The following is a 72,089-nucleotide window of genomic DNA, read 5'->3' on the forward strand; positions in this document are numbered from 1 at the left end:
CGATACCGAAAATGTACACAGACCTCAGAAAAAGAGTCACCAGTGTCCTAAAAAATGCAGTTGTACCCAATGTCCACTTAACCACGGACATGTGGACAAGTGGAGCAGGGCAGACTCGGGACTACATGACTGTGACAGCCCACTGGGTAGATGTATTGCCTCCCGCTGCAAGAACAGCAGCGGCGGCACCAGTAGCAGCATCTCGCAAACGCCAACTCGTTCCTAGGCAGGCTACGCTTTGTATCACCGCTTTCCAGAATACGCACACAGCTGAAAACCTCTCACGGCAACTGAGGAAGATCATCGCAGAATGGCTTACCCCAATTGGACTCTCCTGGGGATTTGTGGCATCGGACAACGCCAGCAATATTGTGCGTGCATTACATCTGGGCAAATTCCAGCACGTCCCATGTTTTGCACATACCTTGAATTTGGTGGTGCAGAATTATTTAAAAAACGACAGGGGTGTGCAAGAGATGCTGTCGGTGGCCAGAAGAATTGCGGGCCACTTTCGGCGTACAGGCACCGCGTACAGAAGACTGGAGTACCACCAAAAACACCTGAACCTGCCCTGCCATCATCTGAAGCAAGAGGTGGTAACGAGGTGGAATTCAACCCTCTATATGCTTCAGAGGATGGAGGAGCAGCAAAAGGCAATTCAAGCCTATACATCTGGCCACGATATAGGCAAAGGAGGTGGAATGCACCTGACTCAAGCGCAGTGGACAATGATTTCAACGTTGTGCAAGGTTCTGCAACCTTTTGAACTTGCCACACGTGAAGTCAGTTCAGACACTGCCAGCCTGAGTCAGGTCATTCCCCTCATCAGGCTTTTGCAGAAGAAGCTGGAGACATTGAAGGAGGAGCTAAAACAGAAAGATTCCGCTAGACATGTGGGACTTGTGGATGGAGCCCTTCATTCGCTTAACCAGGATTCACGGGTGGTCAATCTGTTGAAATCAGAGCACTACATTTTGGCCACCGTGCTCGATCCTAGATTTAAAACCTACGTTGTATCTCTTTCCGGCAGACACAAGTCTGCAGAGGTTCAAAGACCTGCTGGTGAGAAAATTGTCAAGTCAAGCGGAACGTGACCCGTCAACATCTCCTCCTTCACATTCTCCCGCAACTGGGGGTGCGATGAAAAGGCTACGAATTCCGAGCCCACCCGCTGGCGGTGATGCAGGGCAGTCTGGAGCGAGTGCTGACATCTGGTCCGGACTGAAGGACCTGCCAACGATTACTGACATGTCGTCTACTGTCACTGCATATGATTCTCTCACCATTGAAAGAATGGTGGAGGATTATATGAGTGACCGCATCCAAGTAGGCACGTCAGACAGTCCGTACGTATACTGGCAGGAAAAAGAGGCAATTTGGAGGCCCTTGCACAAACTGGCTTTATTCTACCTAAGTTGCCCTCCCTCCAGTGTGTACTCCGAAAGAGTGTTTAGTGCCGCCGCTCACCTTGTCAGCAATCGGCGTACGAGGTTACTTCCAGAAAATGTGGAGAAGATGATGTTCATTAAAATGAATTATAATCAATTCCTCCGTGGAGACATTCACCAGCAGCAATTGCCTCCAGAAAGTACACGGGGACCTGAGATGGTGGATTCCAGTGGGGACGAATTAATAATCTGTGAGGAGGGGGATGTACACAGTGAAAGGGGTGATGAATCGGACGATGATGATGAGGTGGACATCTTGCCTCTGTAGAGCCAGTTTGTGCAAGGAGAGATTGATTGCTTCTTTTTTGGTGGGGGCCCAAACCAACCAGTCATTTCAGTCACAGTCGTGTGGCAGACCCTGTCGCTGAAATGATGGGTTCGTTAAAGTGTGCATGTCCTGTTTATACAACATAAGGGTGGGTGGGAGGGCCCAAGGACAATTCCATCTTGCACCTCTTTTTTTCTTTCATTTTTCTTTGCGTCATGTGCTGTTTGGGGAGTATTTTTTTGAAGGGCCATCCTGCGTGACACTGCAGTGCCACTCCTAGATGGGCCAAATGTTTGTGTCGGCCACTTGTGTCGCTTATCTTAGTCACACAGCTACCTCATTGCGCCTCTTTTTTTCTTTGCGTCATGTGCTGTTTGGGGAGTATTTTTTTCAAGTGCCATCCTGTCTGACACTGCAGTGCCACTCCTAGATGGGCCAGGTGTTTGTGTCGGCCACTTGGGTCGCTTAGCTTAGTCACACAGCTACCTCATTGCGCCTCTTTTTTTCTTTGCGTCATGTGCTGTTTGGGGAGTATTTTTTTGAAGGGCCATCCTGCGTGACACTGCAGTGCCACTCCTAGATGGGCCAGGTGTTTGTGTCGGCCACTTGGGTCGCTTATCTTAGTCACACAGCTACCTCATTGCGCCTCTTTTTTTCTTTGCGTCATGTGCTGTTTAGAGAGTATTTTTTTGAAGGGCCATCCTGCGTGACACTGCAGTGCCACTCCTAGATGGGCCAGGTGTTTGTGTCGGCCACTTGGGTCGCTTAGCTTAGTCACACAGCTACCTCGGTGCAAATTTTAGGACTAAAAATAATATTGTGAGGTGTTCAGAATAGACTGAAAATGAGTGGAAATTATGGTTATTGAGGTTAATAATACTATGGGATCAAAATGACCCCCAAATTCTATGATTTAAGCTGTTTTTTGAAAAAAACACCCGAATCCAAAACACCCGAATCCGACAAAAAAATTTCGGTGAGGTTTTGCCAAAACGCGTTCGAACCCAAAACACGGCCGCGGAATCGAACCCAAAACCAAAACACAAAACCCGAAAAATTTCCGGTGCACATCACTAGTTGCAACATTGGAAAATGTTATATAAATGTAAGTCTGAACCAGTATTGATAAACTGCCCTTTGTGATGTTTTTAAATAATGTTACATATAAAGTTAAACATAAATAGTCCTTAGTCTAATGTTAAATTTGGAGCGAGACCTATTTGCTTGAAATATGAGTGCAGTAATTAGTTCCCTTTTGTTTAGTGGGATTCTGTATTGTTTAAACCGTATGCTAAACCTCTTTCTGTCATATACAGTTATGCATGTTCCTGGTAGACCTTATATTATTTTGATCAAATTTAGGGATGGTAAATCCGGGCATAAATAATGCTAATAATACCCTTGTTAACCCTAGAAAGAATTTTACATTTTAGGGTCCCTCGTCTCCATAGTGTACCCTAGTGGTGAAATACTGGCTCGCAGTCTTGATGTGTGTTCCCGCTTATCAGGTGGAGCTGTTAAAGTTGATGGGACAGCCTAGATAATACCTGCTATTACAAATAATCTATTTCATCTCCTTGTCCATATTGAGTCCATGAGGAAACAGTGTTTTGAGTTCATACATTCATCATAATTCGATGGTGTTGATTCTTTCTGTATAATCCCCCCCCCCCCCCACTCCCCCCGCTCCAATTGGAGTGTACTTCTTGTATCCCTCTAAACTGTAGTGATCGGGGGTCATTGTTGTGATGGTCATTAAAATGTTTTGATAGTTAATCGTCCTCGTATCCTCGTTTTATGTTGCGAATGTATTCAGTAATCCGTACTTTGAGTGGTCATGTCACCCTACCCACATATTGTTTCATGCATGCACATTCTGTAAGGTAAATGACCCCTTTGCTGCTGCATTTTAGTCTGTCTTTGATGTTATATGATTCACCTGTATAGTTTGATTAGAACCCCACTTTAGGTTTTGTGCTAAATGTTCCCATATTCCTACAACCTAGGCATGTTCCACAGTGGTGAAAACCTTTTTTATTTCATTGTTATTAATAGTTGTTTGTATTGCTCATTTTGGAGGGACATGACTATGTACTAGTCTCTGTTTTAAATCAGGTGCCTTTCTGAATACAATTTTCGGCCTGGTTTGTAAATGTTTTCCTAAATCTCGTCCTCCATCAGTATGGGCCAGTGTTTCTTAAGAACATGTTGTAATGCTGCTGCTTGTTGTGAGTAGTCATTTTGACACAAAGGACAGCTATTATGTTTCAATTTATTACAACAAGTCCAACTTAGCAACTAAATGACTGATAGATATTTGAACCAATAGGATGAATAAACTTCTTAGATTGACAATGCAATGGGATGGCGGTACACAGTGAGTGAGGTGAGTCTATGTTTGTGGTGGGGGTGTACAGCATGCAACTTTTAGAGCCACTGCTGTCTAACATACCCCCCGTAGATGGGTCCCACGCTCTCGGCCGACCAGCTTCCAGGGGAACATCTGTACACGGACGCACTACTGGGGTTCAGGGCTGAGAGAGGGGAGACCAGTCTGGGGTTCCCTACTCCCAGTACCCACCCTCCACTGCCCCCCAGCCACCATGAAGATCATCACCCATAAGATAACATCTAAGTGCACTTAGCAACACAGACAAGTGGGATGCTGCCGTCTGGTGAACGCTGGTAATTTGTTACATTGGTTCCTGCAGTTATACGTGTTACGGACTTCACCCGATACTATAGCTCAGATATCTGGTACTGTGAGCAACAGGGACTGGATATCTAAATTATCAGGATCGTTTCTCACTACCATATTTAAGACGTATACTGTATTGTGACCGTATGGGACGACTTACATTAATTGCTACTATAATGTGTTTACATTAGAATTGTTTCTTTTTTACAATTACCTTTGTATTCGCTTTTTGATGCATCAATTTACAATTGTAGAAGTTTTGAAGATATTCAATCTGTTGAGTGTTACATGCACAGAATGAACCTCGAGCACTACCCAGCCACTTGTATTTATCCTACAGTAGTACAATTCTGAAAAGCAATAGACGCAGACCACATCCCATACTACTAGGGCTTCGTGCAGCACCGCAAATACTGTATTTCCTCCTGCTCATGACTGTTCATCTCTTCCAATGGCTACCCACTCCCCAATACTATGCCGATTACTTCTTTTCTTCCTGACATCTCAGCTATATTGTGAGAACTGTGCTGCTAATTGTTACCTGTGCTCTTTTTTATTTTTCTGTGATATTAAGTTCTGTTTACCCTGTATTGTTCTAATGTGTGTTGTATGTATGGCACTGCAAAACACTTGTGGTGCCTTATAACTAAATAATAATAATAATAATAGTTGTTTCTATGGGTGCAGTATGTGCGGTGCACATTGGCCCCTGGGTCCTGTGAGGGCCACACACCATGCACCCTGCACCCATTAATTATACTTACCCCTTCAGAGTCCCATGGCAGCCTTGCACTGCGGACAGAAATCACTTGGAAAATGGCCTCCGTATTAATAGCACACTTTTCTGTCAAACGAAAAGAGACAGGTGGCCACGCCTCCAAATACACCCCAAAATGCCCAGTCTCTGCAAGGAATTTTTTTTACCACGTGGTAAGGAAGGATCAGGCGCTAATAGGTGTAGCGTTCCTAATGCTGCTGCTAAAAATTTGGGGTAGTCACACCCAAAAATACATACAAATACACAAACACAATAGCAGCGCTAACTGAATAATTAACTAGTGAATAAAAAGGATTGAGTGAAAAAAACTAATCACAATTTAATTAGACATAATATTAAAACACATTAAAAACCATAACATGGCCACTGATTCGGTATACTTTTTGGTCAGATAGCTGCCTATCTAGTGTTGTCCATTCCTATTTGAAATGAACTGGTAGAGAATTTAGGTGAAAAGACTGGAGGTGGACCAAAGATGCAGTCCCACATAAGTTATTACCACATTAAGCCGCTGGAGGTGTAGTCCCTTGAGAGTGTCTCTTTGATATACTCAAACCCAAGCAAGGTTTTTAGGGGTCCTCACTGCAACGCGGTATCCTCCTGTCGTGGAGAAGATTGATGGTACTCCAGATGGATTTGTTCACCTCGGTTTCTCTGCAAGATTTGGGATCCAGTCCTGGTCTGGGCACACAAAGGCAGCAATAGTTCCAATGGATAGTGACCAAGCAAACCTCTTGACGCGTTTCGCTGCAGGCACTGCAGCTTTTTCAAAGGTGGTTTGGGCAAGTAAACTGTCTGGGTATTTATACCCTTAGTAATTGGTATCTAATCATCAGCTGTTCATTCAATCCTTCTAATCAGTTAAAATAATACACAAAACATTTATCCGTAGCTAATTAGCAAACTACTATATAATCCTAAGACAGACTCAGTTGTTAAAATAGCCTTTTATAATGAATTCTAACTTAAAAAACCTTTTTCTCTTCGTTCAGAATATATAAACTCTTAAACTACTTCCGGGTTAAGGGGACATGTGACTACATTAAAGTGTCTCCATTTATGGCAACCAGTTCGAAAATGAGTACATAGAGGCATATACATATGAGTACTATGATTCTTTTATTTCTAGAGGAGTCGAAAACATGAAAAATATACCATCGCGAACTATTTTTACTATCTCGGACGGTCAGTTTTTCACTTCCGGGATCAGGAGTCAGGTGGTTTCTCCGTTCAGTGGAACGCATATTCGTTCCACTGCTTAGCAACAGGACAGAGACTTCATCCTCAGTCTCGCGTCTCTCCGATCACGTGACCACATTGATCACATGGACACGTGACGTAGGGGCGCGACTGAGCATGAAGCTCATAGCGCTATGATACGATCCCGTTGTCATAGAAACCCACGGCCAATAGCGCCATCACTAGAGCTATGCTGCAGCCCTTTATTCAAATAGACACATTCTGGAAGTTTACTTTGTATCGACCTTCTGTAAGATATAGTTACTAAGTTGTTTTTAATTCACTATATTCTTAGTCAGTTATACAAGGTAACATAACCCCATTAGAGAAATCAATGGGGCAGTTCAGAAACATTAATATTCTGTGTATGTTCGTATGAACTATATATAATTATTTTTTATAAACATTAAAAAATTACATATCCCCTAATCAGACCACCCTTTTCACGTACAGGAAATGGTACTGATCGGGAGAGAAAGAAGGAGGGAGGGAAAGAAAGATGGAATAGACAGGGATGCAGAAAACCTTTATATAGTAGACAACCCACTAGGGCTGATGATATCCTGATCTAATAATATCCCTAGTTACTTTTCAAGTGATTGTGGGACACATAGTCATTATGCCATGTATCTCCCTAATATTATATAGCTGACTAAGGGAGTTTATAGGGAGAACTCAGTATAAACATTTATCCAGCTCCAACCGCATCTCTATCTACATCTGAATAAATCTAATGTCCAATCCTGACAGGTCATGAATCAGATCACAGTATTTAATTCAACCGATTCATTTAGACCCTCTGGGTAAATACTATTCATCTGGTACATCCAGAAAACCTCCTGCCTGCACAGTCTTCTATATCTGACGCCCCCACGGATGGTTTGGGCTACAGATTCTAGGCCTATCAGTTTCAGACATTTGGGATCCCCGTTATGAGCCTCAGCATAGTGTTTCGAGACACTATGTGTCTGGATACGTTTAATGATATTCCTCATATGTACAAGGAATCTCACTCAGACAGTTTACTTGCCCAAACCACCTTTGAAAAAGCTGCAGTGCCTGCAGCGAAACGCGTCAGGAGGTTTGCTTGGTCACTATCCATTGGAACTTTTGCTGCCTTTGTGTGCCCGGACCAGGACTGGATCCCAAATCTTGCAGAAAAACCGAGGTGAACAAATCCATCTGGAGTACCATCAATCTTCTCCATGACAGGAGGATACTGCGTTGCAGTGAGGACCCCTAAAAACCTTGCTTTGGTTTGAGTATATCAAAGAGACACTCTCAAGGGACTACACCTCCAGCGGCTTAATGTGGTAATAACTTATGTGGGACTGCATCTTTGGTCCACCTCCAGTCTTTTCACCTAAATTCTCTACCAGTTCATTTCAAATAGGAACGGACTACACTAGATAGGCAGCTATCTGACCAAAAAGTATACCGAATCGGTGGCCATGTTATGGTTTTTAATGTGTTTTAATATTATGTCTAATTAAATTGTGATCAGTTTTTTTTCACTCAATCCTTTTTATTCACTAGTTAATTATTCCGTTAGCGCTGCTATTGTGTTTGTGTATCTGACCAGTCTCCACCTACACCCCACCTCCAACACGCCCACAACACCACCCATAACACACCCCTGACACTCCACAATTTATGCCCACTACTTTTTATATAAACTGAATATACAGTAAATTTCATAACATTTGATATAAATCTTTCAATAGACATAGGGCGAGCACATAAACTTTGTCGCACATGCGCTGAGTCTGGGCAGACAGAGGCTTGTGTCCATAATAAGGAAAGAAGGGCAATCATGGGTACGTGGTATACTCCTGAGTTAAATCTGGCTGTAGACAAGGGGTACAAATTGTGTAAAATCTATGAGGTGTAACATTTTGATGAACGATCTGACGATTTGTTTTCAGATTACATTCAAATGCATTTCAGGGATAAACAAGAGGCTTCTGGTTATCCCGAATGGTGTACAGACTCTGAGAAATGCCAAGCGTATATAGATGCCTTTTGAAAAAATGAAGGCGTGTCTTTGAGACCCGATCACATAGAAATCAATCCTGCAAAAAGACAATTTTCAAAATTGTTTTTAAACTCCTTATGGGGAAAGTTTGGTCAATGTAGTAACATGTCCAACACGTGTCTAGTGTCTAACCCCGACAAGCTTTTTGAATACACATTTTTACAGAACTATGATGTGTCTGCTTCAGACTTTATAGATGATGATACAGTTATGGTGAATTGGAAATATGCTAAAGACCAGGGGGTATATTTACTAAAATTCGTATTTTTCCAAATGAGGTTAAAGTTCAATCACGAATGACATCGAAAGTGTAATTTTGCAACTTTTTGAATTTATTACGACTAATTTACTAAGCTGTCGTATTCTGCATTTTCGTATTTTCCGATGTCGATGTCATTTGTATTTTTTGGCAGTGTTTTACGGGAGTGAATAGTAAAACACTGCCGACATTAACACAATGAATCTCGGCCGGATCTGTGAGATCCGTGCAGGTCTTCATTGTGCACCTTTCGTAAAAAAAATAACTGTTAAAAATAAAAATAAAAAATGCGTGGGGTCCCCCCTACCCTAAGCAAAACCAGCCTCGGGCTCTTTGAGCCAGTCCTGGTTCACAAAATATGGGGGGAAACATGACATGGGTTCCCCCATATTTCATAAACCAGCACCGGGCTCTGCGCCTGGTCCTGGTTCCAAAAATACGGAGACAAAAAGCGTAGGGGTCCCCCGTATTTTTGAAACCAGCACTGGGCTCCACTAGCCAGGTACATAATGCCACAGCCGGGGGACACTTATATAGTGGTCCCTGCGGCCCTGGTATTACATACCCAACTAGTCACCCCTGGCCGGGGTACCCTGGAGGAGTGGGAACCCCATAAATCAAGGGGTCTCCCCCTCCTGCCACTTAAGGGCCGGGGGTGAAGCCCGAGGCTGTCCCCCCCATCCAAGGGCGGCGGATAGGGGGCTGATAGCCTTTTGAAAAAATGTGAATATTGTTTTTAGTAGCAGTACTACAAGTCCCAGCAAGCCTCCCCCGCAAGCTGGTACTTGGAGAACCATGAGTACCAGCATGCGGTGGAAAACCGGGCCCGCTGGTACCTGTAGTAGTACTACTACAAAAAAAATACCCCCCAAAAAACAGGACACACACACCGTGAAAGTATAATTTTATTACATACATGCACACCTCCAAATATACATACTTACCTATGTTCACACAAGGCTCTGTCCTCTTGTCCCTGTAGAATCCTTGGGGTACCTGTGAAAAAAATTATACTCACATAATCCAGTGGGAACTTTGCGGTCAGCGGTTGACCGAAAGTAACCTCACCGCTGACCGCAAAGTTCCCACCATTGGATACAATGGAGCGCATAGGCGCTACATTGTATCTCTGCCGTGTGCAGCCTGACAGACACTACAGGAGCACACAGCCAATCAGGAGAGTGCCACGACGCGGCGCTCCCTGATTGGCTAAAGGGACCCTCTTTGACAGGAGTCAGGGGGGGTCCTGGCAGTCGGGGAAAGGGGTCCCATGTGTAAACATGGGACCCCTTTCAGTGCGTGGTCGGGTTTCCATTCTATTATTTTGCCAAGTACGTGGATTATACAAAGGTCAGATTCTACACTGGATTATGTGAGTATAATTTTTTTCACAGGTACACCAAGGATTCTACAGGGACAAGAGGACAGAGCCTCGTGTGAACATAGGTAAGTATGTATGTTTGGAGGTGTGCATGTATGTAATAAAATTATACTTTCACAGTGTGTGTGTCCTGTTTTTTTTGGGGGTATTTTTTTAGTAGTAGTACTACAGGTACCAGCGGGCCCGGTTTTCCACCGCATGCTGGTACTTGTGGTTCTCCAAGTACCAGCTTGCGGGGGAGGCTTGCTGGGACTTGTAGTACTGCTACTAAAAACAATATTCACATTTTTTCAAAAGGCTATCAGCCCCCCATCCGCAGCCCTTGGATGGGGGGGGGACAGCCTCGGGCTTCACCCCTGGCCCTTAAGTGGCTGGAGGGGGAGACCCCTTGATTTAAGGGGTTCCCACTCCTCCAGGGTACCCCGGCCAGGGGTGACTAGTTGGGTATGTAATGCCAGGGCCGCAGGGACCACTATAAAAGTGTCCCCCGGCTGTGGCATTATGTACCTGGCTAGTGGAGCCCGGTGCTGGTTTCAAAAATATGGGGGACCCCTACGCTTTTTGTCCCCCATATTTTTGGAACCAGGACCAGGCGCAGAGCCCGGTGCTGGTTTATGAAATATGGAGGAACCCATGTCATTTTTTTCCCCATATTTTGTGAACCAGGACCGGCTCAAAGAGCCCGAGACTGGTTTTGCTTAGGAGGGGGGACCCCACGCATTTTTTTTGGGAAAAATTAACACTTTCCCACCCCTTCCCACTGATAAAAATGCACGGATCTCACGGATCCGTGCATGCCTATTAGAACACGGTAAAAAAAAGCAGGTCTATTTTAAAACTGCTTTTTTTTACGATTTGTATTTATTCACGGCAGTGTTTGGCTATTGCCGGCAGTGTTTGTGAAATACAAATTTTAGTAAATGACCGAGTTCTATCAAATAACAGGCGTATTTGACCGATGGTGTATTCATTCGTATTTTTTTTCTTGGACTTCAAAAAAAATATGAATGCCCTCATCACTGCCGAGATTTGTGCTTAGTAAATTCCCGTGATGAAGAAAAAACGCAAAATCGGTCAAAATCGGGAGCTTAGTAAATATACCCCCATTACTTCAAATACTAAAATAATAATATCTTCATTGCCGCAGTGACAATGGCATAGGCCCGTATTGAATTGTACAGTCTATTGGATAGATTACAAGACCGTTGTCTTAACTATGATACAGACTCTGTGATTTTTTTCAGCAGGTCTGGAGATTGGAATCTGCCATTGGGTGGTTATCTAGGTGCGCTGACTAGCAAACTGCCGACGGGGACACATATAACCGAGTTTGTCTCATCAGGCCCCAAATAATACCGCTATCGCCTAAACAATGAAAAGGTATAAGGCTCAATGTTGATAATGCGCAACACATTAACTTTGACAGTCTGAAAGACCTGGTCTTAGATTATCCTTTAAACCCCGAAGGTAAATATCAGGAAAAAAAATTGTGATCCGCCAACCTGGTATAGTCCAGTTTAAAAAGTTTTGCCAGATTGAGATGCGCGCGCTGCAGTTTACACTAAACAGAAACTTACAGATATAGAAAAAGGAGAGGACTGATTGTACAGCTAAGCAGCTACTGTGGAGTGTGTAAGGCTCCTTAAAAATAGAATATATATATATAAAATTAATAGTAGCGCTAGGGTTTTAAGAAAAGAAACAATATACTGCGGTTTGAAAAAATAAAAATATATTTATTTATACAATCAATATTATATTAAAAATTCATGCATGTAAAATAGAATAAAGTGCTTTTGAGGTATATATAAGATCTAAATGGCAATTTATAAAAGGTGGAATGCTGGCTCCTGACTCTGGAACAATATAGAATATGGGGGGTAATTCCAAGTTGATCGCAGCAGGAATTTTGTTAGCAGTTGGGCAAAACCATGGCCCTCATTCCGAGTTGTTCGCTCGTTCTTTTTCTTCGCATCGGTGCGATAAGTCGCAAACTGCGCATGCGCAATGTTTACAGTGCGTCTGCGCCAAGTAAATTAGCACAAAAGTTTGGTATTTTACTCACAGCGTAACAAGGTTTTTTCATCGTTCTTGTGATCGGAGTGTGATTGACAGGAAGTTGGTGTTCCTGGGCGGAAACTGACCGTTTTATGGGTGTGTGTGAAAAAATGCAGGCGTTTCAGGGAAAAACGCGGGAGTGTCTGGAGAAAAGGGGGAGTGGCTGGGCGAACGCTGGGCGTGTGTGTGACGTCAAACCAGGAACGAAAAGGACTGAACTGATCGCAGTGGCAGAGTAAGTCTCGAGCTACTCGGAAACTGCAAAGAAATTTCTAATCGCTATTCTTTTCGCAATTCTGCAAACCTTTCGTTCGCAATTCTGCATAGCTAATATTCACTACCAGTAGGCGGCGGCTTAGCGTGTGCAAAGCTGCTAAAAGCAGCTAGCGAGCGAACAACTCGGAATGAGGGCCCATGTGCACTGCAGGGGAGGAAGATTTAACATGTGCAGAGAGAGTTAGATTTGGGTGTGGTGTGTTCAATCTGCAATCTAATTTGCAGTGTAAAAATAAAGCAGCCAGTATTTACCCTGCACAGAAATAAAATAACCCACCCAAATCTAACTCTTTCTGCACATGTTATATCTGCCTCCCCTGCAGTGCACATGGTTTTGCCCAACTGCTAACAAAATTCCTGCTGCGATCAACTTGGAATTACCCCCATAGAGTCTTGCAATATAGGGAGATCACAGTTAGTATATGATGTATCCGGTAGATTACCCAGTTTAGGATGAGAGGTTTATATTACCCAATCCGTGTTTGCAGTCCTTCTTATCCTCTGATAGAGGTGCTGTTATATGAACGGACAAGTGATGGGCACTGAAGACTATCAAGAGAGAGCAATTCATTTTTGACAAAAAGCAAAAGAAACATGAAGATAACACCATTAGATTTGTTGGGGGCTTCTGCCGAGAATGGTACCACGTGAAACAAGCCATTCAGATACATTGGGCAGTTTTACACTTGGATCCCATCCGATCTGAAAAACTTGGACCACAAGTCTCCATGAGCTGGAGGAGATCGAGAAACTTGAAAAATAGGCTGGTTACCAGTGATTTCCAGCAATTCCGAGTAAAGACACTGGCAACAATGGGTACATACCCATGTGGTCATTGTAAAGCGTGTCAATACATCCATAAGACTGACAGTATTCAGGATCGGTATGGTAAAACCATCAAATTCAGACACTTTATTAATTGCTCCACAGAAGGGGTGATCTATTGCATTACCTGCAGCTGTAGTAAACGATATGTAGGTATGACTACCAGATCACTGAAGCAAAGAATATTGGAACACGTAGGATCCATCCGTAATGCGACCAAAGATCTCGAAAAAATGAAGAAACTCCCCTCTGTGGCACGACACTTCTTACACAAACATGCAGGATGGTGGGATGAATTGAAAGTGTGTGGTCTCGAAAAAGTTAAACTGGGCATACGTGGTGGAGATTGGACTAACATCCTCTTACGTAAAGAGGATGTTAACAAATCCATCAATTTTGGAGCATTCCTCTCAACTTGAATCGGCCATCATTCCATTTCATGATCATTAATTCCATTGCATTAAACTTTACATAACCTTACATTGGCACACATGCATAAGCACCAATTCATCACACAACTACACATCATGACTTCACGAGCATGTCACTTTTCACATTTGTATATTTTCATCACTCACTGTGTGCTATCATTCACAGTTTTTGTAAATAACACCCACATTTTTTCTCTTGGCCCATTCTTTACATCATTCATGGACCCATCATAGTTAGGCATTCTCATCAATTTCACACATACCTTTTCTATAATCTCCACTTCAGTAGTATTACACAATCACCCAGTAATATCAGCAACTCATACAATTTAGTGTAGACCTCACCACACTAAACAGGTACACACTCACTAATTTTTTCCCCCTCAAACCTCCCCCCTCTCTTCTTTCCCCTCCCCTATTATCCATTCCATTCATCTCCAGCAATTTCCATCAACACTTACATATCCCTTCCTTCAGGTTCAAAAGGTCTCCCTTCCACATTCACATGTACACCTCACACATTTTGTTCACAGACCATTATATTCATTAATTCCTTTCATTATACAGCAAAAATATATACATCATTTTCAATAACTTTTATTACTCCTATAAATGAAGACACAATGATAATTTTTAAACTTTAATATCATCCATACAAGTTGCGGCGTCCTCCCTCCATATTTCACATTATCTATAAACACGTGGTATTATTTAAACATCTAATTATTTGTAATCTTCTCATCTCATTTTTTTCATATTTCCTTCTTTTCTTTTACTATTTTTATCTTAATTTAATGGGGCAAATAAGCTCCTACTTATTATATAAGCATTATATTTAACAACTATTTATTTCATGTAATTTGAGGCATATATCTTTAATATGAAGCTCATCAATTCATACGGCCAGGCATAATGTGATTAATAATGGAACTCCACTGTAATGATCTAGCAGGGAGAGCCGCGATTGGTGGCCTCCCAGATAAAACAGAGCCATGGCATTCAGTGTTCACGCAACCCGTGAACAAGCTGTTGTGAAACGTACGTTGGGTGATGTGTTCTCGGTCACGGAGGGCGCGCTCACGTGACCGGCAGGGGAGTTGACCAGGCGAGCTGCTTGCACACACGCCGCATGGTGTATAGTGGTCAGCGGCATTCAGCAAACAGGGAGATGCATACAGGCATATAAGCATTTTTCCTTTTCCCTAATTTATATAGAATTACCCTCCTAGCTATACATGCAATCATGATATTGGACATGTTGGTCTTCCAGCAAGTTTTTGCTAATTACTAAATCTTGGTGCTTTGATTGTAAGTGTCACTGACAGCTGTTTATGATATTCCAGTACTGACCAACGGTGATATGTGCAAGTACATGATTTTTTGCGATCTACAGTACACATGCTTAGTTGGGAGTATTCGGACGCTACAGCAATTAACCCTTGGGGCTCTGGGTATTATAGTGTTGATATTACTTTCAACTGACGTCTGGTATTTTCAAGCAGTGATCTATGCAGATGTAAATGTAATGTTAGAAATGTAACGATCTACCACTGGTGCACGAGCTGTTACAGTGCTGCATTAATTGGCTTTCCAAACATTTATTATTATAGATACAAATACTGTAAATGTATCACTGCCTACACATGTTACATTTTTTGAGCATTGAAATGTTTCTAATTGTGTTGCAAAGGCATTATCTGTAACTTCCTGTCTGACGGGGTTTAATTCTACTTATCAGCTAAAGAAAAGTGGCTTACTGAGAACCTCTTTCCATATGCATATATTTGCTTAATATTAACCTCTTTATATATATATATATATATATATATATATATATATGACCATCCTGTGCCTCTTTCTCTTGTTTATGACTGACTCGCACTTTGGGATAAATATTGAGACGGACCACTTGCGTTGTGGTGTATATCCACATCAAGAATATCTCTTTACTAACCTGAGTGTTAAAAGTCTCCTTATCTTTTTTCTAGGTGTGTGACTGTACTCTGCCCGCTCTTATTCCCCATCCTATACCAAAGATGCTGGCATGACGGGAGAAGAGTAGAAGGGTTAGATCGTCACAGTCTCAGCCCCTTTTGTTACAGTCCTATTTGAGGATTTAATGTTTGCCTTTGTTACAAAAGTTATTGTCATTGTTACAATTGATTATTTTTCACACTTTATGCTCATACTCTCAATAGGGAGATTTGATCAGCAATAGAGATATCATCTCTCTGGATCATAAAACAGTGTTGATTTGCCTACATAAATTGTGCAAGCATATATGGACCAGTCTTTCTAGTGGCGTTGTTAGGTCCATAAAAATATGGGCCTTATGGACGAAAACCTATACTGACCAGATGATTTGAACCCCTGTATACCTATAAGATTGGGTTGCAAAATGGCGAAATGATGGTTAACTAAACAACCCTGGTCAAGCACTGCATTGATTACTGTAGTCAGGCTCAGTGATAACTATTTCTTATGTATCCTTTATAATAACTGCACCTAACGCTGCTGATCAATACGTAACCTACTACCATACCACATTGTATATGCCCATTCACGTCTGATCTTGGAAGCAATACAATGTAGGGCTTGGTCAGTACCTAAGAGGGAGACCATTAGGGAATACCAGGTGTTGTAGGTTACCGTTGGCATCATACAAGCAACATAGCTGACTTTGCAGTTTCTTTTGAATACATTTAGCAGATATGCAAAATAATGTTTAATGAATTCATCAATAAATTCACAGATGCAGCTGAATTTATGGTTCACGATTAACATACTGTAGCTATCTATTTAATTATGTAGATTCTGTGTGTCTATATTTTATAATAAATCAGTTTCTATTAAAAGTTATGTTTTAACTACTTCATCATCACAAAATTAATTCTATAACTTTTTCCAAGAGCGAGTGCTCCCAACAAAGGCCACTTCTTTTTTCTTTTTCTCCATATTCAATGATGTCTTTTGACCTATGGGAGCACCACTGACGATCACCATCTTGTCTACACAAAAAATTTGATATTAATTGGTAGACGGTGATGAATGCTAGATTGTAATCTAACTTGTCGGTTTTCTTGGAAACTCAATCACACAATCTATTTTACATATAACATAGTCCTGGGCGGTACCCTCAACTCAATTCCCCCTACGCCAAAACACATGTCTTGTAAGAGACTTTTGCGATCGCCCTATGACTAATGAAAAAAACTGATATCAAATGATATCAAACTATGAAATTTATATACAATTTATATTAAAAATGGGCGTAAATCAGGGAGTGTCGGGGGGTGTTATGGGTGGCCTTGTGGCCGTGTTGGAGGCGGAGTGTGGGTGGACACTGGGCATGGCACCTGTCCCCTCCTCTCTTAAAATGCCCCTGGTGAGATGCACAGATTTATCAAGACTCAGAGAGTGCTAAATTCCACAGAGATAAAGTACCAGCCAATCAGCTCCTAACTGTCTTTTTTTCAAACACAGCCTGTAACATGGCAGCTAGGAGCTGATTGGCTGATACTTTATCACTGTGGAATTTATCAGCCAATAAGCTCCTAGCTGCCATGTTACAGGCTGTTTTTGAAAAATGACAGTTAAAATAATAAATCTGGGCCTCAGTGTATAAAGCCTTCTGTCCTGTGTTACAGGTGGCTAGAGGCCCTTTTACTCGGTCAGTGGAGGGCCATATTACATACAGGCTTTGCAGCAGAGCAGTGTTTAAACCTGTCATAATATGCTGGCTCAGTCACAAGTTATTACATACCTCCCAACATTTGAAAATAGGTGATCGGGACAACTGCGCGGCAATGCCGTGCCCGCATCAGGAAAAGGGGCATGGTCTATTTGAAAGGGGACATGGCTTCTCTGGAGTGCCACAGTCGGGAGCCATGCCCCTATTTTCATCATTGAAGGGGCATGGCCAGTGCTCTATGAGCTGCTGGCATGGCCCTTCTCCCTCTGTCTCCAGTGAATAGACGGTGTGTGCATGCGCACATCATCTATTCACCGCTGCTCTGCTTAGCAGATTGACAGAGCCTCCCAACTGCAGCCCATGGGTGGGATAGTCCCAAAAAACAGGACTGTCCCGTGAAAATCAGGACAGTTGGGAGGTATGTTATTAGCATACTGACTACTGCTGGTAAAGACAGGTAACCACTGTCCATCTCTGTTACTCCAATGTGGAGCCCATCCTACAGTAGATGATCTTCTGGACCTGACGCTGCTGACACAGGATCAGTATGAGCATGTGAGGATGAATGTACCTTCCTGTGGCAGGATGAGAGAGCTCTGTGACATTGCTAAATCCTGAGTAGTTGTGTTTCCTCAGAGTCAGGTAGAACAGGTCCTTATTATTATTATTATTATTATTATTATCATCCTTTATTTATATGGCGCCACAAGGGTTCCGCCGAGACCAGTTATAGAGTACATAAACAAATAATCAAAACAGGAAAACAGCAACTTACAGTTGAAGACAGTATAGGACAAGTACAGGGTAACTAAATATAAATACATCAGCACTGAGATAAGTATCAGGTGGCAGAAAACTGCAGGATTTGGGGCAGTTGAAGTTTATTAAAGTAAGAAAAAGGATAAGCACGAGGGAAGAGGGCCCTGCTCGAGAGAGCTTACAATCTAAAGGGGAGGGGTAGACAGACAGGGGTGACACAGATGGGGTAGACCGAGCGTGGAACAGAGGGATAGGATGAGATTTGGCTGAGTTTGGTGTAGAAGTGGGTCTTGAGAGCCCGTTTGAAGTTCTGTAGAGAGGTGGAGAGTCTGAGGGAGAGAGTTAGGGAATACCATGGAATGGGAGCAGCACCGGAAATATCTTGGAGATAGGAGTGGGAGGAGGTAATCTGTAGGCAGGAGAGTCGGTAGAGTGAAGAGGACGGGTGGGAGTGTAGAGGGAGATAAGGTCAGAGATGTAGATGGGAGAGGAGTGGGTGAGGGCTTTGTAAGTGAGTGTGAGAAGCTTGAATTGGATTCTGAAAGGGAAGGGAAGCCAGTGAAGGGCTTGTAGGAAGGGGAGGTGGACGTAGTGCGTTTGGTGAGGAAGATGAGCCGGGCAGCAGCATTGAGGATAGATTGGAGTGGAGAGAGGTATTTGTCAGGAATGCCAGTCAGGAGGAGATTACAGTAGTCCAGTCTGGAGATGACCAGTGAGTAGATAAGGGTCTTAGGGGTACATTTACTAAGCAGTGATAAGAGCAGAGAAGTGAGCCAGTGGAGAAGTTGCCCATGGCAACCAATCAGTACTGAAGTAACATCTATAATTTACATACTATAAAATGATACAGAGCTGCTGATTGGTTGATGGGGAAATATCTCCACTGGCTCATTTCTCCGCTCTTATCACTGCTTAGTAAATGTACCCCTAAGTGGCATCCTGTGTCTGCATGGGTCGCAGATATGTAGAAGGAACAGGGTAAGTTTCCCCATCATTGTGATAATAACTGAAAATATGAGGTAAAATATGTCAGAGGGGAAGAAAACTCAAAGATGGAAAATTATTATTTTAAACCTCTATGTATTAAAATTCTACTCTGTTACCTGATTAATGGTTTATACAGATTTAAATTCTATTAATCTCAGTCTGTATTAGGTGTATTAGGAGCTCTCTCAGACTGTGGGCAGGATGTATTAAAATACATCACTGCCCCTTGCCGTCCACCGCAGTGATGCTACTTGCATATGTACTAACGCATAGGTTCTCAAACTCGGTCCTCAGGACCCCACACAGAGCATGTTTTGCAGGTAACCCAGCAGGTGCACAGGTGTATTAATTACTCACTGACACATTTTAAAACATCCCCAGGTGGAACTAATTATTTCACTTGTGATTCTGTGAGGAGACCTGCAAAACATGCACCGTGTGGGGTCCTGAGGACCGAGTTTGAGAACCTGTGTACTAACGTATGCAATTATCGCAACGGGGTGACAGAGACCCCCGCAAGACCTGTGAGAAGTATTGCAGGGCATCTCTAAGGGGTCTATCACCTCCCAGACCCAGAAGATGACATTTGCTGGGGTCCCCGGGCTCCTTCTTCTCCCCCTGCAGTCAGAAGGACAAATGGCTGTGCTGAGGGTGAGAAGGGGGCGGGGGATCGTGCTGCTGCACCAGGAGCCTGCCAGGAGAGAGGTGAGGAGAGGGGGGGGGGGGGTGCTCTGCTGGTCAATGGGTGCAGCGTTCAGCAGCGGGTGCAATTAGAGATGAGCGGGTTCGGTTTCTCTGAAACCGAACCCGCACGAACTTCATGTTTTTTTTACGGGTCCGAGCAGACTCGGATCCTCCCGCCTTGCTCGGTTAACCCGAGCGCGCCCGAACGTCATCATGACGCTGTCGGATTCTCGCGAGACTCGGATTCTATATAAGGAGCCGCGCGTCGCCGCCATTTTCACACGTGCATTGAGATTGATAGGGAGAGGACGTGGCTGGCGTCCTCTCCATTAGAAATTAGATTAGAAGAGAGAGAGAGATTGTGCAGAGTCAGACAGAGTTTACCACAGTGACCAGTGCAGTTGTTGTTAGTTAACTTTTATTTATTTTAATATAATATATCCGTTCTCTGCTATATCCGTTCTCTGCCTGAAAAAAAACGATACACAGCAGCAGCCAGTCACACAGTGTGACTCAGTCTGTGTGCACTCAGCTCAGCCCAGTGTGCTGCACATCAATGTATAAAAGGCAAAGCTTATAATAATTGTGGGGGAGACTGGGGAGCACTGCAGGTTGTTATAGCAGGAGCCCCCAGGAGTACATAATATTATATTAATTTAAAATTAAACAGTGCACACTTTTGCTGCAGGAGTGCCACTGCCAGTGTGACTAGTGGTGACCAGTGCCTGACCACCAGTATAGTAGTATATTGTTGTATGTATTGTATACTATCTCTTTATCAACCAGTCTATATTAGCAGCAGACACAGTACAGTGCGGTAGTTCACGGCTGTGGCTACCTCTGTGTCGGCAGTCGGAACTCGGCAGGCAGTCCGTCCATCCATAATTGTATTACAATATATACCACCTAACCGTGGTATTTTTTTTTCTTTCTTTATACCGTCGTCATAGTGTCATACTAGTTGTTACGAGTATACTACTATCTCTTTATCAACCAGTGTACAGTGCGGTAGTTCACGGCTGTGGCTACCTCTGTGTCGGCAGTCGGCAGGCAGTCCGTCCATCCATAATTGTATTATTATTATAATATATACCACCTAACCGTGGTTTTTTTTTCATTCTTTATACCGTCATAGTGTCATACTAGTTGTTACGAGTATACTACTATCTCTTTATCAACCAGTGTACAGTGCGGTAGTTCACGGCTGTGGCTACCTCTGTGTCGGCAGTCGGCAGGCAGTCCGTCCATCCATAATTGTATTATTATTATAATATATACCACCTAACCGTGGTTTTTTTTTCATTCTTTATACCGTCGTCATAGTGTCATACTAGTTGTTACGAGTATACTACTATCTCTTTATCAACCAGTGTACAGTGCGGTAGTTCACGGCTGTGGCTACCTCTGTGTCGGCAGTCGGCAGGCAGTCCGTCCATCCATAATTGTATTATTATTATAATATATACCACCTAACTGTGGTATTTTTTTTTCTTTCTTTATACCGTCGTCATAGTGTCATACTAGTTGTTACGAGTATACTACTATCTCTTTATCAACCAGTGTACAGTGCGGTAGTTCACGGCTGTGGCTACCTCTGTGTCGGCAGTCGGCAGGCAGTCCGTCCATCCATAATTGTATTATTATTATAATATATACCACCTAACTGTGGTATTTTTTTTTCTTTCTTTATACCGTCGTCATAGTGTCATACTAGTTGTTACGAGTATACTACTATCTCTTTATCAACCAGTGTACAGTGCGGTAGTTCACGGCTGTGGCTACCTCTGTGTCGGCAGTCGGCAGGCAGTCCGTCCATCCATAATTGTATTATTATTATAATATATACCACCTAACCGTGGTTTTTTTTTCATTCTTTATACCGTCGTCATAGTGTCATACTAGTTGTTACGAGTATACTACTATCTCTTTATCAACCAGTGTACAGTGCGGTAGTTCACGGCTGTGGCTACCTCTGTGTCGGCAGTCGGCAGGCAGTCCGTCCATCCATAATTGTATTATTATTATAATATATACCACCTAACTGTGGTATTTTTTTTTCTTTCTTTATACCGTCGTCATAGTGTCATACTAGTTGTTACGAGTATACTACTATCTCTTTATCAACCAGTGTACAGTGCGGTAGTTCACGGCTGTGGCTACCTCTGTGTCGGCAGTCGGCAGGCAGTCCGTCCATCCATAATTGTATTATTATTATAATATATACCACCTAACCGTGGTTTTTTTTTCATTCTTTATACCGTCATAGTGTCATAGTAGTTGTTACGAGTATACTACTATCTCTTTATCAACCAGTGTACAGTGCGGTAGTTCACGGCTGTGGCTACCTCTGTGTCGGCAGTCGGCAGGCAGTCCGTCCATCCATAATTGTATTATTATTATAATATATACCACCTAACCGTGGTTTTTTTTTCATTCTTTATACCGTCGTCATAGTGTCATACTAGTTGTTACGAGTATACTACTATCTCTTTATCAACCAGTGTACAGTGCGGTAGTTCACGGCTGTGGCTACCTCTGTGTCGGCAGTCGGCAGGCAGTCCGTCCATCCATAATTGTATTATTATTATAATATATACCACCTAACTGTGGTATTTTTTTTTCTTTCTTTATACCGTCGTCATAGTGTCATACTAGTTGTTACGAGTATACTACTATCTCTTTATCAACCAGTGTACAGTGCGGTAGTTCACGGCTGTGGCTACCTCTGTGTCGGCAGTCGGCAGGCAGTCCGTCCATCCATAATTGTATTATTATTATAATATATACCACCTAACTGTGGTATTTTTTTTTCTTTCTTTATACCGTCGTCATAGTGTCATACTAGTTGTTACGAGTATACTACTATCTCTTTATCAACCAGTGTACAGTGCGGTAGTTCACGGCTGTGGCTACCTCTGTGTCGGCAGTCGGCAGGCAGTCCGTCCATCCATAATTGTATTATTATTATAATATATACCACCTAACTGTGGTATTTTTTTTTCTTTCTTTATACCGTCGTCATAGTGTCATACTAGTTGTTACGAGTATACTACTATCTCTTTATCAACCAGTGTACAGTGCGGTAGTTCACGGCTGTGGCTACCTCTGTGTCGGCAGTCGGCAGGCAGTCCGTCCATCCATAATTGTATTATTATTATAATATATACCACCTAACCGTGGTTTTTTTATACCACCTAACCGTGGCAGTCCGTCCATAATTGTATACTAGTATCCAATCCATCCATCTCCATTGTTTACCTGAGGTGCCTTTTAGTTCTGCCTATAAAATATGGAGAACAAAAAAGTTGAGGTTCCAAAATTAGGGAAAGATCAAGATCCACTTCCACCTCGTGCTGAAGCTGCTGCCACTAGTCATGGCCGAGACGATGAAATGCCAGCAACGTCGTCTGCCAAGGCCGATGCCCAATGTCATAGTACAGAGCATGTCAAATCCAAAACACCAAATATCAGAAAAAAAAGGACTCCAAAACCTAAAATAAAATTGTCGGAGGAGAAGCGTAAACTTGCCAATATGCCATTTACCACACGGAGTGGCAAGGAACGGCTGAGGCCCTGGCCTATGTTCATGGCTAGTGGTTCAGCTTCACATGAGGATGGAAGCACTCAGCCTCTCGCTAGAAAACTGAAAAGACTCAAGCTGGCAAAAGCACCGCAAAGAACTGTGCGTTCTTTGAAATCCCAAATCCACAAGGAGAGTCCAATTGTGTCGTTTGCGATGCCTGACCTTCCCAACACTGGACGTGAAGAGCATGCGCCTTCCACTATTTGCATGCCCCCTGCAAGTGCTGGAAGGAGCACCCGCAGTCCAGTTCCTGATAGTCAGATTGAAGATGTCAGTGTTGAAGTACACCAGGATGAGGAGGATATGGGTGTTGCTGGCGCTGGGGAGGAAATTGACCAGGAGGATTCTGATGGTGAGGTGGTTTGTTTAAGTCAGGCACCCGGGGAGACACCTGTTGTCCGTGGGAGGAATATGGCCGTTGACATGCCAGGTGAAAATACCAAAAAAATCAGCTCTTCGGTGTGGAGGTATTTCACCAGAAATGCGGACAACAGGTGTCAAGCCGTGTGTTCCCTTTGTCAAGCTGTAATAAGTAGGGGTAAGGACGTTAACCACCTCGGAACATCCTCCCTTATACGTCACCTGCAGCGCATTCATAATAAGTCAGTGACAAGTTCAAAAACTTTGGGTGACAGCGGAAGCAGTCCACTGACCAGTAAATCCCTTCCTCTTGTAACCAAGCTCACGCAAACCACCCCACCAACTCCCTCAGTGTCAATTTCCTCCTTCCCCAGGAATGCCAATAGTCCTGCAGGCCATGTCACTGGCAAGTCTGACGAGTCCTCTCCTGCCTGGGATTCCTCCGATGCATCCTTGCGTGTAACGCCTACTGCTGCTGGCGCTGCTGTTGTTGCCGCTGGGAGTCGATGGTCATCCCAGAGGGGAAGTCGTAAGCCCACTTGTACTACTTCCAGTAAGCAATTGACTGTTCAACAGTCCTTTGCGAGGAAGATGAAATATCACAGCAGTCATCCTACTGCAAAGCGGATAACTGAGTCCTTGACAACTATGTTGGTGTTAGACGTGCGTCCGGTATCCGCCGTTAGTTCACAGGGAACTAGACAATTTATTGAGGCAGTGTGCCCCCGTTACCAAATACCATCTAGGTTCCACTTCTCTAGGCAGGCGATACCGAGAATGTACACGGACGTCAGAAAAAGACTCACCAGTGTCCTAAAAAATGCAGTTGTACCCAATGTCCACTTAACCACGGACATGTGGACAAGTGGAGCAGGGCAGGGTCAGGACTATATGACTGTGACAGCCCACTGGGTAGATGTATGGACTCCCGCCGCAAGAACAGCAGCGGCGGCACCAGTAGCAGCATCTCGCAAACGCCAACTCTTTCCTAGGCAGGCTACGCTTTGTATCACCGCTTTCCAGAATACGCACACAGCTGAAAACCTCTTACGGCAACTGAGGAAGATCATCGCGGAATGGCTTACCCCAATTGGACTCTCCTGTGGATTTGTGGCATCGGACAACGCCAGCAATATTGTGTGTGCATTAAATATGGGCAAATTCCAGCACGTCCCATGTTTTGCACATACCTTGAATTTGGTGGTGCAGAATTTTTTAAAAAACGACAGGGGCGTGCAAGAGATGCTGTCGGTGGCCAGAAAAATTGCGGGACACTTTCGGCGTACAGGCACCACGTACAGAAGACTGGAGCACCACCAAAAACTACTGAACCTGCCCTGCCATCATCTGAAGCAAGAAGTGGTAACGAGGTGGAATTCAACCCTCTATATGCTTCAGAGGTTGGAGGAGCAGCAAAAGGCCATTCAAGCCTATACAATTGAGCACGATATAGGAGATGGAATGCACCTGTCTCAAGTGCAGTGGAGAATGATTTCAACGTTGTGCAAGGTTCTGATGCCCTTTGAACTTGCCACACGTGAAGTCAGTTCAGACACTGCCAGCCTGAGTCAGGTCATTCCCCTCATCAGGCTTTTGCAGAAGAAGCTGGAGGCATTGAAGAAGGAGCTAACACGGAGCGATTCCGCTAGGCATGTGGGACTTGTGGATGCAGCCCTTAATTCGCTTAACAAGGATTCACGGGTGGTCAATCTGTTGAAATCAGAGCACTACATTTTGGCCACCGTGCTCGATCCTAGATTTAAAGCCTACCTTGGATCTCTCTTTCCGGCAGACACAGGTCTGCTGGGGTTGAAAGACCTGCTGGTGACAAAATTGTCAAGTCAAGCGGAACGCGACCTGTCAACATCTCCTCCTTCACATTCTCCCGCAACTGGGGGTGCGAGGAAAAGGCTCAGAATTCCGAGCCCACCCGCTGGCGGTGATGCAGGGCAGTCTGGAGCGACTGCTGATGCTGACATCTGGTCCGGACTGAAGGACCTGACAACGATTACGGACATGTCGTCTACTGTCACTGCATATGATTCTCTCAACATTGATAGAATGGTGGAGGATTATATGAGTGACCGCATCCAAGTAGGCACGTCACACAGTCCGTACTTATACTGGCAGGAAAAAGAGGCAATTTGGAGGCCCTTGCACAAACTGGCTTTATTCTACCTAAGTTGCCCTCCCACAAGTGTGTACTCCGAAAGAGTGTTTAGTGCCGCCGCTCACCTTGTCAGCAATCGGCGTACGAGGTTACATCCAGAAAATGTGGAGAAGATGATGTTCATTAAAATGAATTATAATCAATTCCTCCGCGGAGACATTGACCAGCAGCAATTGCCTCCACAAAGTACACAGGGAGCTGAGATGGTGGATTCCAGTGGGGACGAATTGATAATCTGTGAGGAGGGGGATGTACACGGTGATATATCGGAGGGTGAAGATGAGGTGGACATCTTGCCTCTGTAGAGCCAGTTTGTGCAAGGAGAGATTAATTGCTTCTTTTTTGGGGGGGGTCCAAACCAACCCGTCATATCAGTCACAGTCGTGTGGCAGACCCTGTCACTGAAATGATGGGTTGGTTAAAGTGTGCATGTCCTGTTTTGTTTATACAACATAAGGGTGGGTGGGAGGGCCCAAGGATAATTCCATCTTGCACCTCTTTTTTCTTTTCTTTTTCTTTGCATCATGTGCTGATTGGGGAGGGTTTTTTGGAAGGGACATCCTGCGTGACACTGCAGTGCCACTCCTAGATGGGCCCGGTGTTTGTGTCGGCCACTAGGGTCGCTTATCTTTCTCACACAGTCAGCTACCTCATTGCGCCTCTTTTTTTCTTTGCGTCATGTGCTGTTTGGGGAGGGTTTTTTGGAAGGGACATCCTGCGTGACACTGCAGTGCCACTCCTAGATGTGCCCGGTGTTTGTGTCGGCCACTAGGGTCGCTAATCTTACTCACACAGTCAGCTACCTCATTGCGCCTCTTTTTTTCTTTGCGTCATGTGCTGTTTGGGGAGGGTTTTTTGGAAGGGCCATCCTGCGTGACACTGCAGTGCCACTCCTAGATGGGCCCGGTGTTTGTGTCGGCCACTAGGGTCGCTAATCTTACTCACACAGCTACCTCATTGCGCCTCTTTTTTTCTTTGCGTCATGTGCTGTTTGGGGAGGGTTTTTTGGAAGGGACATCCTGCGTGACACTGCAGTGCCACTCCTAGATGGGCCCGGTGTTTGTGTCGGCCACTAGGGTCGCTTATCTTTCTCACACAGCTACCTCATTGCGCCTCTTTTTTTCTTTGCGTCATGTGCTGTTTGGGGAGGGTTTTTTGGAAGGGACATCCTGCGTGACACTGCAGTGCCACTCCTAGATGGGCCCGGTGTTTGTGTCGGCCACTAGGGTCGCTTATCTTTCTCACACAGTCAGCTACCTCATTGCGCCTCTTTTTTTCTTTGCGTCATATGCTGTTTGGGGAGGGTTTTTTGGAAGGGACATCCTGCGTGACACTGCAGTGCCACTCCTAGATGGGCCCGGTGTTTGTGTCGGCCACTAGGGTCGCTTATCTTACTCACACAGCGACCTCGGTGCAAATTTTAGGACTAAAAATAATATTGTGAGGTGTGATGTGTTCAGAATAGGCTGAAAATGAGTGTAAATTATGTTTTTTGAGGTTAATAATACTTTGGGATCAAAATTACCCCCAAATTCTATGATTTAAGCTGTTTTTTAGGGTTTTTTGAAAAAAACACCCGAATCCAAAACACACCCGAATCCGACAAAAAAAATTCGGTGAGGTTTTGCCAAAACGCGTTCGAACCCAAAACACGGCCGCGGAACCGAACCCAAAACCAAAACACAAAACCCGAAAAATTTCAGGCGCTCATCTCTAGGTGCAATAGAAGTCCATAGACTTCTGTAGGGTATCGCCACCTTGGTGGCAAAAACCTGGTGACTGGGTCTTAGTACATATGAAAATGCAGTAAAACCCCTAAAAACAGGGATTTTACTGCATTTTCCCTTCAGTACATCCCGCCCTGAGAGCCAAATTCATGTCTGCACGCAATTACAATTTTCTAGGCTACGGAGCTGCTAATATCAGCAAGTGAAGCTGCCGCCCAGAAAAGAATACAGGTGCCCAATGGAGCTATCGCAAATTCATTCGCAACTGCGTACACATTCGCAGTCTATAGGTAAATATGCGGAACATCGGGTGTAAGGGTTATTGTACGGCTATGCAGACTGGGCACAGCAGTAGCGGCACAGACACCATGTTTTTGCATGTGTGAGCTTCCAGCTGATGGCAGATACACGCCCCAAAACAGCCATGACACGCCTGCATTTTTGCAACCACTTCTCGTTAACACCTCCAAGTGGTCACTTCCTGTCAATCACCATTTCCCATCACTATGGAGGCATGGCCAGTGATCTGAGCTGCTGGCATGCCTCCAGACCCTCTATCTCCCGTGAATAGACGCTGTTTTTTCACCGCTGCTCTGCTAAGCAGTGCAGTGAGTGACAGAGCCTCCCAACTGCCCCCCACCCCCACTGCGGGATACTGCGGCCCGTTGGTTGTACAGTGGGACAATCACAAAAAACGGGACTGTCTCGCAAAAATTGGGACAGTTGGGAAGTATGTTATTAGCATTCTGACTACTGCTGGTAAAGACAGGTAACCACTGGCCATCCCGTTACTATCTGACCCCTGATGTGTGAGAGGTGCAGTGAGTTTGTACAGACCTCTCCTTTATGCTGCGCTGCTCGTCTCCATTAAGCTGCTGTGGCTGCTCTGCTTGCACAACTTACTGCACAGCCTCCTCTAGAAGAGACATGCAGGAACCTGAACGCTGACTGATGCTGATGCCTCTCTACTCCCTTGTCCTCTGAGCGATGTTCTGGCTGTCACTGATCCCTGTCAGTGCTGCCGCTATTCTGCTGCTCCTTCTCCTGCTGCCCCAAGCTGCCAGGATCCTGTCTCCTCACATACCGGGGCCTGTCTCCTCTCCTGAGAGCACGAGCTCCATCTCTCACATGAGGTAAATTCCTCTCCTCAGCTCCTGAGGTACCACTCTCCTCTGGTGCCTCTCTGTTCTCATCAACTGCTGCCAAGATCCTGTCTCCTCACATACCGGGGCCTGTCTCCTCTCCTGAGAGCACGAGCTCCATCTCTCACATGAGGTAAATTCCTCTCCTCAGCTCCTGAGGTACCGCTCTCTTCCAGTGCCTCTCTGATCTCATCAACTGCTGCCAGGATCCTGTCTCCTCACATACTGGGGCCTATCTCCTCTCCTGAGAGTATGAGCTCCGCCTCTCACATGAGGTAAATTCCTTTCCTCAGCTCCTGAGGTACCACTCTCCTCCAGTACCCCTACGATGTCCTCATCTGCTGCCAGGATCCTGTCTCCTCACATACAGGGGCCTGTCTCCTCTCCTGAGAGTTCCATCTCTCACCTGAAGTAACTTCCTTTCCTCAGCTCCTGAGGTACCGCTCTCCTCCGGTACCTCTCCGTCCGATCTCCTCATCTGCTGCCTGTTGCAGGCTTCTTCCCCTGCTTAGGGCAGTTACCTAACTACACAGGGGGTTTCTGGAAAAGTGTCTGACACTTTCTCTGTTCGTGTACATTTCCTATGTATATCTGCACCCGTCCATAATACATTTTATATATATATATATATATATATATATTTTTTTTTTTTTTTTTTATTCCCTCACGGGCATCATTATCTAGATGAGCCCAATGTCACTTCTAATAATATAGATAACACTTAAATATATTCACTTCTACTGCACTGGCACTTTAAAATATAATAAATGACGTATGTCTATTTTTTATTATGGCTGTGTCTACTTTTAACTGTAGCCATGGAAACTATGCCTGTATTTGATTATCTATATTATGATATGTTGATTCTATCATTTGTTTTCTATTATTTCATATGTGCAACATGTTGCCATGGAAACTGAGCTGCCTTTGTCCTGGGACTGCCTGCATGACTTCTCAAAGATGGCCGCCGCAGCCTCATTGAAAAATGTGACAAGAAACCCACATAAAATGGACTCTCCCCGAGTGAGCTGGAGGAGACAAAACATCCCCCTCTATGTAAAAGCAACACAGAATACCCGTAGGCACATGCGCATTGGGATCCAGGAAGCGGGGAGCTGCCGCGCGTGCATGCGTGTTCACCACCGGAAGTGGGGCGGAAGTGACGAACGGAATCCTCCGTCACCGGAAGTGTGGCGGAAATGACTCCTGTTCACATTCTGGACGTTTTTAAATGCTATTTCATACTGTTTTTCACTCGTTTACATCAATATCGGACATGCCTGGTGAGAACCTCACCCCTGATATGTTTTAAAATGAGCTTTTTAATGTTTGTTGTCAGATCACATCACATGATCTATTATGATGTCACCACCTCATACCTAAGTGATATGGGTATAAATAGACATACAGCTTCATTCTGTCCCTACCCCTAGAAGAAGTCTGGTGAGACGAAACGTGTTGGGCCTGTAATGACCACCCAGTGTTTTCAAGTTAAGTTTATTTCCAATGCTTTATCCTTTATATTTTTGTACTTTATTTTATATGAAATCTTTGCTTGTACTCCAAACATTTAAAAAAAAACTGATTTTACTCTCATGTATTAAAAACTTTTTGCTTTTATATTTTTTGGCTTTCAGTTTAAAAAAAAACATTTTTTAAACATGATCTTTTAGCCACATTAGTCGCCGATATCCCTATCCGACCTGTTTTGTATTTATATTTTTATATAAATATATATATATATATATATATATATATATAATACAGTGTTTCTCCACACTTCCGTGGAGAAAGATAACACTCTCCAGACTGGACAGATGTAGTAGTAACAGATAAAGTCATTTATTCACAAACTTGGTTCCATATCACAAGTACAGTATATGCACAAAAAGGGGGCTCACCAACGTTTCGGTCCTGTATTAGGACCTTTCTCAAGGTGTCTGCCAATCAATCAATCAATCAATCAATCCATTAAGAATATCCACAGTAACAGCTTCAGGAGGGAACCAGGACCTGCATAAGTGCCTTCCAGGTCCCCTATTTATACCAGAGTGCTAAAGGACGCCGGGATCATGCGCTGCGATCACCGGCGCGTCACTTCCGGTGAAACCGGAAGTGCTGTGACGCCGGCGCCGCGCTGTGTAGACAGTCTATTCTATAAAGATCACTAATGTAGAAGATCATACTCCATATTCAATGGCTCTCAATGATCTAATTTAATGTCCATGCGGCCCGCCGTGTGGTTTATCCGGCTAGACCGAAGGTTGCTATAGTAACGCGCAATACCGCTACGTCACTTCCGGTCCAAACCGGAAGTAGTGCGTTCCACGAACTCGTTATTATGCGTGTCACACCGTAGTAGACACAATATCAGGGTACTATAGCCATATAATATGATAGGTATATTGGAGACCTGGGAAGACAGCACATAGTATAATTAGAGTAGTCAAATATACCATATAAACACAAGAAAATTTCAAAAAAGTTTTTTGCGTGCTGTGCACGTCATATCACTGCAGAACAATGGAAACTGATATGTAACCAAAGGCTTGTACACCGTAGATGGTGTTAAACATCGTGTATCATTACAGATACACCATGTATATAAAAAAATGAGTGCAATGCATACTATGTCGCTGCAAAACAGTGCAAATTAGTGGAAAACATAGGTTATATACTGTAGAAAGTTACATGAATCGGGTACCAACAGTAAATCTACACACAAAGGGGCTTACTTATACACAATCTCCCCGGGTGTACCTTAATCCCAGGGGTATTGTCGATGGGCAACTACAGTTTTTAAGGCGAAAAAGGCTGCCCTCCCATAAGAAAGTCACAATGCCCAGTCCGTAACAGGCCAGTTCTAGGGTCCTAGTAGTGCTGTATTAGCAATTTAGTGTGTGCGGACAATCACACACTAACATCCTATATTCGTGGTATGGATTTAGATTTTCCTGCTAGTCCCTTTAAGGGGTCTGGGTAGTGCCATAAAATTAGTGTGTAGTCATGGCTGCTATGTTGCTTGAAGATCACCATTTTCTGTCGGGCCAAATCAGCAATAGGCCAGCTTTACTGTTGGTTGATAGGTCCCTGATCAAATGACCAAACAGGGAGGTAATTGGTTACGTATCGTGTAGCTATCCAAGAAATATTGAAAGCGGATTGTTCTCATTCATTCCTCTCGGGGCGATCGTATCCAATCTATGAATCCAATATGATTCTCTTCTTTTTAAAGTCAGGATCCGGTCACCTCCACGGACAGGTGGGGGTATCCAATCAATCAGTTTACACCTGAGATTAGATACCTGGTGTTGGTGTACCATGAAGTGTCTGGGTACTGGTTGTTCTGCTTTTTTTGATTCAATCGCTTGGTGGATGGTGGTCCTATGATTGGCCATCCTATCCCTGAATCGCCTCGATGTCATCCCGACATAGTATAGCCCGCACGGGCATGTGAGAATATAGATGACATGGTCCATAAGGCAATGTAATTTGTATTTAATCTTAATTGGACGTCCAGAGTGTGGATGGGGAAAAGTTGGGCCGGTAAGCATGCTCCGGCATGTGGTGCAGCCGGTGCACTTGAAGCATCCTGGTTTCTGTTCTTGTAGCCAAGTTGTCCTAGTAGGTGCAGTCGGGCTTGCTGTCGGTCTTAGTAGTAGTTGCTTCAGGTTTGGTGACTTACGGTATGCCATCATTGGAGGTCGCGTATTCTTTGCTTTCAATGAACTGTCTGTTGCAATAATAGGCCACCTTTTACGGAGGGCTTTATTGATCTTGCCAGACTGGCTATCAAATGTGGTGGTGAAGACCATCCTATCTGTTTTGGTATTGGCACTTGTAGTGACACCAAGGGTATTATTGTCTATTGTATCAACTGTCAAAAATTTCATACGGGCTTTGTGTAGACATCGTTGAATGCAGCTATCTGAATATCCACGTTCACGGAATCTCATCGACATTTCTTTCAATTGTTGTTCCATGTTTACTGGATTGGAGTTATTCCTCGTCATAACCCTTAAGAATTGGGAAATGGGCAAATTTTCTTTAAGTGCCGGTGGATGTTGGCTGGTGGAGAGAAGGAGAGTGTTTCTATCGGTGGGCTTTCTGAAAAGCGTTGTGTTGATCCTATGATCTTCAATAGAGACCGTGATGTCAAGGAAGTTGATGTGGTGGTCATCAATCTGATGTGTAAATTTCACTGGATTCTCCAATTTATTCAACGTCTCAACCATTGAATTAAACATCTCGGTTGTTCCAGTCCAGAGGATAAATATGTCGTCGATGAAACGTTTGTACATTAGAATGTGAGCCCCATAAGTTGGTATGATGTGCATCTTCTCATAAGCCGTCATGAAAAGATTAGTATACTCTGCGCTATATAACCACTATATCAAATTAAACTATGGTGTGCAGTCTGTCATACAGAATAATTGACTCAGTAGAACTTTGAACGTATAATAATAAATTCTTTATCTAGTATTAAAAAGCGATATACATTTTGTACAGAATAAGCAGCATGTGTTAAACAACAATTAATCTATAATCACAATTAATATAGCATATAATAAAATAAAATATCTTTGTAATATTACTAAAAGATGATGAATGAAAGTACACTGGCGTCCCAGTGACTAGTATAATGTCTCGTAAAAAGATATAATTACAGCTTTGTTTGATATTGAGCTTTTGTATATATTGAGGTATATTTACCCATGTGCAAATTTCTGAGAGTATGGATAAACCGGATCCGTTAATATAAATGTGCACATCAATGGGTATACAGTTTAATGTAACTGATTAAAGCTGGTTTTGAACAGGCCGTATATTTTTCACGGCTTTATTCCGGATAGATAAAGTTCTTATTAAACTGTATATTAGTATTGTTGGCTTAGAACAAATTTCTTGTACAAAAAGAGGGGGTGATAGGTTTAGAAAACTGTGCATGGGAGAATCCTCCTGGATTTTTAAGTTAGATACCTTACATCCGAATGGCCTTAACGAAGCTTTGGATTATTCTTGTTTAGAGTGATTTTATTTTATTCTATTTCCCTCTCTTACATTCCTATAATTCTATATATATTTTTTTCTATTTTTTCTTATTTTTTCTTATATATTTTTTTCTATTTTTTCATATTCTTGGATCCATATAAGCCTATTTTTATTTATCTAGACTTATAAACTTTCTGGTATTTTCAAATTATGTGGTGTGAAGTCCATCTATTAATAGAAACTGGCTAATGACAAAAAATGACAAAAAATAACGAAGAATATCATTAAATAAATAAAAGAAATCTAAAGTTATTTTACTTGTTTATTCTCTATCTTAATCTGTTTATCAAATGTGGAGTTTTCTCTATTTTAGACTAGTAAAAGTAATCAACTCAAGATAGGTGTCTGAAACTCTTTAATAAATGTATATATATATATATATATATATATTTTGGTATAATTTCTGTACATAAATATACTGTAAAGTTCTAAATACCTTTCATTCTGTCTAGAAGCTCATAATGTTTGGGTACTCCTGTTTACTAACAAGAGAAAGCCGTTTGGTCAATAATATATATAAGATAGTAATATGGGACCAAAAGTGATGTCTGATTAATAGACAAGAATCATGGTAATTAAGTTTAAAGTGTGAAAAAATTACTTATTAATGTATATAATTTGCTAGATTGACTCAGTAGATGTTCAATAGATTATTAATTGTGTTGTATGATCAATTTTTAACTATAAAGAATAACTTTCCATTATGTGCAGCATTAATTTAAAATTTCAGCCTATTAAATAGATCCAGCTGATGCATGTAATTACATTAGAAAGAGTATAAATATGTGACTGAATAGAGGGGAGGTATTCGTCCTGAGGAAGTCTCCGGTTGCCAAGGAGACGAAACGCGTTGACGCCCACTTTCCGAAGTTCAGCTGTTCGGCACTACCTGCTGACTTATCTTGCTAAACTGTCTCACAGCCAACGATCTCCACAGCTACATCCCATCACGGCTTGGATACACGCCGGGCGCTCCGGCCAGCGGCTCTCGGCGAGGGCGCTGACATCCGTCCAAGTGCTGTGCTGCAGACGTCAGGTTCTCTTCCTACCTGTACCGAGTGAGTGATATTGGCCGCTGCATTAAGGTCTAACACCCGGCTTGAGGAGATTACCATTACTACAGACGTTCAGCTTTCCGCTCTCCCGTACCGAGTGACTGCTACTGACCTCCGCAGTGAGGTCTAACACCCGGTTTGAGGAGGTGGGTTTACTGGAGATCTTTATACAGTTTAATAAGAACTTTATCTATCCGGAATAAAGCCGTGAAAAATATACGGCCTGTTCAAAACCAGCTTTAATCAGTTACATTAAACTGTATACCCATTGATGTGCACATTTATATTAACGGATCCGGTTTATCCATACTCTCAGAAATTTGCACATGGGTAAATATACCTCAATATATACAAAAGCTCAATATCAAACAAAGCTGTAATTATATCTTTTTACGAGACATTATACTAGTCACTGGGACGCCAGTGTACTTTCATTCATCATCTTTTAGTAATATTACAAAGATATTTTATTTTATTATATGCTATATTAATTGTGATTATAGATTAATTGTTGTTTAACACATGCTGCTTATTCTGTACAAAATGTATATCGCTTTTTAATACTAGATAAAGAATTTATTATTATACGTTCAAAGTTCTACTGAGTCAATTATTCTGTATGACAGACTGCACACCATAGTTTAATTTGATATAGTGGTTATATAGCGCAGAGTATACTATTCTTTTCTTGTTTTTCAATTAATTGGCAACCTAGCTAGTTGTCCTACTCAGCAGCTATTGATGCACTTTATGTAATTAATTACTAATTGTTATCAGCGCCGGAAGAATAACAGATAAGGACTGGTGTCTTTTTCTGTTTATTCCCTTGTGTTCGTCATGAAAAGATTGGCATATGCCGGTGCCAAGTTAGACCCCATAGCGGTCCAAGATCTTTGTACATAATATTTGTCCAGATAGGAAAATGATTAAGTTTCAGAACTGCTTCAGCTAGTTGAATGATAAAGTCAATTGGTAGGTTGGCAGGAGGGTGGGTGCCAAGAGCCTGTCTTAGTGTCTGCAGTCCATCCTCATGTGGAATAATGGTGTATAATGAGCATACATCCATGGTTGCCAGTTTGACATTTCCACATGGTTGTGGTAATTCGGAGAGTTTGGTGAGAAAGTCCATAGTGTCTCTAATATAGCTATCTGACTGTTGTACCAATGGTTGTAAAAATGAATCAACATAGACTGCCAACGGTTGAAGCAGTGAATGCCTTGCCGAAATGATAGGCCTACCTGGTGGGTGAGAGAGTGTTTTATGGACCTTCGGTAAGGTATAGATGATGGGGCACACCGGATGTGGGACTGTAAGATAGTCAAAGGTGTGTTTGTCAATCCACTTGGATTGGAGACTATGTTGTAATAGCCGGTCAACCTGATCTTTAAATTTAGGGATGGGATTTGTGGCACAACATGAGTATGTCGTTGTGTCAGCCAGCTGTCTACAAATCTCATTGTTATAATCATCCCACTCCTGCACAACGATCGCTCCCCCCTTGTCTGCCGGTCTAATGACTATGGAGGTGTCATCCCGCAGTGCTTTGAGTGCCTGTCTTTCTTGTTTAGAAAGGTTGTCATAGGGCTTTCTGGGGGTACCTGCATTAATATCTTGTTCCACCAGTCGAATGTATGTCTTGATACTGGGGTTGGAGGAGGGTGGATCGTAGGTTGATGGGGGACGAAATGGGGACCGATTTTCCATGCTACTATCACCATATTGTTCACGAAGTCTCAGTTTGCGCCAAAATTTATACATGTCGATGGTTGTCTCAAAGGATTTATGTGGGCACATGGGTACGAAAGACAGGCCACGGGAAAGGAGGCTCACTGTGGCCTTATCGAGGGGTCTATCAGTCAGGTTGAAAACTAAGTTTTGTTTTTCTCCCTGCACCTTCGCCACATGTCGCCCCTTCCTTGGATGTGGTCTGCGCGTCCCCCGCTGGGGGGTAGGCCTGCGTCTGTGCTCTGTCCTAAAAAAGCTGTGTTACGTGGTCGGCGGTTATCAATCTGCTCCGTGTCTGATGTGGAGGCAGATGAACCAGTGTCTGAAGTGGCGTACTGCCACCGACCCTGGCGTCGTTGTCGAAAACCTCTCTGTGGTCTAGTTGATCTTGAGTCCCCTAGTAACCACCTGTACACCGTGTGATTCTGGTAGTCGGAGACCACCGTGGTCAATTTGCTCCGCTTAAACGCAGTGAGCTCTTTCTTGTAATTATCAATTTGGGTTTTTAATTTCTCTAGGAGGTTGCCGGATTTGTCATTCCTAATAGTGGAAAGGTGTGAGTCGTTAAATGTGTCAATCTGGGTCTTGACTCTGTTTAGTTCGGTGCCCACTTCCTCAATTACTAGTAACATTAAATCTAGAGAACATTTATTAAGGACACCACACCAGCGGCTACAGAATGTGGGGTTATTTCTCCCTATAGTGGGAATGTTACTGACTCGAAACCCTCTAGGAATTTGTTTTTTACGGTGATACTCAGATAGAAATTGACCGTGAAGGTTAAGGTCAATTTTTCTTTTACTGAGTCTTAATAGCTGATGGTACAGATCAGTGGTTGTTTCTGCAGGAAGTGCGTCGAATTCAATCTGGTCAAAGAGTACCTTGTCAGCATCGTCATCAGTCAGTGATACAATACCGTGTTCAGCCTGTGACAACAAATTATCATCAAGGAAACCTGCTCCTCCCTGTGCCATCGTCTTGTACCCCACAAGGTGTACGTCTCTAGTGGGTTAGACTACAGTACCCAATCTTCCCGGAGGTCTCCCTTACCGGTACTACCTGGGCCCGCACTGCTTGGCTTCCAAGTTCAGATGGAATTGGGCATTACCAATGCGGTATGACTGTAGTTACAGGCACACAGAGTAGACTGATGGCCACGGGAATCTGAGTTGCCTCAGCCTCAGGACTATATGTGAGAACACAGATGCCACTGACCAGATGACTTGTACTAAAACGTACTATGTGCAGATCATGCAGAATGTCTGGTTCATAATTAAGTAAATGCAGTGGGTGCAGGAAAAGATATACTCAGCGTGCCGAGTGTATCCAAATAAATAATATATACGAAAGGTCCCACACTCTCACCCAACGCAGGTAGCGGCTGGGGTGCCAAATCAAAGTCTAATCCTATATTAGGGTCAGACTCATTAGTACAATACAGTGTTTCTCCACACTTCCGTGGAGAAAGATAACACTCTCCAGACTGGACAGATGTAGTAGTAACAGATAAAGTCATTTATTCACAAACTTGGTTCCATATCACAAGTACAGTATATGCACAAAAAGGGGGCTCACCAACGTTTCGGTCCTGTATTAGGACCTTTCTCAAGGTGTCTGCCAATCAATCTATCAATCAATCCATTAAGAATATCCACAGTAACAGCTTCAGGAGGGAACCAGGACCTGCATAAGTGCCTCCCAGGTCCCCTATTTATACCAGAGTGCTAAAGGACGCCGGGATCATGTGCTGCGATCACCGGCGCGTCACTTCCGGTGAAACCGGAAGTGCTGTGACGCCGGCGCCGCGCTGTGTAGACAGTCTATTCTATAAAGATCACTAATGTAGAAGATCATACTCCATATTCAATGGCTCTCAATGATCTAATTTAATGTCCATGCGGCCCGCCGTGTGGTTTATCCGGCTAGACCGAAGGTTGCTATAGTAACGCGCAATACCGCTACGTCACTTCCGGTCCAAACCGGAAGTAGTGCGTTCCACGAACTCGTTATTATGCGTGTCACACCGTAGTAGACACAATATCAGGGTACTATAGCCATCTAATATGATAGGTATATTGGAGACCTGGGAAGACAGCACATAGTATAATTAACTAGACCACAGAGAGGTTTTCGACAACGACGCCAGGGTCGGCGGCAGTACGCCACTTCAGACACTGGTTCATCTGCCTCCACATCAGACACGGAGCAGATTGATAACCGCCGACCACGTAACACAGCTTTTTTAGGACAGAGCACAGACGCAGGCCTACCCCCCAGCGGGGGACGCGCAGACCACATCCAAGGAAGGGGCGACATGTGGCGAAGGTGCAGGGAGAAAAACAAAACTTAGTTTTCAACCTGACTGGTAGACCCCTCGATAAGGCCACAGTGAGCCTCCTTTCCCGTGGCCTGTCTTTCGTACCCATGTGCCCACATAAATCCTTTGAGACAACCATCGACATGTATAAATTTGGGCGCAAACTGAGACTTCGTGAACAATATGGTGATAGTAGCATGGAAAATCGGTCCCCATTTCGTCCCCCATCAAACTACGGTCCACCCTCCTCCAACCCCAGTATCAAGACATACATTCGACTGGTGGAACAAGATATTAATGCAGGTACCCCCAGAAAGCCCTATGACAACCTTTCTAAACAAGAAAGACAGGCACTCAAAGCACTGCGGGATGACACCTCCATAGTCATTAGACCGGCAGACAAGGGGAGAGCGATCGTTGTGCAGGAGTGGGATGATTATAACAATGAGATTTGTAGACAGCTGGCTGACACAACAACATACTCATGTTGTGCCACAAATCCCATCCCTAAATTTAAAGATCAGGTTGACCGGCTATTACAACATAGTCTCCAATCCAAGTGGATTGACAAACACACCTTTGACTATTTTACAGTCCCACATCCGGTGTGCCCCATCATCTATACCTTACCGAAGGTCCATAAAACACTCTCTCACCCACCAGGTAGGCCTATCATTGCGGCAAGGCATTCACTGCTTCAACCGTTGGCAGTCTATGTTGATTCATTTTTACAACCATTGGTACAACAGTCAGATAGCTATATTAGAGACACTATGGACTTTCTCACCAAACTCTCCGAATTACCACAACCATGTGGAAATGTCAAACTGGCAACCATGGATGTATGCTCATTATACACCATTATTCCACATGAGGATGGACTGCAGACACTAAGACAGGCTCTTGGCACCCACCCTCCTGCCAACCTACCAATTGACTTTATCATTCAACTAGCTGAAGCAGTTCTGAAACGTAATAATTTTTCCTATCTGGACAAATATTATGTACAAAGATCTGGGACCGCTATGGGGTCTAACTTGGCACCGGCATATGCCAATCTTTTCATGACGGCTTATGAGAAGATGCACATCATACCAACTTATGGGGCTCACATTCTAATGTACAAACGTTTCATCGACGACATATTTATCCTCTGGACTGGAACAACCGAGATGTTTAATTCAATGGTTGAGACGTTGAATAAATTGGAGAATCCTGTGAAATTTACACATCAGATTGATGACCACCACATCAACTTCCTTGACATCACGGTCTCTATTGAAGATCATAGGATCAACACAACGCTTTTCAGAAAGCCCACCGATAGAAACACTCTCCTTCTCTCGACCAGCCAACATCCACCGGCACTTAAAGAAAATTTGCCCATTTCCCAATTCTTAAGGGTTATGAGGAATAACTCCAATCCAGTAAACATGGAACAACAATTGAAAGAAATGTCGATGAGATTCCGTGAACGTGGATATTCAGATAGCTGCATTCAACGATGTCTACACAAAGCCCGTATGAAATTTTTGACAGTTGATACAACAGACAATAATACCCTTGGTGTCACTACAAGTGCCAATACCAAGACAGATAGGATGGTCTTCACCACCACATTTGATAGCCAGTCTGGCAAGATCAATAAAGCCCTCCGTAAAAGGTGGCCTATTATTGCAACAGACAGTTCATTGAAAGCAAAGAATACGCGACCTCCAATGATGGCATACCGCAAGTCACCAAACCTGAAGCAACTACTACTAAGACCGACAGCAAGCCCGACTGCACCTACTAGGACAACTTGGCTACAAGAACAGAAACCAGGATGCTTCAAGTGCACCGGCTGCACCACATGCCGGAGCATGCTTACGGCCCAACTTTTTCCCATCCACACTCTGGACGTCCAATTAAGATTAAATACAAATTACTTTGCCTTATGGACCATGTCATCTATATTCTCACATGCCCGTGCGGGCTATACTATGTCGGGATGACATCGAGGCGATTCAGGGATAGGATGGCCAATCATAGGACCACCATCCACCAAGCGATTGAATCAAAAAAAGCAGAACAACCAGTACCCAGACACTTCATGGTACACCAACACCAGGTATCTAATCTCAGGTGTAAACTGATTGATTGGATACCCCCACCTGTCCGTGGAGGTGACCGGATCCTGACTTTAAAAAGAAGAGAATCATATTGGATTCATAGATTGGATACGATCGCCCCGAGAGGAATGAATGAGAACAATCCGCTTTCAATATTTCTTGGATAGCTACACGATACGTAACCAATTACCTCCCTGTTTGGTCATTTGATCAGGGACCTATCAACCAACAGTAAAGCTGGCCTATTGCTGATTTGGCCCGACAGAAAATGGTGATCTTCAAGCAACATAGCAGCCATGACTACACACTAATTTTATGGCACTACCCAGACCCCTTAAAGGGACTAGCAGGAAAATCTAAATCCATACCACGAATATAGGATGTCAGTGTGTGATTGTCCGCACACATTAAATTGCTAATACAGCACTACTAGGACCCTAGAACTGGCCTGTTACGGACTGGGCATTGTGACTTTCTTATGGGAGGGCAGCCTTTTTCGCCTTAAAAACTGTAGTTGCCCATCGACAATACCCCTGGGATTAAGGTACACCCGGGGAGATTGTGTGTAAGTATTAGTAAGCCCCTTTGTGTGTAGATTTACTGTTGGTACCCGATTCATGTAACTTTCTACAGTATATAACCTATGTTTTCCACTAATTTGCACTGTTTTGCAGCGACATAGTATGCATTGCACTCATTTTTTTATATACATGGTGTATCTGTAATGATACACGATGTTTAACACCATCTACGGTGTACAAGCCTTTGGTTACATATCAGTTTCCATTGTTCTGCAGTGATATGACGTGCACAGCACGCAAAAAACTTTTTTGAAATTTTCTTGTGTTTATATGGTATATTTGACTACTCTAATTATACTATGTGCTGTCTTCCCAGGTCTCCAATATACCTATCATATTAGATGGCTATAGTACCCTGATATTGTGTCTACTACGGTGTGACACGCATAATAACGAGTTCGTGGAACGCACTACTTTCGGTTTGGACCGGAAGTGACGTAGCGGTATTGCGCGTTACTATAGCAACCTTCGGTCTAGCCGGATAAACCACACGGCGGGCCGCATGGACATTAAATTAGATCATTGAGAGCCATTGAATATGGAGTATGATCTTCTACATTAGTGATCTTTATAGAATAGACTGTCTACACAGCGCGGCGCCGGCGTCACAGCACTTCCGGTTTCACCGGAAGTGACGCGCCGGTGATCGCAGCACATGATCCCGGCGTCCTTTAGCACTCTGGTATAAATAGGGGACCTGGGAGGCACTTATGCAGGTCCTGGTTCCCTCCTGAAGCTGTTACTGTGGATATTCCTAATGGATTGATTGATTGATTGGCAGACACCTTGAGAAAGGTCCTAATACAGGACCGAAACGTTTGTGAGCCCACTTTTTGTGCATATACTGTCCAGTCTGGAGAGTGCTATCTTTCTCCACGGAAGTGTGGAGAAACACTGTATTGTACTAATGAGTCTGACCCTAATATAGGATTAGACTTTGATTTGGCACCCCAGCCGCTACCTGCGTTGGGTGAGAGTGTGGGACCTTTCGTATATATATATATATATATATATATATATACATATATATAATATTTAGTGATGTGCACCTGACATTTTTCGGGTTTTGTGTGTTGGATTCGGTTCCGCGGCCGTGTTTTGGATTTGGATGCGTTTTGGCAAAACCTCCCTGAATTTTTTTTGTCTGATTCGAGTGTGTTTTGGATTCGGGTGTTTTTTTACAAAAAACCCTCAAAAACAGCTTAAATCAAAGAATTTGGGGGTCATTTTGATCCCATAGTATTATTAACATCAATAACCATAATTTCCACTCATTTTCAGTCTATTCTGAACACCTCACACCTCACAATATTATTTTTAGTCCTAAAATTTGCACCGAGGTCGCTGGATGACTAAGCTAAGCGACACAAGTGGACGACACAAACACCTGGCCCATCTAGGAGTGGCACTGCAGTGTCAGACAGGATGGCACTTCAAAAAAATAGTCCCCAAACAGCACATGATGCAAAGAAAAAAAGAGGTGCAATGAGGTAGCTGGATGACTAAGCTAAGCGACACAAGTGGATGACACAAACACCTGGCCCATCTAGGATTAGCACTGCAGTGTCAGGCAGGATGGCACTTCAAAAAAATAGTCCCCAAACAGCACATGATGCAAAGAAAAATGAAAGAAAAAAGAGGTGCAAGATGGAATTGTCCTTGGGCCCTCCCACCCTTATGTTTTATAAACAGGACATGCACACTTTAACAAACCCATCATTTCAGCGACAGGGTCTGCCACACAACTGAGACTAAAATGACTAGTTGGTTTGGGCCCCCACTATAAAAGAAGCTATCAATCTCTCTTTGCACAAACTGGCTCTACAGAGGCAAGATGTCCACCTCCTCCTCATCGTCCGATTCCTCACCTTTTTCACTGTGTACATTCCCCTCCTCACAGATTATTAATTCGTCCCCACTGGAATCCACCATCTCAGGTCCCTGTGTACTTTCTGGAGGCAATTGCGAGTGAATTTCTCCATGGAGGAATTGATTATAATTCATTTTGATGAACATCATCTTCTCCACATTTTCTGGAAGTAACCTCATACGCCGATTGCTGACAAGGTGTGCGGCTGCACTAAACACTCTTTCGGAGTACACACTGGAGGGGGGGCAACTTAGTTAAAATAAAGCCAGTTTGTGCAAGGGCCTCCAAATTGCCTCTTTTTCCTGCCAGTATATGTACGGACTGTCTGACGTGCCTACTTGGATGCTGTCACTCATATAATCCTCCACCATTCTTTCAATGGTGACAGAATCATATGCAGTGACAGTAGACGACATGTCAGTAATCGTTGGCAGGTCCTTCAGTCCGGACCAGATGTCAGCACTCGCTCCAGACTGCCCTGCATCACCGCCAGCGGGTGGGCTCGGAATTCTTAGCCTTTTCCTCGCACCCCCAGTTGCAGGAGAATGTGAAGGAGGAGCTGTTGACGGGTCACGTTCCGCTTGACTTGACAATTTTCTCACCTGCAGGTCTTTGAACCTCTGCAGACTTGTGTCTGCCGGAAAGAGAGGTACAACGTAGGTTTTAAATCTAGGATCGAGCACGGTGGCCAAAATGTAGTGCTCTGATTTCAACAGATTGACCACCCGTGAATCCTGGTTAAGCGAATTAAGGGCTCCATCCACAAGTCCCACATGCCTAGCGGAATCGCTCTGTTTTAGCTCCTCCTTCAATGTCTCCAGCTTCTTCTGCAAAAGCCTGATGAGGGGAATGACCTGACTCAGGCTGGCAGTGTCTAAACTGACTTCACGTGTGGCAAGTTCAAAGGGTTGCAGAACCTTGCACAACGTTAAAATCATTCTCCACTGCGCTTGAGTCAGGTGCATTCCCCCTCCTTTGCCTATATCGTAGGCAGATGTATAGGCTTGAATGGCCCTTTTCTGCTCCTCCATCCTCTGAAGCATATAGAGGGTTGAATTCCACCTTGTTACCACCTCTTGCTTCAGATGATGGTAGGGCAGGTTCTGGACTGTTTGCTGCTTATCCAGTTTTCGGCACGCGGTGGCTGAATGCCGAAAGTGTCCCGCAATTCTTCGGGCCACCGACTTCTTCTCTTGCACGTCCCTGTCGTTTTTTAAATAATTCTGCACCACCAAATTCAATGTATGTGCAAAACATGGGACGTGCTGGAATTTGCCCAGATGTAATGCACGCACAATATTGCTGGCGTTGTCCGATGTCACAAATCCCCAGGAGAGTCCAATTGGGGTAAGCCATTCTGCGATGATCTTCCTCAGTTGCCGTAAGAGGTTGTCAGCTGTGTGCATATTCTGGAAAGCGGTGATACAAAGCGTAGCCTGCCTAGGAACGAGTTGGCGTTTGCGAGATACTACTACTGGTGCCGCCGCTGCTGTTCTTGCAGCGGGAGGCAATACATCTACCCAGTGGGCTGTCACAGTCATGTAGTCCTGAGTCTGCCCTGCTCCACTTGTCCACATGTCCATGGTTAAGTGGACATTGGGTACAACTGCATTTTTTAGGACACTAGTGAGTCTTTTTCTGACGTCCGTGTACATTCTCGGTATCGCCTGCCTAGAAAAGTGGAACCTAGATGGTATTTGGTAATGAGGGCACACTACCTCAAGAAATTGTCTAGTTCCCTGTGAACTAACGGCGGATACTGGACGCACGTCTAACACCAACATAGTTGTCAAGGCCTCAGTTATCCGCTTTGCAACAGGATGACTGCTGTGATATTTCATCTTCCCCGCAAAGGACTGTTGGACAGTCAATTGCTTACTGGAAGTAGTACAAGTGGTCTTCCGACTTCCCCTCTGGGATGACGATCGACTCCCAGCAGCAACAACAGCAGCGCCAGCAGCAGTAGGCGTTACACTCAAGGATGCATCGGAGGAATCCCAGGCAGGAGAGGACTCGTCAGACTTGCCAGTGACATGGCCTGCAGGACTATTGGCTTTCCTGGGTAAGGAGGAAATTGACACTGAGGGAGTTGGTGGTGTGGTTTGCGCGAGCTTGGTTACAAGAGGAAGGTATTTACTGGTCAGTGGACTGCTTCCGCTGTCGCCCAAAGTTTTTGAACTTGTCACTGACTTATGATGAATGCGCTGCAGGTGACTTATTAGGGAGGATGTTCCAAGGTGGTTAACGTCCTTACCCCTACTTATTACAGCTTGACAAATGCAACACACGGCTTGACACCTGTTGTCCGCATTTCTGTTGAAATACTTCCACACTGAAGAGCTGATTTTTTGGGTATTTTCACCAGGCATGTCAATGGCCATATTCCTCCCACGAACAACAGGTGTCTCCCCGGGTGCCTGACTTAAACAAACCACCTCACCATCAGAATCCTCCTTGTCAATTTCCTCCCCAGCGCCAGCAACACCCATATCCTCATCCTGGTGTACTTCAACACTGACATCTTCAATTTCACTATCAGGAACTGGACTGCGGGTGCACCTTTCAACACTTGCAGGGGGCGTGCAAATTTTGGAAGGCGCAAGCTCTTCCCGTCCAGTGTTGGGAAGGTCAGGCATCGCAACTGACACAATTGGACTCTCCTTTGGGATTTGGGATTTCGAAGAACGCACAGTTCTTTGCTGTGCTTTTGCCGCAAGTCTTTTCTTTTTTCTAGCGAGAGTATGAGTGCTTCCATCCTCATGTGAAGCTGAACCACTAGCCATGAACATAGGCCAGGGCCTCAGCCGTTCCTTGCCACTCTCCGTGTCGTAAATGGCATATTGGCAAGTTTACGCTTCTCCTCAGACGCTTTTCACTTTGATTTTTGGGTAATTTTTTTTACTGATCTTTTGTGTTTTGGATTTTACATGCTCTGTACTATAACATTGGGCATTGGCCTTGGCAGACGACGTTGATGGCATTTCATTGTCTATGACTAGTGGCAGCAGCTTCAGCACGAGGTGCAAGTGGATCTTGATCTTTCCCTATTTTTTTAACCTCCACATTTTTGTTCTCCATATTTTGCACACAACTAAAAGCCACCACAGGTATACAATGTAGATGGGTGGATAGTATACTATTATTACTTATACTTATGGACGACGAGTGATGACACAGAGGTAGGTACAGCCGTGGCCTACCGTACTGCTGCTTATATATATAATATACTGTATAACGGACCTGGTGGACACTGTCAGCAGACTGCTAAACTAGTATGAAGAAAAAGAAAAACACCACAGGTATACAATGTAGATGGATGGATAGTACAGTATTATATTACTTATGGATGACGAGTACACTGACGACACAGAGGTAGGTACAGCCGTGGCCTACCGTACTGCTGCTTATATATATAATATACTGTATAACGGACCTGGTGGACACTGTCAGCAGACTGCTAAACTAGTATGAAGAGAAAAAAAACACCACAGGTATACAATGTAGATGGATGGATAGTATAGTATTATATTACTTATGGACGACGAGTGCACTGACGACACAGAGGTAGGTACAGCCGTGGCCTACCGTACTGCTGCTTATATATATAATATACTGTATAACGGACCTGGTGGACACTGTCAGCAGACTGCTAAACTAGTATGAAGAAAAAAAAAAACACCACAGGTATACAATGTAGATGGATGGATAGTATAGTATTATATTACTTATGGACGATGAGTGCACTGACGACACAGAGGTAGGTACAGGCGTGGCCTACCGTACTGCTACTTATATATATAATATACTGTATAACGGACCTGGTGGACATTGTCAGCAGACTGCTAAACTAGTATGAAGAAAGAAAAAAAAACACCACAGGTATACAATGTAGATGGATGAATAGTATAGTATTATACAGGTTGAGTATCCCATATCCATATATTCCGAAATACGGAATATTCCGAAATACGGACTTTTTTGAGTGATAGTGAGATAGTGAAACTTTTGTTTTTCGATGGCTCAATGTACACAAACTTTGTTTAATACACAAAGTTATTAAAAATATTGTATTAAATGACCTTCAGGCTGTGTGTATAAGGTGTATATGAAACATAAATGAATTGTGTGAATGTAGACACACTTTGTTTAATGCAGAAAGTTATAAAAAATATTGTATAAAATGACCTTCAGGCTGTGTGTATAAGTTGTATATGTAACATAAATGCATTCTGTGCTTAGATTTAGGTCCCATCACCATAATATCTCATTATGGTATGCAATTATTCCAAAATACGGAAAAATCCCATATCCAAAATACCTCTGGTCCCAAGCATTTTGGATAAGGGATACTCAACCTGTATTACTTATGGACGACGAGTGCACTGACGACACAGAGGTAGGTACAGCCGTGGCCTACCGTACTGCTGCTTATATATATAATATACTGTATAACGGACCTGGTGGACACTGTCAGCAGACTGCTAAACTAGTATGAAGAAAAAAACAAAAAACACCACAAGTATACAATGTAAATGGATGGATAGTATAGTATTATATTACTTATGGACGATGAGTGCACTGACGACACAGAGGTAGGTACAGCCGTGGCCTACCGTACTGCTGCTTATATATATAATATACTGTATAACGGACCTGGTGGACACTGTCAGCAGACTGCTAAACTAGTATGAAGAAAGAAAAAAAAACACCACAGGTATACAATCTAGATGGATGGATAGTATAGTATTATATTACTTATGGACGATGAGTGCACTGACGACACAGAGGTAGGTACAGCCGTGGCCTACCGTACTGCTGCTTATACATATAATATACTGTATAACGGACCTGGTGGACACTGTCAGTAGACTGCTAAACAAACTAGTATGAAGAAAAAAAAACACAGGAGTGTTTTTCAGGCAGACAAACGTATACTGGACTGGTGGTCACTGTCAGCAAAACTGTGCACTGTACTCCTGCTATAACTGCTCCCCAGTCCCCACAATTAGGCAGTGTGAGCAGTGCACTCAGCACAGATATATCATGCAGCAGTACAGCACACTGAGTGAGCACAGCCACAGATATGGTGGAGCGTTTTTTTCAGGCAGAGAAACAAAGGATTAAACTCACTGGTGGTATAATCAAAACCCTGCACTGTACTCTCTAACAGCTGCTCCCCGTCCCCAATCCTCCCCACAATTATAACTAACTAAGTCACTCTGTGTTCTACTATAACGGAGAGGACGCCAGCCACGTCCTCTCCCTATCAATCTCAATGCACGTGTGAAAATGGCGGCGGCGCGCGGCTCCTTATATAGAATCCGAGTCTTGCGAGAATCCGACAGCGAGATGATGACGTTCGGGCGCGCTCGGGTTAACAGAGCAAGGCGGGAGGATCCGAGTCGCTCGGACCCGTGTAAAAAAAAGGTGAAGTTTGGGCAGGTTCGGATCCCGAGGATCCGAACCCGCTCATCACTAATAAGTATCATATATACTTTAAAAATCAATTAAATAACTTACACAGAGCTGGAGGCGTCTTGCTTGTGACTGCATGACCCTCCTCACTCCGAGGTGTGTTTAAATACCGCGCCCACCGGAAGTGACGCTGCAATCCATATCTTATGCTGTACTTGTACTTACTTCATGTCATTAAAACCAGTACAAACTTCACTATGTGTACTACTTGTAGTGGCAACATCAACCCTGCAAAGGCATCCACTCTGTGGTCCCCCCCTGGCCCTGCCAGTCTCCGCCCGCGCTCGATCCACAGATCATTCGCCGGAAGCGGCGCCATGATGCGTTCCACAACAGCGGAAGTATCGCAGCCTTCAGTGTGTAAACACTGAACGGTGCGATCCACAACAATGGAAATACTAGTTTACATATGGTTATATCTAAGAGAGATAAACTACTCTAATATACAAGTCCAACATGGGCAGTTTCTTAAATGCCAAAAGCAAGGTACACATACACACCCGAAGCACGGATGCAGTGACCATACATAATCAAATATTTTAATACCCTAACCTCAAAAAAATAATATGAAACATCATGGTACACCTATATAGATGTTACAAAGTTGTATATACATGTCTCAACCATCGAATCGGAGGTAAAAATATGTCGGCCTATGCCCTGTATCTAGGTGGTCAGATTCGATGGTTGAGACATGTATATACGACTTTGTAACATCTATATAGGTGTACCATGATGTTTCGTATTAAATCCACCTCCAATGGATAGTATGTCTATAGTAGTACTGTTGCACCTTATTTTTTATTTTTTATTCTTATTTTTTAAGTGTTTATTGCTTGTGGGTATTGTTGTATTTGTATACATATATGCCTATATGTCTGAGTCTGTGTCTTATGACTTTGTTAGTGTATAACTCGCCCCTTTCTGTGAACTTACCGGTCTCTGGTCCACCGCACACCAAGTATATATTTTTATGCATTGTTTGGTTTAGCACCGTGACAGTGAATAATTAGGACTATGTTGATTTTGAGGTGCCTGTGAACACCTATAGGCCACTACTAAGTTAGCTTATTGCTAACATTTAAGAGGTAGTAATTATTTTCTATATTGTAGATAATGAGGTTGGTTACCATGGTTATTTTTCTGAGGTTAGGGTATTAAAATATTCGATTATGTATGGTCACTGCATCCGTGCTTCGGGTGTGTATGTGTACCTTGCTTTTGGCATTTAAGAAACTGCCCAGGTTGGACTTGTATATTAGAGTAGTTTATCTCTCTTAGATATAACCATATGTAAATAAACTAGTATTTCCATTGTTGTGGATCGCACCGTTCAGTGTTTACACACTGAAGGCTGCGATACTTTCGCTGTCGTGGAACGCACCACGGCGGCACTTCCACCGCCGTGGAACGCATCATGGCGCCGCTTCCGGCGAATGATCTGTGGATCGAGCGCGGGTGGAGACTGGCAGGGCCAGGGGGGGACCACAGAGTGGATGCCTTTGCAGGGTTGATGTTGCCACTACAAGTAGTACACATAGTGAAGTTTGTACTGGTTTTAATGACATGAAGTAAGTACAAGTACAGCATAAGATATGGATTGTAGCGTCATTTCCGGTGGGCGCGGTATTTAAACACACCTCGGAGTGAGGAGGGTCATGCAGTCACAAGCAAGACGCCTCCAGCTCTGTGTAATCTATTGAATTGATTTTTTAAAGTATATATGATACTTATTGGATGTTTAACTGACTTGATGTTGATGTCAGACTGTTTCCCCTTGCAGCACTGTGAATACTAACAGCTGTGACTGCATCCAGGGACAACTATGACATTAGACAATATATACTAGGTAAAGTCCAAGTGTCCCCTGGTTATTCAACATGAGAGCTTTTGAATGCTCTTCCACTATGTGGTGTGGCTTGCATTTGACCTAGGGATATGCCTAATTAGGTTTTATGCCCTTGTTGTTATTTCAGTGTAATGGACGGTAAATTTGCTGTTGTCTGTTGGAATGATGCTTTATGATGTTACCTATCACCATGTGATGGAGGAGGCCTGACAGGTATGGGTCACCTTTTATCTACCTGGTGGAGGATATGCACATGGGTGATTACATAGCATAGTATGCACTGATTTTAATTGGTATCATATATATATATATGTATATTTTTTCCTTTGGTGTGGGGCTCCCCAGGGACCGGTGAGGCATGTGATTTTAATTATGATCATTGTTCTTACAGATTTTTGTCCTTCTGTGTTATTACAATTTATAACTTGATCTGCTGTTGCACTGGTCTTGAGAAAGGCCTGTTAACAGGCCAAAACGTCGACATTAAAGTTACGGTGATATTCAACTATCCAAAATTGACTGACTTCTTCACAGCGAGAGTGCATCCCCACTTTGTGGACATTTTTGTGTATATAGTGGACCTGACGGTCTGTTGGAAGCACCCGCCCATGTGACTGCTTTGGAGGATGTGAGTGCAGGAGCACCTTGGATATATATATATATATATATATATATTATAATATAAATGGTATAGACTTGCTTGTGTGAAGAGGTCTCTCACCAATCAACATGCTCACAAATACAGTCGGCACTTCACGGACTTTAATAATAAGGTAATGAATTTATATGTGAAACAACATTCTGGTCTTTTCACACATACTTTTTATTGAAGTCAGTGAAGTGCCGACTGTATTTGTGAGCATGTTGATTGGTGAGAGACCTCTTCACACAAGCAAGTCTATACCATTTATTTGAGGACGGCATCCTGGCAATACTTTTTATACACAGGAGTGCCAACTAATATGGATAGATAGAGAGATATATATATATATATATATCAGTGATCGCGATGAGCCCAAAAAAAAGTGGGTCCCAGAGACCCCTAACTTTAAAAAATTGGGGTCCTACCTGTCCTTTTCTGGGTCCCATCGATGAAGGTTCTTATTAATCTTATTACTGATTCAAATATAAAAATACATACTTAATTTGGACATTACAAAAGTGTTGCAAGGGGAGGGGGGGAGACAATGCTGCTGGGCTGTGTAGCATACAGGGCACTGCACCAGAGCTGTACAGTAACTATACATTTTGGTGCCATTCATCAGAAAGTGAATTGGTGCTCCCTTTTCAAGACGCCAAAGCATAGATGGTGCGCGCCGTAGGCATGGCTTCGTGAGGAGGGGGCGTGGCCCCATTATAGTGCCAATTCAAATTACACCACACAGTAGTGCCGCTTATACACATTGCACCAGGTAGAACCTCCTATACACACTGTGCCAGATAGAGAACGTTACACTGAACACTTTGCGCCAGGTAGAGCACGTTATACACTTTGCACCAGGCAGAGCATATTATACATATTGCACCAGGTAGATCACGCTATACACACTGCACCAGGTAGAGCACGCTATACATACTGCACCAGGTAGAGCACGCTATACATACTGCACCAGGTAGAGCACGCTATACACACTGCACCAGGTAGAGCACGCTATACACACTGCACCAGGTAGAGCACGCTATACACACTGCACCAGGTAGAGCACGCCATACACACTGCACCAGGTAGAGCACGCTATACACACTGCACCAGGTAGAGCACGCTATACACACTGCACCAGGTAGAGCATGCTATACACACTGCACCAGGTAGAGCACGCTATACACACTGCACCAGGTGGAGCACGCTATACACATTGTACCGGGTAGAGCACAGACTGGCTGGCGGGCAATGAAGGGAGAAATTCTATTTCTGGCTGGCAAGTGTTCACGCTGGGATTTTTTTAGGGCAAGGTGCTGATCACTGAGGAGGGCACACCTGCATGCACTATAGGCACATTCGCGCACCAGAAAAGGGGTGTGACCTTGCTAAGAGGAGGAGTGGCCTCATGACATGTATGTATCTCTTTCCATCACTCATACAACAGAAAAGGTGACAGATAATTATTGAATTACTAAAAATGAGCCATAAACATACAAACCACAGCATAATGTGTGCCCAGTGTGACCTCACATACTAAAGAAATGCAAGAGAACACAGGAAACACAGTAGGGCTCCCCACATACATAGCATGGCACACAGGATACTAAATGAGAGTCCTGTTGCACGGAAGGGCCACTTACATCAGCTGCTTACCTCCTGCCAGCTTGCTTTAGGTGTAATCTGTGTGGGGAGTGGGGACACTCCTGGATAATCCAGGTGTTACAGGAGTTTTGAGGTGGGAGCAGAGCTGGGAACATAAGTAATGACTCAGCCTGTAGCAGGAGGTGGGAGACTTTACGGGTGACCACCAGGTACACGACAGTACTGAACAAGAGGGTGTTGCAGTTACCAGGCTGGGGGACAGGTCACAGCACTGTGTGATGGAAGAAACTGTGTCACTCAGAGCCTGCGGCTGCCAGAGGGGAAGTGTTAGAATAACACGTTGCTCCGCTAAACTGCAGTGTGCTGAGCAGCCTCCGCTATGCAGTTGTACAGACCTGTGAACAGTGGGGTGAGTTGCGGAACTTCTGTTGAGCTGCGGCGGGAGGTGAAGCAGGGACCGCGAGGTGCAACAGCGGGAAGTCATCACCAGCTACAGAAGAGGGACTGCAGCGGCGGGGATTATGTCCGGCTGATCCCCCAGAGTGCTGCAGGTCAGTCGGGCAGGTGAGTGAGAAGAAACTGCTGGAATTGGTGTCAGGCAGTGGATAACCTCCCGTGGGCTGGTGCAGAACACTACATGAAGACGTGCAGTTCTGTATCCAGGCCACGCCCCCTCCCTTTAATTTATTCTTATAGTGCTTTTCATTTTCTGAATAGTGTGGGACGGCCCCGCCTCCTGGGGGATGGGCTGTGACACCTTACCCTTCTCTCTGCCTTCTCCCTGTTTGTCGGCATGCCTTGCTCCGGTTAAGTGCAGATGCACGCAGGGCGCAACGGCATTTAAAAAACGGCATGGCAGATATCAAACAGATTCAGATGATCGCGTCCTGTGGGACCCGCTCAACTTCTAAATGTGGGTCCCAGGTGGCTGTTTTGGGGTAAAATACGTGCCATAGCGCGTTTTTGCAATCACTGTATATATATATATATATATATATATATATATATAACTGGAATTCCACCAAAGTGGAAGGGGCACTCACAAAAAGACATACATAAAGTCATATCTCATAAAATAGTTCCATAGTTTAATTGTTGGATCATCTGTTGTACCAACTCGCCCTTGATCGACGTTTCGACCCTATATCTGGGTCTTTTTCAAGATAGGCAGATTCGGTGAAGGTTCAGAAAATTCACAGATGTAAGTATTGCAACATCAATAGAGATCTAGAAAAGATATGAAACATAAAAACACACTCAGTGCCTCCCAGGCCCCATTGTTGCAAAATAAATACTTCTTTACTACCCAAAGCACACTCATAGTGCACTCATCCAATACACCTTAAGCCCAGTGGGTAAATACAAACATACTTCAGTGGCCACCCATGTGAGGTCAACAGACTAAAGGGCTTACATAAACCAATCTCTTTGGGAGATGTCCAAATAACACCTGTCCAATCAACAGGTGGACGACCCAAATACATCTAAAATCAATACACAAAATATCAGTGGCATAGGGAAATAAACAGCGCTAGGTTCAACTAACAAAAAAATAATGCACAAGTAATCACATACTCTGGTGCCTCCAGTTATCAACTTGTTACTTCTTAATATGATCGGCTCTCCCTGTAAACAAAAGGGAAGCAAAGCCATGGACTATACAAATATGCAATAGAGCAGTACACAGATATCACAACCTCTGACTACTCACTATGTCCAGGTGATCTTTCCAATATACATCTGTATCCAAGCATTCTATTTAATTGTTTCCAATAATTCAGACAGATCACTAGGGTGTAAAACAATACATATTTCCTGTCAACAACCTGGAGTGTAACCTTTAAACAATAGTGATAAACACAGAAGTGCAAATACTCACATGGCCGATATCATGCTGACACAATGCACATGGCTCCACAAACACTGTCTCAGCACCAGGGGTTATAACCCCGGGCACCCGGAAGTGGAAACAACATCACTTCCTGTTCACTGTGCATACCAGACAATCAATTTGCATAACACACACCTCCCCTACCTCCAAACCATGTCACTGATCATTCAAGCCTGCAGCTTTCCAGCATATCAGGCTCAGTCACCAAACGCCACGGTCCGGGACGCACTTTGCGCTCCGCGGACTGGAAGTGCCTCCGCTGAACCGGTCCGGGGCGCGTCATGCGTTCCACAGACCGGTAGCGTGTCATGCGTTCCACCACATACAGGTGAGCCGCATCAGCACACACTAGTGGAATACTCAATGTTCCAATTTACTACATTCACGGGACCACACCCACTACAACCAAAATGGAACTTTGACAAAGTCCGTACTACTGGTGTGCGCTCCAGTAGCTCTCGATAATAATGAATATTTATTAAAAGTAAAAAATGATTATACAAAGAAATTGTAGAAAAAAACTCATATTAAGTGTTCAAACATTATGCAACAATAGGACCCGAGGACTCAGCGTGGAAAACACCCTACGTCAATCCTGCCCACTGTGTCTCATACTTCAAAGAGTTAACATTTCAAATTGTTATTAGATACAAAGTCATCAATACAGTATCCCAAATTATTCATGGAACAATTCATGCATATAGTCAGATAACCATACATCACTTAAAGACCATGTCTAACAGTAAAGAGAAATTTCCACCCCCACATATATATGAAAAACAAGCTGTCAGAACATTAACCCCATGAATAGACAAAACATCCCCAAATCATAAATATATTTCAATCCATACATATTTCTCTGTGAGGTGTGACACAAAAATCATATATTCAATATAATATTAAACAATGTAAAAATGGAAGTACAAATTAAGACATAAGTGATAAAACATATCCACATGCAGATTTTAGATCACTTAGGTAACATATGAAATATTCCTGAAGATAAGACCAGTGGCAGGACCACAAAAATCCTTCCTGATAGACAAACGTCTTCAGGGAGGATCATAACATTTGATTGAAGATCCCCTAATCATAGGGACAACTTCAACCAATATAAATACATGAAAATAACCACATCAACATAAGTGTAGTAGGAACCCCCATTGGGATCCCAAAACATAACTTCTAGGTATGACTAGAGAGGTGATATACACGCCAGATGTAGCCCCAAATATATTTACCGTTTGATAAAGTAATTCAATGGGTTATATTCATTCATACCCTTGGGGGCAACAGTGTCCAGGGTATAGATCCAATAACTCTCGCGCTGCTTAAGCGCGAGCACCCTGTCTCCCCCACCATGTTTAGGAGGGACCCAGTCTATCAATTTGCACCTCAAAGTTGAGACCTGATGTCTATTCTCAAGGAAGTGCCGGGCCACCGGTTTATCAGAGGACCCAGTTTCAAAAGCTGCACGTATAGAGGTGCGGTGGTTGGCCATTCAATCTCTAAAGGCTCTGGTGGTGAGCCCCACATAATATAAACCACAAGGATAGATTAGTATATAAATAATGTGATCTAGGCGACAATGTAGATGGTATGTAATCCGTATTTTCTTACCAGTTTGTGGATGTATCACATTAGGACCCACCACCATGGACCTGCAGATCACACATCCCCCACAGGAAAAAAATCCAGGTTTCTTTTTCATAATGAGGGTCTTATCAGAAGTGTCACCAGGAAACACAGTAGGGCGCATCAGGAGCTGTTTCAAATTAGGTCCCCTACCAAACGCCATCAATGGTCTAGGCATGTAAAGGCAATGTCATGTCAGAGGCCACAATTGGCCAATGCTTATTAATGGATCTCTGAACACAGCCAGACAAACCATTATACGTTGTAGGAAATATCATTCTGTTGGTATTTGCTCGTTTAGTCCTAACTTCACCTTTAAATATCAACGAGGCCCTCCTTAGGCATCCCTTAAGGACCCTACGCTTATAACCACGCTCAATGAATCTAGCAGTCATCTCCGCGAGCTGTGCCTCCATTGCCCCTGTCTCAGAATTGATGCGCATAACCCTGAGGAACTGAGATACTGGCAGGTTATCTTTCAACGATGGGGGGTGGTGACTACTGGCCAACAATGTAGTATTTTGATCAATGGCCTTCCGAAAGAGTGTGGTTACCAATCTCCTCTCTCGGACTGCTAACTTATTATCCAAGAAACAGATCTCATCAGTCGAGACAGTGTATGTAAATCTAACGGGATTCGCCAACTGGTTTAAATCCTCCACCATCTTGACAAACATTTGTTCAGAGCCAGCCCACAATATAAACACATCATCAATGAATCGTTTATACAAGCGTATATATTTACCATATTTCGGATAAATATATGTTTCTTCATATTGTGTCATATATAAATTGGCGTATGATGGGGCCAGGTTTGAGCCCATGGCCGTCCCTGACTTCTGCATAAAGAATGAATCCTTATATGCAAAGTGGTTCAGACTCAAAACGAGCCCGACCAACTCTAAGACATACTCAATAGGCTGTTTAAGATTAACAGACCTTTGTAGGGCAATGCTCACTGCCTCCAGACCTTGATCGTGCGGAATAATTGTGTATAGGGAGCACACATCCATTGTGGCCAATACCAGTGTTTCATCTTACAGATTGAAAGCTCGAATAAATTCAAGAAAGTCATTAGAGTCCCGAATATGACTTTTGCTTTCTAGTACTATTGGTTGGAGTATGCTATCGATGTAAATAGCTAACGGTTGAAGCACTGACCCCTCTGCCGCTATAATAGGCCTCCCCGGTGGCTTATTTAAGGTTTTGTGCACCTTGGGGAGGGTATAAATAATAGGGCATTTTGGATGATCAACCGTGAGATAAGCATATAGCTCTGGGTCCAACCATCCACTCTCTAGTCCTCGTTTTAACGAATCATCAACCTTGGATTTGATCCCTATTACCGGGTTATAGTCTAACTTCAGGTAGGTACTGGAATCAGATAATTGTGACAGAATTTCACTATGGTAATCGGTCCAATTCTGGACCACCACCGCTCCCCCCTTATCCGCTGGGCGGATAACTATATTGGGATTATCTCGAAATCTATTCAAAGCATCTCGCTCATCAGGAGACAGATTATCATACATTTTTGGAACCTGACAATCATTGATGTCCTTCTGGACAATACGTGTGAACGTTTTAATACTGGCGTTCGAAGACATTGGGTCAAACTGTGATTTAGGCTTAAACACCGATACCCGGGTGTCCACTGGGCTGTCACCAAAAAATTCCTTTAACCTAAGGTTACGACTAAATCTATATAGTTCAACAGTGTTTTGGAATTTACTATGCTTGGTAGTTGGAACAAATGTCAAACCTTTCGACAAGAGTGCTATTTCAAAGTCACCTAATTGGTAATCCGACAGATTAAACACGGAATCTACCGTCGTCGCCTTCGTCCCCTTCTTCGGGTGGCCACCGCGCCTCGTATGCGGCCGGTGACTCTTGGGTCTTCTATCAGTGCTGCGGACATAGGGTTGCCTGCATCTAAAAAATGTGTACCCTCCTGCTGTATTTCCCCTGTATCTGTGTCAGAGGTTGAATAAGATGATCCAGGGTTATGGGTAACCGGTGTATAGCGGCGTCTGAACTGGGGCCGATAGTATCTATCTTGCCCCTCCTGTCCTGAGTTCCCGAGCAACCAACGGTAAACCGTATGGTTCTGATAGTCTAACGTCACTGCATTTAACTTTTTCCTCCTGAATGAAATCAACTCATTACGAAATGTATCCATCTGTGTCTGTAGTCTGTCAATCCAATTACTGGACTTGTCGTCACGTAACAAAGGTAAGGTGGTGGCATTAGCTGTTTCAATATCAATTTTCACCTTTTTGAGATCACTCCCGACCCCCTCGATGACAAGTGCAATAAGGTCAAAGGAACATTTGTTAAGAATGCCACACCATTTACTACAGAACACCGGGTTGTTTCTACCGAGGGTAGGTATGTTGTTCAAACGAAATCCCTGTGGGATCTGTTTGCGCCTGTGATATCCGAAAGGAATTGACCGTGAAGTTGTAACTCTACTTCACGTTGATGAAGTTTAAGTAATTTATAGAAGACATCAGCTGCTATCTCGGCTGGCAAGGAATCAAAGTCCAATTTATCAAACAACAATTTGTCCACTTCATCGTCAGTGTATGATACAGTCCCCTGTTCTGCTTGGGATAAGAGACCATGGTCCAGCAGGTATATCCCTCCCTGTGCCATAGCTATAATCACCTATTAGATGCTAGATAGCAATATAAGACGTAGGTGCGCACACTGCTAAGGTATGTCCTAAGTTTCACTCGTTACCAAATACTCAAATATGGATATATATATATATATATATATATATATATATATATGGCACACACACGCATTTTTACATACATACAGTTCACAAATACATAGACAATCTCACAAACACATACATAAACAAGCAAGCGAACGCACACACACATACTGCATACACACACACATACTGCATACACACATACTGCATACACACACACGTACTGCATATACATACATACTGCATACACACACACTTACTGCATACACACACATACTGCATTCACACACATACTGCATTCACACACATACTGCATACACACACACTTACTGCATACACACACTTACTGCATACACACACATACTACATTCACACACATACTGCATACACACACATACTGCATACACACACACACACACACACACACACACACACACACACACATACTGCATGCACACACATACTGCATACATACACACACACACACACACACACACACACACACTGCATACACACACACACACACACACACACACACACACACACACACACACATACTGCATACACACACATACTGCATGCACACACATACTGCATACACACACATACTGCATACACCCACATACTGCATACACACACACACACATACTGCATACACACACATACTGCATACGCACACAAATACTGCATACACACAGACTGCATATACACACATACTGCATGCACACACATACTGCATACACACACACATACTGCATGCACACATATACTGCATACACACACACACACATACTGCATACACACACACATACTGCATACACACACACACATACTGCATACACACATAAATACTGCATACACACACATACTGCATACACACACATACTGCATATACACACATACTGCATATACACACATACTGCATGCACACACATACTGCATACACACACACATACTGCATGCACACATATACTGCATACACACACACATACTGCATACACACACACACACACACATACTGCATACACACATAAATACTGCATACACACACATACTGCATACACACACATACTGCATATACACACATACTGCATGCACACACATACTGCATACACACACACACACACACACACACACACACACACACACACACACATACTGCATGCACACACAAATACTGCATACACACAAATACTGCATACACACACATACTGCATACACACACATACTGCATACACACGCATACTGCATACCCCAACACACATACTGCATACACACACACATACTGCATACACACTGACATAAGGTACAGTACTACATTTATACTGTACATACCAGCCCAGGGTCTTGCAGCAGACAGGCGCCACTAAGAAGGAGGGAGCTGCTGTGTTTGAGCATGCGCAGCTGCTGGCAGCTCCCTCCGGACAAGCTGTTTGTAGAGAGCTATGTACAGTAGCTCTCTGATGTTGCTGCCCGCGATCGCAGCTGTTGCTGTTGTTGCGTCTCTAAAACATTGAACTCAGGTCATCAGGGGGGTTTTCCAGGTACTCGGAAACCCCCCTGCGTGCACCACTGGGGGTCACAACTACTGGGGGCATAAGCCACCCCCCCATTTTTGGGCGCGCAACAATACTGGCTGCTTTATTTTTACACTGCATTTAAGATTTCAGTTTGAACACACCACACCCTAATCTAACTCTCTCTGCACATGTTACATCTGTCCCACCTGCACTGCATATGGTTTTGCCCATTAGAGGAAAATGTTGTTTCGCAATCAACCTTGAATTAGGCATGTAAGGGGTCATTCCGAGTTGTTCGCTCGCTGCCGCTGCACTTTCAGTCGCACTGCTGATCGGTGAGTGATTAACAGGAAGTGGGTGTTTCTGGGTGGTAACTGAGCGTTTTCCGGGAGTGTGCTAAAAAATGCAGGCGTGTCAGGTGAAAACGCAGGAGTGGCTGGAGAAACCGGGGAGTGGCTGGACGAATGCAGGGCGTGTTTGTGACGTCAAACCAGGAACTAAACGGACTGAGCTGATCGCAGTCTAGGAGTAGGTCTGGAGCTACTCAGAAACTGCTAAGAATTATTTAGTAGCAATTCTGCTAATCTTTCGTTCGCTATTCTGCTAAGCTAAGATACACTCCCAGAGGGCGGCGGCCTAGCGTGTGCACTGCTGCTAAAATCTGCTAGCGAGCGAACATCTCTGAATGAGGGCCATAGTCTACTAATCTACATTACCAGTGTGCCTGCTAGCAGTGTGGCGTCATGCCCTCCCACAGCTTCCTGCACAGGGAATATTGTTCTTGCACAATGTTTTATGTTGCGAGCACCAGATAATAAGGGAAGTTTTGTAATGTAAGGGAAGGAACAGCAATGGCTGTGCTGTGTGAGCGAGTGTTACAGCGTATTGTATGCTCTGCAGACATGTCAGGAATATACTTCATATGCAGGAATACTCAGACATAATTCATGCTGCGGGTGAGTAATGTGGCTCCTCCCTTTCTCTCACGCCTCTCTCAGGTTATTCTTATACAGTTATAGTAAGTGCAGTCGCAGGAGGATCTATTAAACGCCTGTGACTCATTAACTTATGTATTCAGCTTATATAGCTGGGAGCTCAATGCTTCCTGTAAGAACTTGCACAGTACTTAATGAATTATTCTTTGTCCCGGAAACATTTAATCATTACCTCAAATCTGTTCAAATGTGAGGGCTCAAAGTGTTTTTTTTTATCATTTCAGTCAATATATATATATATATATATATATAGATATATATATATATACCTGTATACATCTTGGCTTACTCTCCCAGAAGTGCCGGGTGGCTCCCAAAAAGTGTGCACAGGTACCCCGCCATTCTTTACAATGGGGGGTGATTCAGAGTTGTTCGCTCGCTAGCTGCTTTTAGCAGCATTGCACACGCTAGGCCGCCGCCCTCTGGGAGTGAATCTTAGCTTAGAATAGCGAATAGAAAATTCTTAGCAGTTTCTGAGTAGCTCCAGACCTACTCACAGATTGCGATCAGCTCAGACCGTGTCGTTCCTGGTTTGACGTCACAAACACGCCCTGCGTTCTGCCAGCCACTCCCCCGTTTCTCCAGACACTCCCGCGTTTTTCCCTGTCACACCTGCGTTTTTCCGTACACTCCCAGAAAACAGCCAGTTTCCGCCCAGAAACACCCACTTCCTGTCAATCACACTCCGATCACTTCAACGATGAAAAATCTTCGTTCGGACCATGCGCATTTTTGCCTTAATCGCTCCGTTGCGAAAATCGGCAACGAGCGAACAACTCGGAATGACCCCCAATGTACACTGGGCTTAATTCAGAGTTGATCGCAGCAGCAAATTTGTTAGCAGTTGGGCAAAACCATGGCCCTCATTCCGACCCGATCGCTCACTGCAATTTGTCGCAGCGCAGCATTCGGGTCGGAACTGCGCATGCACCGGCGCCGCAGTGCGCCGGCGCATGGCAGCCGTCGTTGACTAGCGATCGCCTCTGAGACAGAGGCGGTCACTGGGCGGGAGGGGGCGCGGCCGGCCAACGCAGGCGTGGCCAGGACCGTTTGGGGGAGGGCCGCGGCAGCTGCGTGACGTCTCAGCGACAATCAACTCCCGGCCAGCCGCAAGAGTTGCGCTGGCCAGGAGTTACTCCAAAAATACAAAAGCATCGCCGCTGTGCGATGCTTTTATATTTGTGCGGGAGAAGGGGGGGGGGGGAGGGCGGACTGACATGCGGGGTTGACTAGCCCTGATCGTAGATGTGCTAAATTTAGCACAGCTACTATCAACTCGGAATGACCCCTACATGTGCACTGCAGGGGGGCAGATGTAACATGTGCAGAGAGAGAGTTAGATTTGGGTGTGGTGTGTTCAAACTGAAATCTAAATTGCAGTGTAAAAATAAAGCAGCCAGTATTTACCCTGTACAGCAACAATATAACCCACTCAAATCTAACTCTCTCTGCACATGTTACATCTGCCCCACCTGCTGTGCACATAGGGGGTCCTTCCGAGTTGATCGCACGGTAGCTGTTTTTAGCTGCCCTGCGGTCAGATAGCGCCGCCTATGGGGGAGTGTATTTTTGCATAACAAGGCTGCGTTCGCTTGTGCAGCCGAGCTATGCAAAAACATTTTGTGCAGTGTAGGAGTAGGTCTGGACTTACTTACTCACTGCAATCACTTCAGCCTGTCAGGTCCCGGAATTGACGTCAGACATCCGCCCTCCAAACGCCTCGACACGCCTGTGTTGGACTCACCACTCCCGAAAATGGTCAGTTGACGCCCGGCTCCGTCTTCTGCCTGTCAATCTTCTTGCGGTCGCCGCTGCAAAGTCTTTCTTCGTAGTTCTTGTCGTTGCCCAGCGAGGTCTTCGCCAGATAACGATGCGCCTGCGCATTGAGGCCGCAGCGCATGCGTAGTTCCAACCTGATCGCACTGCTGCGAAATAGTGCAGCGTGCGATCGGGTCTGAATGGCTCCCAATGGTTTTGCCCAACTGCTAACAAATCTGCTGCTGCGATCAACTCTGAATTGCCCCCATTGTTTTTATCATTGGTGAATGTGTTTGTTTCACTGTAATCTCAGTGCTTCGCAGCGGGCACCTGGTTACAATGGTTACAGCGGGAAGCGGCCGAAGGTGGGCATGACGGTGGATTCACTGGAAGTTCGGCTGTGGCTGCAGGAAGCACGGCTGGTGACTCGGCGTCTGCAGCGGGGACCAGTGGCGTAATTTCTTCCGAGTTGCCCGGAGGCAAGATAAATATTGGTGCCCCCCAATTTCCTATATTAAGATAAATGTGTGTGTGTATGGAGTGTTCTGAAAAAAATGTATATACTGTATTTATACATTTAATTGTCTTTTATTTTAAATGACACATTTCTTAGCAGTCATACCCAGGATTAGAACCCATGATCTGTTACACTGACAGCAGACACTTTACTGATGGAGTTATTTGCTCCTGTAGAGGAAGCATGAGAATTCTAACTATATGAAGATACGTGTAATTGTCAGAGAAGTATCTTCATATAGTTAGAATTCTCATATTTCCTATACAGGAGCAAACAGCTTCATCAGTAAGATGCCTGCTTCCAGTGTAATAGGTTGTGGTTTCTAATCCTGGGTGTGACACTTGTAAAATGTGTATATTCAGTATAATAAAGAGGGTGTGATTTGTAAGGTGAAGGGACCAGTGAGGAAGTCGGCCACTGAAAAGACAGCGGCAGCTCTCAATTAACTTAATTCAATGGTGTTACAGAATTGGAGGAGAGGTTACCCCTTCAGAGCAGGAGCCCGGCGGCAGATGACTCCGTTGCCTCCCAGAGTTCTGCCTCTGGCTGGTACACTGAAGGTATTTAAGGCAATTATATGTAACTTACTGTTTGTTTGTGCTGCCTGAATCTGGCCCTATTGTGATTTATTGAGGAGACCACTGAGTGCCACACGTCGCTTGTATGTATCCACTACAGTAACCACCGCGGCAGGATGCTTTATGGATGGGAGAGTGCACACTGTTTTATATATGTATATATATATATATAAAAAAACAGGCAGTCAAGCGGCACTCCTTCCCAAAATAAACTTGCAGTAGCAGCCGGTGCCTTCCATAAAGAAACTTGCACGGTTCCCTGCACAGGTAAATGAATGATCCGGTGGCACTCACGGCAAAGAAAACACAAGACAGCTCTAATAGGCCGACGTTTCAATGTCATTCAATCAACATTTTCATCAGGGCATAATACAGTACACAAAACACACATACCTTTATACCTCCTCTGGTCCGTCCATGTCTCCCGCCGTCCGTGCGCCACGCTCAATGAAATTACGTCATCACAGTGCGCCCGGACAGCAGCCGTACGGAGGGGCCAGAGCACCAAAATTATACAAAGTGCAAAACGTGCTGTACAATAAAAGAGAAACAAAAGTTAAAATTGCACATATCCACTATACAAGTGTTACAATGTGGTGACCTGCCTGTAATAAATACAATTTAAAGTTATATCACAGGCGATACCCACTTGATACTAATGCAAGCCAATATTACTGAAAGTACATCTAAATTATCCCTATTTATAAAGAAATCTCACCCTATAAAAAGCAAGATAACCCTAACTGCTCATTTAAGCCACGGGGAGACAATGTGACCAGTAGGAAATTCCACTTGGACTCTGCTTGCAATAACCGGAGACCACGATCCCCCCCCCCCCCCCATTTTAACGGGGGAATGTTGTCAATTATACGATGGCGTAAGGTCGTTAATGAGTGGCGGGCTTCTACAAAATGTCTGGGGACCGGTAAATCACTTTTCCCTGACAATAAAGCGTCCCTAATCGATGAACGGTGATTGGCCATACGTTCTTTAAACATACTTTCAGTTTTACCCACGTAGTGAAGACCACATGGGCAACTGAGAAGGTGAATGACAAATTTCGTGCTGCAAGTGACTCTATGTCGAATATTGAATTTTTTGCCAGTGTATGGGTGATGAAATGAATCGCCTGCGATCATATGGCTGCCCGTAGTGCAGCCCAGGCATTTGAAGCAGCCTTTACGCTGCTGATTCAAAAATGACTTGCTTTGTCTGTCCACTGGATGTGGAAATTGTATATCCGATTTAACCACATAATCACGGATATTTTTACCTCTCTTGTAGGCAGGTATTATTCGTTGATCACGTAAACTGGAGAGAGCGGGGTCAGATTGAATGACCGGCCAGAATGCTTTGGTAACTTTATTAATTCTAGTACTCGCAGTATTGAATTTGTTAACCCAGACAAATTTAGAATGGCTATTTCTAGTCAAAGGGATCAGAGATTCAGATCTGGGAATTTTAAGTACCCGATTCTTGGTACGTGCCAACTCTCTAGGACAGTATTCCCTATTTTTGAACTTGTTGACCATGTCATCAAGAGCTTTCTCTATCTGTGTCTCATCACTGATAATTCTACGAACACGGAGCATTTGAGAAAATGGAAGGTTCTGGATGATGACATAGTAGCTAACAAAATATTATTCCTATCTGTAGGTTTACAGAATAACTGGGTTCTGATCTGATTATCAATGATACTAATATTGACATCTAAAAAATTTATACTAGATGTATTGATGGTATAAGTGAATTTCACTGGCGAATCAGTTTCATTGTGTGCATCAATCAAAGATTCCAATTGCTCTTTTGAACCTGTCCAAAAGAGCAACAAATCATCAATGTATCTAAGATACAATAATACATTGGACTTGATCTCATCTTTAGAAAAAAAATAAAGCTTCATCTACGCCAAACATATAACAATTGGCGAGAGACGGAGACATGTCGCTCCCCATGGCGCAGCCCTGACGCTGTACGTAATAAGCGTTGTTAAACATGAAATAATTGCGTTCCAACGTGAGACGCAACAAATGAATAAACAATTCAACGCTAGGCCCTTTGTATAGGGGATGATTATCAATCACCAATTGTACAGCAGTCAGCCCATCGACATGGGGGATGCAAGTATAGAGGCTCTTAACGTCAATGGTTGCTAGCAAACAACCTGGGGGAACTGTTGGAATTTCTGCCAATCTAGTCAGGAGTGAGGTAGTATCCTTTAAATAATAATCATGGTTCTGAACACATGGTTGTAAGAAAAAATCAAGATACATAGAGATTTTCTGAAATAATGATCCCCTTGCAGAGATGATGGGACGTGCTGGAGGGGCATATCGATCTTTATGTATCTTGGGAATCGAATACAATAGTGGTGTAATTGGATGAGTAACCATTAATGCATCACGCACATCAGCTGAAATATCACCATCAAGTACAGCTCTATGTAAAATAGAATCTAGTTCCTTCTTATATAACGATGTGGGATCAGACATGAGAGGTGGAGCGGTCACTAAGTTGACGATCAAGCTCATATACATAGTCTACCGTATTTTGTACGACTATGGCTCCGCCCTTGTCTGCTGGTCTGAATACCACGTCATCATATTTGCTAAGAGATAACAATGCCTGCCATTCATCCTTAGATAAATTACTGAACTGATTAATAGAAGATGTAGACATGCTATCAATATTCATATCTAACGTACGACAAAAGGACTTAATAGCAGCATTAGAAGAACATGGATCAAACACTGATTTCTTGTGCAAAGAGCTGGGTAATGGGTCAGTAGTCTCAGTCACTTTTTCAGACGAATTGAAATATTCTTTAAGACGCAATTGTCTACTCAATTTATAACGATCAATCTTCCATTCAAACGGTTCGAACCGTTGTGTGGGGACAAAATTCAGACCTCTAGACAGTACCTTGTTTTTACTAGGGGTGAGAACACGATCCGAAATATTAATGATCAGTTCCTCTTCTGTACGGAAGGACGTTTTCCGCCACGACCTTTTGTTTTGGCCCCCCCCTCCTCGTGTACCTCCGCTTGGGCCGGCTATTTAGGCTCTTGTCCAAACCCCTAAAGGGTGATGACCAGAGATGTTTCCACGCTCATTTTCACTGGCTGAAGCCATACCGTCTGTTGATGTATCAGTGTCAAATTGACCTCTATTGTATCGGTTGGGCATTCGTCTCCTGGGGGTCTTAGAATAGGGGGTGGTGCCTGATATCCCGGGATATACCTGTTTCTTGGCGTAATCTTGATGAACTTTATCCAATTTATGGCGTTTATATTGCACTAGGTCTTTGCGATATTTGTCGATCTGTGTCGATAGCTGTTCAAGCCAATTGGAAGTGGTATCAGCCAGTAACGTTGGTTTGTGGGTGGTTTCAAACTCATCAATTTGGGACCTAATAGTAGTTAACTCCTTCGTGACCTCCTCTATTACCAACATGATGAGGTCATAGGAACATTTGTTCAGAATGGCTATCCATTTCTTACAGAAGGTGGCATTGAGTCTGCCAATAGTTGGAATGTTCCTAATCCGGAAACCACATGGTATTTTACCCTCCCAATGGTAATCAGACAATGTCACACCGTGATAGTAATAATCTTGTTCACGCTTTTTGAGCTTCAATAGCTCCCTGTACAAATTAATATTTTCAACATTGCCCCCAGTCTGATAAATTATCTTTAAACCGAATATTGATAGCATCATTGTCAGAATAGCTGAAAGGCTCTCCTGGGGTCAAATCAAATCCTGCCAATAGTGTATCCACGTCAGTGTCGGCAGCAGTCGACATAACAAACAGGAACAGGGCAGACCACAATGCTGGTATATGTGACAAATAACACACGTGCACACCCAATCAGTTTTCCCAGTGTGCAAATGGAGATGTTGTAGCAAGCACCTAGTATAACCTTATGCAGGTAAAATAATAATGGAGGGTGCCTTCAAAGAACGATTCATCCGACGATCAATCATTTGTATAGAAACAGGCAGTCAAGCGGCACTCCTTCCCAAAATAAACTTGCAGTAGCAGCCGGTGCCTTCCATAAAGAAACTTGCACGGTTCCCCGCACATGTAAATGAATGATCCGGTGGAACTCACGGCAAAGAAAACACAAGACAGCTCTAATAGGCCGACGTTTCAATGTCATTCAATCAACATTTTCATCAGGGCATAATACAGTACACAAAACACACATACCTTTATACCTCCTCTGGTCCATCCATGTCTCCCGCTGTCCGCGCGCCACGCTCGATGAAATGACGTCATCACGGTGCGCCTGGACACCAGAAGTACGGAGGGGCCAGAACACCAAAATTATACAAAGTGCAAAACGTGCTGTACAATAAAAGAGAAACAAAAGTTAAAATTGCACATATCCACTGTACAAGTGTTACAATGTGGCGACCTGCCTGTAATAAATACAGTAATCTAATAGCATTCTACCAGAGAACCGAACACCCCCCCCGAACTTCACTACCTGAGCCCGGATCCGAGTCCTGCTCAGGTTTTCCCACCTGACTCGGAAACCAGAACGAGGCAAAACGTCATCATCCCGCTGTCAGATTCTCGCAGGGTTTGGATTCCATATAAGGAGCCGCGCGTCGTCGCCATGGTGTCCCTGTGTTGCTGTATACAGTATGTCCAGTGGTACTGCCATATATGTGCAGTGATACTGCCGTATATTTCCAGCGGTACTGCCGTATAAATCCAGTGATACTGCCGTATATGTCCAGTGGTACTGCCATATAATTCCAGTGGTACTGGCGTATTAATCCAATGGTACTGGCGTATAAATCCAGTCCAGTGATACTGCTGTATAAGTCCAGTGATACTGCTGTATAATACCAGTGATACTGCCTTATATGTCCAGTGGTACTGCCAAAGAATTCCAGTGGTACTGGCGTATAAATCCAGTGGTACTGGTGTATAAATCCAGTCCAGTGGTACTGTCATATAAGTCCAGTCCAGTGGTGCTGTCCTGTGCTGTATATTATTTACTGCAAATAATGGGGTTATTAATATTTATGTCCACCATTAGTGCAGTGGGACAGCAGTGCCAACCCTAGATGGGCCAGGTGCTTGTGCCACACACTTGTGTCGCTTAGCTTAGTCATACAGCTACCTCATTGCACCTCTTTTACTTCTTTGCATGATGTGCTGTTTGGGGACTAGTTTTTTTAAGTGCCATCCTGCCTGGCACTGCAGTGCCACTCCTACATGGGCCAGGTGTCTGTGCCGCACACTTGTGTCACTTATCTTAGTCATCCAGCGACCTCGGTGCAACCTTTTGGCCTAAAAACAATATTGTGAGGTGTTCAGAATAGAAATGAGTGGAAATAAATGTTATTGGGGTTAATAATACAGTAGGATCAAAATTACCCCCAAATTCTGTGATTTTAGCTGTTTTTACAGTCTTTTCAAAAATCACCCAGATCCAAAACCAAAACACGAAAGGGTGGTTTTGGCAAAACCAATCCAGATCCAAAACACGAGCATAGAATCAAAGCCAAAACACGAAAAGTGCCAGCCGCACATCTCTAATAAATATATATATATATATATGTTCTGTATGATTGCATTCCAAGTTCCACCGACCATCTTCTGCTATTACTGGGCTCCTGGCTGTGGAGCGCCTACAGACCTGTATCACTCCAGCCCTATCCTAGCCATCTAGCGTCATCCCCTCATGCAGGCCCGGACTGGCCATCTGGCACTTCTGGCTCATGCCAGAAGGGCCGATGGCCAGGTGGGCCGATTTATCCATCCATTTCGAGTCTTGGCTGGCCTGGCAGCACCGCCTCCTTGACAGCACTGTGCTGAGCGGACGCATCATTTGCATAGTGACGTCATGACGCGACCGAGCGGCAAGTACGAGTGGTGAGGGCAGGGGGAGCTGAGGGCACAGTGAGACCCCATATATGAGTCCTGCAGCACCACGTCCTGGGTGGGACGGAGCGGGCGGAGTTTCACGTGTGGTCATGACGCGACCGAGCCGGACAGAATATGAAACATGCGGGCAGGGGGGGAGCTGAGTGGGCGGAGTTCCATGTTAAGTCGCGCTGGATATGAACTGAAAGGCGCGCGCGGGCAGGGAGCTGAGCAGCAGGTGCAATGCTCAGATGAAAGTGTCTGCCTGCCTGTGCTCGTGCATCCTGCTCACCATGTGCACCGGCTCCTGCCTGCTCCACTCACCTGCCACAAGCATCCAGTCTACCTGCCTGAGCCCCTGTCCCTGGATCCCGGCAGCAGCACAGCAGACAGACATCTGCAGCATCAGCAGTGCAGGGAGAGTGCTGCCCCCAGCTAGGGTGAGTGCAGGTGCTGACATATCCTTGTTGACTCTCACTCTCTCTCTGTCTGTCCTCCCTGCGCTCTCTCTCTGTCTGTATCCTCACCCCCCTCTCTCTTCCTCTCTCTGTTCTTTCTCTCCCCCTCCGTCCCCCTCACTACTGTGGCATAATTTGAATTAGGGTACTATTGTGTGGTCACCTAGTGAGACCAAACCCGTTTTTTTCGATGCGCTCCTATGGCGCGCACTCTCCCCACCTAGTGTATGGACAGGGACACCAATGCTCTTTATCTACTCAGGGCACAAAAATGTATACTTACAGCTCTGCTTTGGTATGCACAGATGTGTCCTCCTCTGTGGTCAACCCCATTGGCGTAACTGCTGCCCCCGCAGACCCCGCTGTGGGGTGTATTGGGGATTGCGGTGTGTGACATAATGTATCACGGACATTGCGGTGTGTGTCATAACGTGTCACAGGCATTACGGTGTGTGGTATACTATATCACGGGCATTGTGGTATGTGGTATAATGGGGGTCATTCCGAGTTGTTCGCTCGTTAAATTTTTTCGCATCGCAGCGATTTTCCGCTTAGTGCGCATGCGCAATGTCCGCACTGCGACTGCACCAAGTAAATTTGCTATGCAGTTAGGTATTTTACTCACGTCTTTTTCATCGCTCAGGCGATCGTAGTGTGATTGACAGGAAGTGGGTGTTTCTGGGCGGAAACTGGCCGTTTTATGGGAGTGTGTGAAAAAACGCTACCGTTTCTGGGAAAAACGCGGGAGTGGCTGGAGAAACGGGGGAGTGTCTGGGCGAACGCTGGGTGTGTTTGTGACGTCAAACCAGGAACGACAAGCACTGAACTGATCGCAGATGCCGAGTAAGTCTGGAGCTACTCCGAAACTGCTACGAGGTGTGTAATCGCAATTTTGAGAATCTTTCGTTCGCAATTATAAAAAGCTAAGATTCACTCCCAGTAGGCGGCGGCTTAGCGTGTATAAAGCTGCTAAAAGCAGCTTGCGAGCGAACAACTCGGAATGAGGGCCACTGTCTCAGGGTCATTGCAGTGTGTGGCATAATGTATAACGGGC

General features: G+C 44.0%; 2 pseudogenes; one reads left to right on the top strand and one right to left on the bottom strand.

The window, feature by feature from the left end:
• Positions 1-16,224: 16,224 nt before the first annotated feature.
• On the top strand, positions 16,225-16,343 carry LOC134946236 (5S ribosomal RNA; annotated as a pseudogene).
• Positions 16,344-37,644: 21,301 nt separating this feature from the next.
• On the bottom strand, positions 37,645-37,761 carry LOC134945999 (5S ribosomal RNA; annotated as a pseudogene).
• Between the last annotated feature and the right edge of the window lie 34,328 nt (positions 37,762-72,089).

The sequence above is a fragment of the Pseudophryne corroboree genome, chromosome 7 (assembly GCF_028390025.1).
Source record: "Pseudophryne corroboree isolate aPseCor3 chromosome 7, aPseCor3.hap2, whole genome shotgun sequence".
NCBI classification, from domain to species: Eukaryota; Metazoa; Chordata; class Amphibia; order Anura; family Myobatrachidae; genus Pseudophryne; species Pseudophryne corroboree.